This window comes from Pelodiscus sinensis, chromosome 22 (genome assembly GCF_052426305.1).
Source record: "Pelodiscus sinensis isolate ZL-2025 chromosome 22, ASM5242630v1, whole genome shotgun sequence".
Lineage (NCBI taxonomy): Eukaryota > Metazoa > Chordata > Testudines > Trionychidae > Pelodiscus > Pelodiscus sinensis.
Window position 1 is genome coordinate 22,314,107 of NC_143073.1, and position 71,744 is coordinate 22,385,850.

The following is a 71,744-nucleotide window of genomic DNA, read 5'->3' on the forward strand; positions in this document are numbered from 1 at the left end:
GCAGTTTCATTTCTCCTATTATACTTGTGGCTGGTTTGATAAATCTCTGTGGACCTCTTCATTATCACTCCCTTAAGAATCACTTCCCAGTGGAGTCACACATACTGTGAACTAGTGATAGAAATGTAGCCGTGTTAGTCTGGTGTAGCTAAAACAAAATACAGGACAATGTAGCACTTTAAAGACTAACAAGATGGTTTATTAGATGATGAGCTTTCATGGGCCAGACCCACTTCCTCAGATCAAAAGGAAGTGGGTCTGGCCCACGAAAGCTCATCATCTAATAAACCATCTTGTTAGCCTTGAAAGTGCTACATAGTCTTGTATTTTGTTTCATACTGTGAACTGTGATTCACTGGGAATACTGTGGCTTTCCTCCATGAGGGCTTAGGATAATAGTGTCACCATGGACAATCACAAACACACTCAGTTGGAAGTTTAGTGGAAATTGCCTGGATAGCTGGGAAATTTCCCACATTAGGAAAAATTGGAAAAAAACCCAAAACATTGTGATTACATTTCTGAGGTTTTTCAGTACAAATATTTTGGTTTGGAAAAACAAAACCAGCAACATTCCCCTCCTCCTAAAAATGTTCAGATCCTACATTACCTTCTGGAAAATGTTTGGCTTTGATTAAAAATCTGTTTTTGAATTGAAAACTAATGATCAAATTAATGATGAAAAAATTGTACTCAGCTTCACTCAGCCAAAAATATTTTTTGTTTAAAATGAAGATTTTCAGGGAAACCATTTTTTCTGTATTTTTAACAAAAAGAATGAAAATCAAAAAAGGAAAAAGATTCAGCTTTTGAACTTCGTCTGTTCTTCAAAACTGCCTTTTCACTTCCCCTTTCTTTATCATTAGAAAAACAAAAGAAGCATCTTAATTTTTTTCAAAAATTGTGAATAACTTGACACCTGTAATTTCCCCACAAGCAAACATTAGTGTTAAACAACATCTACAGAAAAAGGAAACGAGGAATGTATGTAATGAGAAGAAGGGAGGTGGCAATATAAGTGAAAATCCTGTAAAAAATTTTATTTCCAGAAGGTGAAAAAACCTTTAAAACAAACAACAACAACAACAACAACAAACGGATTTCTCAAAAAAATCATTTGGATTTTTTTTAACTATCTCTAATTCTTCTCTTGAGGAATCAGACTCAGAAAGCACACTCCCAAATTCTGGAGGTTAATCCAAGTGGTAATAAAGAAGGACCGTGGCAAAGTTACCCAGCACAGAACTGTCCAAGGCATTTCAACACTATAGATTTCTCCTGGCATAGTGGTGTTAGTTGCGCATATAAAGATGATTGGACCTTGGCTGACGTGACTGTGTTGGTGAAAACCCCAAGTGTAGAGACAAGGTTACAGCAGCAAAATTGTATTTTTCCGCTATAGAATTTGTACATCTGAATGTGCTAGAAAAGTTTGCCCATTCAAAAGTGCACTAGAAGGCTGCGATAGCTACACTGCCAGGCATGGACGTGGAGGGGTTAAGCTATTGACCATAGGAGGGTAGCTGCTGTTTTGATGACACCGGAGAAGATGCGGGAAAAAGTAACTCTCAGCTTTTCCCTTACAGATTGTGAATGCAGCTGGCAGAGTCCTCGGGGTGAGTGTTCCATGTTTAATTTTTGTCAGGCAGGTTTCTGTTCTTTCAGTGGGTCTTTGCATGCCTGAAGCCCGAGCCGGGGGGTCAGTTGAAATAGCCTGGAGAGAGGTGCAGGGTCTGGGCAAACAACGAAGCAATGGGATTCTAAATCTGAATGGGTGTGTCAGAATCAATGCTGATGTTCTTTGCTGGGTCCATTCTTTCATTGTATTAGTAGACATTTTGGGGAGACTCTTCGGTTCTGTTCCCTATACACAGGCTAAAAACTGCTCCCTGGTGGTGTCATACTCATAGGAGCTGTGGTTCGTTACCATGCTTGTTCACTTTTGGGGTGGGGATTATAGTATCACCTTGGAGCATCATGTATGTGGTTTCTACTGCATGAGGAGGCTGCTCATGCACCAGATGTAAATCATCGTTGTACCACTGAAATCAATCGATTAACGCTGGTTTACATCAGTGTAGCACTTGGCCCATTTAAACGGGGGATTACCGAATATGGCCGATAATGAAGCATGCAAATCAGGATGCAGGAGTTGTTCTGGTGGGAGGGAGGGTGGAAATCAAAAGGATATCTGGGAGGTGTCTTACCCCCAGGAACTGCCTGTCTTGCCACTACCGCTATGAGGAAACCAGCATCATTTCAATGAGACTGAAGAACGAACAACATTCAATAACTTCTGCTTTTTTCCTTGTAGCGGCTTGAGGGCACACTGAGCTCTAGTAGTGGCGCTGTAGCCACAAATACACCAAACACAGTTGGCTTTAATGTTCTGAAGGAATTCTGGCTGATTCAACAGGGACTGGTCAGGCTAATGGAGAAAGGCAAGGAGAAGAGGAAAGACCGACACAGAGAGGGAAATGACTTCTCTAAAGTCGAAATCAACCCAATCCCCTTTCCAAAACAGAGTACTGACATTGTGAGAGAATCAGCTACATTCTGAGGTTGAGATCAGATCAAATGACTCCTACATTTTTCCTTACAGGCTGTTGAGTACATGGGCAAAGACATTCATGGAGTGAGCATTCATAGATGCTTTCCAGTTTTTCTAGTATTTCACCACCCCCTCCAAAATATGGGGAATATTTTAGTGTTTCATTCTTCTGCTCTCTCTCCCTCCCCTCCCCCATTTTTCAGCTCCCCTTTTCGGAGGGGGAACAAAGGGGAAATCTTTAGTTTCTCATTTTTTAAAAAAAGTATCAACTACTTGGAACAATCTAAGAAAACTCTCTAGAATCATAAATGAGAAAATTACAAACTATTTCCATTTCTGATTTTGTCCAAAAAGGGGAAACATTTGAAAAACAGTCATAATTTTTTACAAAATCTCATTTGGAAAAATTTCAACCAGCTCTAATTTCTATCCGGCGGAGTGAGGAAACTCCCAAACTCAGGATGTGAGTCCCAGCACTGAGAAACGACCGTGGGAAAGTTTCTCATCACAGAGCTGTCTGAAAATGGTGTGAGTCTGGGGACTGAAGACGTCTGACATCAATCCGACTTGATTGTGACAACAATAGTCCCTAGCATAGATACATTTATACCAACAACATTGTGCATTTGCAGTAGACAATTTTGCTTAGACAAAGCTAAAATAAGGTGCACAGACAGGTGTGGACTAGTACTCTGGAATAGCTAAACTGTCAAGATGCTTTTAGTGTAGTGTGGTGTGATTAAGCTACGGACAAGGGGAGAGAATTTTGGTGGCACTGGAGAAAGACCAGGGTCAAGTAACTACCTTCAATTTCCTTGCAGGCTCCTAGGGGACCACTTGTAATCCTTTGTAACATGGATTATAATTTGCTTTGTTATCAGATAGTCTTACATTCTATGATTCTACTCAGCCTCCCTTAGCAAGCCTGGACCCTGAGCAAGGGGTCAGCTGGAATAACCTGGATAGATGTGCAAGGATTGGGACAAAAGACAGAGCAATGGGTTTCTAATTCCCAAACGGGCGAATCCGAGTTAATCCAGACACTTTTTGCAGTTTCATTTCTCCTATTATACTTGTAGCTGGTTTGTTACATCTCTGTGGGCCTCTTCTATATAACCACTTTAAGAACCACTTTCCAGTGGAGTTGCACATGCTACGAACTGTGATTCACTGGGAATCCTGTGGCTTTGCTCCACAGGGGCTTAACATAACAGTAGCACCATAGACAATCACAAGCACAGGAGCAGATCAGCAGATCCACAGCCTCTCTACCCTGATGTCAACAGAGTACAGGAAACGGCTATTCGCAGTGGATGCATTCCTGGAGAATACTGCAAGTGGTGGCTTCTGGCTCCACAATGAGCTTCCCGTGGCTCCCGCTCTTACTGCTGGGAGTGGCTGGGAGCTGTGGCAAAATTGATTTAGTAGGGATTGGTCCGGCTTTGGGCAGGGGGCAAGACTCAATGACCTCTTGAGGCCTCTTCCAGGCTTGATTCTATGATCACTGCTGCTGCCAGGTACCACGGGGAACTCACCATAGCTCCTGGCAGCTGCAGGAAACTCGCCTTGGCTCCTGGCAGCTGCAGCAAACACACTGCAGCTGCTGGGATCGGGAGAGAACTCGCAGTGGCGCCTCACAGCTGCGGTGAGTTCCCTGCTTCCGGGCAGCCGCGGGGAACTCACGAATCAACAGGATCTCCTGTAGTGGCAGTTTACATTGCAATAGAATTTCTCCTCCTTGACAAAAAACATTCCTAGCACGGCACCAGTGAAGCATGCAAGCGGCCATCTAGGAGATATGTCAGTGGAAGGGACAGTGGAAATCAACTGGATGGCTAAGAAATGTCACATTGAGGGCAATATTTCCACCAGCTCTAATTGTCCTGAGGAGCAAGGAAACAGCGAGAATTCAGAGGTCAACAGCAGCCCTGACAAAGAAGGGAAGTGGGAATGTGAACTCTGCTGTCTTGTCTACCCTACAGATTTCTCCTGCCGTAGGGTGCAAAAGTGTTTGGTCCCAGGCACACTTGGCTGAGCTGGCAAAAGCCTCTTGTGTAGACAGTGATAACAGCAAAACTGCTTTTCCCTCTGTAAGCTTCTTACCTCGTACAGCACCAGAATAGTGTTCACATTCAAAACGCACTAGTATGCTGGGATAGTTACGCTGACACGGTGCTCCTTGTGTGGACACGCTGTGGTTAAGCTATGGATAATGGAAGTAGCTATATTTTGTTGAAATTGGTGAAAATGTAGCACCAAGTAACTCTCAGCATTTTCCTCGCAGATTGTTCCGGGTGCCGCTCAGAGCATTTCTGAGGTCAGTGTTCCACATCTGATTGGGAATAAAACTTGTCAAACCAACCCAATCGCTTTCCCTGGCAGAGAAACAAGCTTCTGGATGATTGTTTGTATTACTTTGTCACACAGTGAAAGCAGCAAAACTGCCATTTCCGCTATAGAATGTGAATATCTGAATGCGCTAGAAGAGTTTGCACAATCAAAAGTGCACTAGAAGGCTGCGATAGCTACACCTCCAAGCATGGACGTGGGGGGTTAAGCTATTGACTGTGGGAGGGTAGCTGCTGTTTTGATGACACCGGAGAAGATGGAGGAAAAAGTAACTCTCAGCTTTTCCCTTACAGATTGTGAATGCAGCTGGAAGAGTCCTTAAGGTGAGTGTTCCATGTTTAATGTTTGTCAGGCAGGTTTCTGTTCTTTCAGTGGGTCTTTGCATGCCTGAAGCCCGAGCCGGGGGTGAGGTGGAACAGCCTGGAGAGAGGTGCAGGGTCTGGGCAAACAACGAAGCAATGGGATTCTAAATCTGAATGGGTGTGTCAGAATCAATGCTGATGTTCTTTGCTGGGTCCATTCTTTCATTGTATTAATAGACAGTCTGAGGAGAATCATTGGGTCTGTTCCTTATACCAGATTAAAAACCACTCCCCTGGTGGTGTCGTACCCATGGGAGCTGTGGTTCGTTGCCATGCTGTCACCTTTGAGATGGGGATAATAGTATCACTTGGGAGCATCATACATGTGGTTTCTACTGCAGGCTAGGGCAGCTCATGTGGGAGTTATAAATCATCCTCATACCACTGCAATCAATCGAGTAATGCTGGCTTACATCAGTGTAGCTCTTGGCCCATTTAAAAGGGGATTAACTAACATGGCCAATAATGAAGCATGCAAATCAGAATATAGGAGTTGTTCCCGTGGGAGGGAGGATGGAAATCAAATAGTTATCTGGGAGGTGTCTCATCCCCAGGAACTGCCTGTCTTGCCACTGCCGCTATGAGGAAACCCGCATCATTTCAATGAGACTAAAGAACCAACAACATTCAAGAACTCCTGCCTTTTTCTTTCTAGTGGCTTGGGGGCACACTGAGCTCTGGTAGTGCCGCACTAGCCATAAATACACCAAACACAGCTGGCTTTGAGGCTCTGAAGCAATTCTGGCAGTTTGAACAGTGGCTGATCACATAGCTCAGTACTTTGCTCATTAGCTTTCTAAATCCAGGGTTGTGAGCTCACTCCTTGAAGAGACCATTTAGGGATGTGGGGCAAATCTGTCAGGGATGGTACTTGGTCCTACCCTAAGGACAAGGGTCTGGACTTGATGACCTCTCAAGGTCCCTTCCAGCTCATATACCTATGAGATAGGTATATGTTTAGTGAAGAAAGAGAGGCACTGAGAGGGGGAATGACTTCTCTAATGTTGAAATCATCTGACTTCCCTCTCTAAAATAGAGTACTGACATTGTAAGAGAATCAGCTATGTTCTGAGGTTAAGATCAGATCAAATGACTCCTACATTTTTCCTTACAGGCTGTTGAGTACATAGGCAAAGACATTCTTGGTGTGAGCATTCATAGTTGCCTTCCAGTTTTTCTGGGATCTTACCACCATCTCCAAAATATGGGGAATATTTTGGTTTTTGAACCTCCTGCTCTCTTGTGTCCCCCCCCTCCGCCCCCGTCCGCCCACATTTTCACCTCCCCTTTTCAGAGGGAGAGCAAAGGGGGAAATATTCAGTTTCTCATTAAAAAAAATAGAATCAACTATTTTGAACAATCTAAGAAAAGGCCCTGGAAACATAAATGAGAAAATTACAAACTATTTCTGTTTTTGTCCAAAAAGAGGAAACTTTTGAAAAACAATCACAATTTTTCACAAAATCTCATTTGGAAAAATTTCAACCAGCTCCAATTTCTATCCGGCAGAGTGAGGAAACTCCCAAACTCGGGAAATCAGTCCCAGCACTGAGAAAGGATGGTGAGAAAGTTGCTCATCACAGAGCTGTCTGAAAATGGTATGAGTCTGGGGACTGAAGAAGTCTGACATCTAACGGACTTGACTGTGCCAACAACAGTCCCTAGTATAGATACATGTATACTAACAACATCGTGCATTTGCAGTAGACAATTTTGCTTAGACAAAGTTAAAGTAAGGTACGCAGACAGGTGTGCACTAGTACGCTGGAGTAGCTAAACTGACAAGATGCTCTTAGTGTAGACGTGTTGTCATTAAGCTATGGACAAGGAGAGGGAATTATGGTGGTACTGGAGAAAGACCATGATCAAATAACTGCCCTCAATTTCCTTACAGACGTCTATGAAAATACCTGTAATCCTTTGTAAGGTGAGTATTATAGTTTGTATTGTTGTCAGACACTCTGACATTACCTGAACTGCCTTAGCAAACCTGGACCCTGAGCAAGGGGTCAGCTGACATAGCCTAGACATATGTGGAAGGACTGGGACAAAAGACAGAACAATGGGTTTCTAAATCCCAGAGTCATATCCAAGTAAATCCGGTCACTTTTTGCAGGTTCATTTCTCCTATTATACTTGTAGCTCGTTTCTTGAATTTCTGTGGGCATCTTCTTTATAAGCACCTTAACATCCACTTCCCAGTGGAGTCACACAAAGAGGAAAAAATAGAAAAAATATACATTTTTTTCAAAGGATTGTTTGGAAATACTCAAGAAACTCTTAATTTTTATTCAGAGCACTTTGGAAACCCTCCGACTCTGGCAGTTAATCTTAGTTTCAAGGGCAGGCCATTAAAGTGCTGTCTGGACTCATGTATACTAGAGACCTTCTTTGGCATAGTGCTGGGGTAGCTATGCTGACAAGGCTCCAAGTTTTGACTTGGTGTGTGTAACCTATGGACAATGGGAGGGACGTAGCAATAGATAAACGATATTGTAGGATCAAGTAACTTTCAGCATTTTTTCTTACAGACTTTGGAGAACGTAGCTGGAAGATTTCCTGTGGTGAGTGTTCCACATCTGATGTGGCTGGCTTCTCTTCTCGCAGCGGTTCTTAACAAGCCCACATCCCAAGCCAGTTGGGAGAGATGTGCAGGATTGGGGTCAAAGCAGTGGGAACTGCAAACCACAGTCATTTCTCGTTTTGGCCGAAGAGGGGGAAAAATTTCAAAATATTCATTGGGGAAAAACTTCAACTGTCTCTAACTGTTATCCTGAGGAGGCAGGAAACTCCAAACTCTGGAAGCGTCTCAGCACTGAGGAAGAAGGACAGTGGGGTGTTGCCCATTGCTAAGGTTCTGGAGAAGGTGTGGGTTTGGGGACTGACCATGTTTGACGTCTAACCGACATAACTGTGCCAGCAGAAGTCCATAACGCTAATACACTTATAGCAACAACATCATGCATTTGCCATATAGACGATTTCACTCGGCCAAAGCTAGAAGAAAGGACACAGGTGGAGGTGCACTAGCACGCTGTAATAGCGATACAGTCAAGGTGCTCTTAGCATAGGCATGGTGGGGTTAACCTATGGATAATGGAGGCATTTTGAGGGTATTGGAGAAAGACTAGAATCAAGTAATTACCCTCAATTCCCTTGCAGGTTCCTGCGATGCTGCCTAGAAAGCTTTGTAAGGTGAGTTTTATAATTTCCTTTGTTAGACAGTGTCACGTTACCCAGCCTGCCTTAGCAAGCCTGGACCCTGAGCAAGGGGTCAGTTGCAATAACCTGGATAGATGTGCAAGGATGGAGACAAAAGACAGAGCAATGGGTTTCTAAATCCCGAAGGGGTGAATCTGAGTTAATCCAGACACTTTTTGCAGTTTCATTTCTCCTATTATACTTGTAGCTGGTTTCTTGCATCTCTATGGACCTCTTCTTTATCACCCCCTTAAGAACCACTTCCCAGTTGAGTCACACATACTGTGAACTGTGATTCACTGGGAATCCTGTGGCTTTGCTCCATGAGGGCTTAGGATAATAGCATCACCATGGACAAGCACAAACACACGCTTAATTGTACAATGGAACAGGTGCCCAGTTTGTATACATTAGCCTCTGTTCACGGAAGTCAACAGGGTATGTCAGCTTACACCAGACTAGAACTTGGGCCACACACAAAATAATTTTCTAGCATGGCAGATAATGAAGTATGCAAGCGGAGATTTGCCAGATACTTCCATGGAAGGGTCAGTGGAAATTGACTGGATAGTGGGAAATTTCCCATTGCAGGAAAAATTGAAAAAAACCAAAACCCTTGTGATTAAATTTATGAGGTTTTTCAATATAAATATATTCTTTTGGAAAAACAAAAACAGCAACATTCTCCATCCCGTCCTGTCCCCCTCCCCCAAAATCAGATCCTAAATAATTTTCTTGAAAATGTTTGACTTTGGTTAAAAATCTGTTTTTCGACTTAAAATTCATGTTGATGAAAAAAATTGTACGCAGCTTCACTAAGACAAAAATATTTTTTGTTTAAAATGAAGATTTTAAGAGAAAATATTTTTCTGTATTTTTAACAAAAAGAATAAAAATCAAAAGAGGAAAAAGATTCAGCTTTTGAACTCGGCTCTTCTTCAAAACTACCCTTCCATTTCCCCTTTATCATTAGAAAAGCAAAAGAAGCATTTTCAATTTTTTTCTTTCAAAAAATTGTGAATAATTTGACACCTGTAATTTTCCCTCAAGCAAACATTAGTATTAAACAACTTCTACAGAAAAATGAAATAAGGAATGTACGTAATGAGAAGAAGGGAGGTGGCAATATAAGTGAAAATCCTGCAAAACATTTTATTTCTACATTTTTTCCAGAAAGTGAAAAAACTTAAGCCCCCTCCCCCCACCAAGATTTCTCAAAAAAATAATTTGGAAATTTTCTAACCATCTCTAATTCTTCTCTTGTGGAATCAGACTCAGAAAGTAATCTCCCAAACTCTGGAGGTTAATCCAAGTGGTAATAAAGAAGAGCTGTGGCAAAGTTATCCAGCACAGAACTGTCCAAACCAGTTCAACGCTACAGATTTCCCCTGGCATAGTGGTGTTAGTTGCGCATATAATGATGATTGGACCTTGGCTGATGTGACTGTGTTGGCAAAAACCCCAAGTGTAGAGACAAAGTTTTGGCAGCAAAATTGCACTACAAAGTGCACTAAAAGGCTGGGATAGCTACACTGCCAAGCATGGACGTGGAGTGGTTAAGCTATTGACTGTGGGAGGGTAGCTGCTGTTTTGATGACACTGGAGAAAATGCAGGAAAAAGTAACTCTCAGCTTTTCCCTTACAGATTGTGAATGCAGCTGGCAGACTGCTTGGGGTGAGTGTTCCATGTTTAATGTTTGTGGGGCATGTTTCTATTCTTGCAGCGGCTCTTACCATGCCTGAAGCCCGAGCCGGAGGTCAGTTGGAGTAGCCTAGAAAGATGTATGGGCAAAAGATGAAGCAATGGGATTCTAAATCCGAATGGGTGTGTCAAAATCAATGCTGATGTTCTTTGCTGGGTCCATTATTTTAATATATTAGTAGTCATATTGGGGAGAATCTTCGGGGCTGTTCCTTCTACCCAGGTTAAAAATCTATTGCCTAGGGGTGTCCTACCCATGGGAGCTGTGGTTCATTGCCATGCTGTCACCTTCGGAGTGGGGATAATTGCATCACCTTGGAGCATTGTACACGTGGTTTCTACTGCTTGAAGAGTATTTGCTTTTTAGGCAATTTGGCTTGGACAGAGCTAGAATATGGTACACATACAAGTGTGTACTAATATCCCAGAATAGATATAATGACAAGATGCTCTTAGTGTAGACATGGTGTGGTTAAGCTATGAACAAGGGGAGGGAATTTTGGTGGTACTGGAGAAAGACCATGGTCAAGTAACTACCCTCGATTTCCTTGTAGACTTCTAGGAGACTACCTGTAATCCTTTGTAACATGAGCATTATAATTTGCTTTGTTGTCAGGCAGTCTTATGTTACCCAGCCTGCCTTAACAAGCCTGGACTCTGAGCCCAGAGTCAGTTAGAAGAGCCTGGAGAGATATAAAAGGATTGGGACAAAAGACAGAGCAAGGAGTTTCTAAATCCCAAAGGGGCGTATCCGTGTTAATCCAGACACTTCTTGCAGTTTCATTTCTCCTATTATACTTGTAGCTCATTTCTTGCATCTCTGTGGGCCACTTCTTTCTAAGCCCCTTAAGAACCACTCCCCAGTGGAGTCACACATACTGTGGATTGTGATTCATAAAAATCAGGATCAATCCCAACTGAATCATCCCACTAGGAATCCAGTGGCTCTGTTCCAAAGGGGCTCAAAATAATGGAATCACCTCAGATAATCACAAGCATAGGAGCAGATCAGTAGATCCACAGCCGCTCTATACTGAGGTCAACAGAGTACAGGCAACGCTCACCATTCACAGTGGATGCATTCCTGCCTGCACCAGGAATGGCAAAATTTGAGAATGCTGCAAGCCATGGCTCCCAGCTCCCACAAGGAGCTCCCTGTGGCTCCCAAGCTGTGGGAAACTCGCTTTGGTTCCTGGCAGCTGCAGCAAACTCACTGCAACTGCTCGGATCAGGAGAAAACTCGCTGTGGCTCCTCACAGCTGAGGTGAGTTCTCCGCTTCCAGGAATCCGCAAGGAATTCATGAATCCCCAGGGGCTCCTGCAGTGACAGTTTACGCTACAATAGAATTTGTTCCACTTGACAAAAACATTCCTAGCACAGCACCAGTGAAGCATGCAAGCGGCCATCTAGGAGATATTTCAGAGGAAGGGACTGTGGAAATCAACTGGATGGCTAAGAAAGGTCGCATTCAGGGCAATATTTCCACCAGCTCTAATTGTCCTGAGGAGCAAGGAAATTGCCAGAAGAAGGAAGTCAAGTGCAGCTCTGACAAAGAAGGGAAGTGGGAATGCTGACTCTGCAGTTTTGTCTACCCTACAGATTTCTCCTCCTGTAGTGATGCTAGTCTTGGGTGCAAAGGTGTTTGGTCCCTGGCTCACATGGCTGACCTGGCAAAAGCCTCTCATGTAGACAGTGACAGCAGCAAAACTGCATTCACCTCTGTAAACTTTTTACCTCGTAGTGGACCAGAATAATGTTCATTCAAAGCGCACTAGTATACTGGGATAGCTACGCTGACAAAGTGCTCCTCATGTGGACAGGGGCAGATGACGATTTTGCAGGACCCAGGGCAGCATAATTTCACGGGGCCTCCCTTTGCCACGGCGCATGTGCGGGGCTTTTTGAAGTGCGGGGCCCGGAGCGGCCGTCTCGCTTGCCCTGCCCTATATCCGCCCCTGCGTGTGGACACAGTGTGGTTAAGCTATGGACAATGGGAGGGAGGTAGCTATGTTTTGATGATCCTGGTGAAAGTGTAGCATCAAGTAACTCTCAGCATTTTCCTTGCAGAATCTTCCTGACGTAGCTCAGAACCGGCCTGGGGTGAGTTTCCACATCTGATTGGGAATAAAACTTGTCAAGCGAACCCGATCGCTTTCCCTGGCAGAGAAACAAGCTTCTGGATGAGGGCTTGTATAACATTGTCACACAATGACAGCACCAAAACTGCCATTTCCGCTGTAGAATTTGTACATCTGAATGCGCTAGAAGAGTTTGCACATTCAAAAGCTCACTAGAAGGCTGCGATAGCTACACTGCCAGGCATGGACGTGGAGGGGTTAAGCTATTGACTGTGGGAGGGTAGCTGCTGTTTTGATGACACCGGAGAAGATGCAGGAAAAAGTAACTCTCAGCTTTTCCCTTACAGATTGTGAATGCAGCTGTCAGAATCCTCAGGGTGAGTGTTCCATGTTTAATGTTTGTCAGGCAGGTTTCTGTTCTTGCAGTGGCTCTTCGCATGCCTGAAGCCCGAGCTGGGGGTGAGGTGGAAGAGAATGAAGAGATGTGCAACGTCTGGGCAAACAATGAAGCAATCGGATTCTAAATCTGAATGGGTGTGTTAGAATCAATGCTGATGTTCTTTGCTGGGTCCATTCTTCCAATGTATTAGTAGACAGTCTGGGAAGATTCATCGGGTCTGTTCCTTCTACTTAGGTTAAAAATCCACTTTCTGGTGGTGTCCTACCCATGGGAGCTGCAGTTTGTTGCCATGCTGTCACCCTTGGGGTGGGGATAATAGCATCACCCTGGAGTATCATACACGTGGTTTCTACTGCTTGAGGGGTATTTGCTTTTTAGGCAATTTGGCTTGGACAGAATACTGTACACACAAGTGCCTGAATAGCTATACTGACAAGATGCTCTTAGTGTAGACATGGTGTGATTAGGCTATGGTCAAAGAGAGTGAATATTGGTGGTACTGGAGAAAGACGAGGCTCAAGTAACTATCCTCATTTTGCTTGCAGATTTCTAAGGGACAACCTATTATCCTTTGTATGGTGAGTATTTTAATTTGCATTGTTGTCAGACACCTGTGTCAAGCAAGCCTGGAATAGAAAGTTGGAATAGCCTGGAGAGATATACAAGGATTGGGACAAAAGACAGAGCAAGGAATTTCTATTTCCCAAAGGGGCGTATCCGAGTTAATCCAGACACTTCTTGCAGTTTCATTTCTCCTATTATACTTGAAGCTGGTTTATTGCATCTCTGTGGGCCTCTTCTTCATAACCCCCTTAAGAACCACTTCCCAGTGGAGTCACACATACTGTGAATTGTCATACATAAAAATCAGGACCAATCCCAACTGTATCATCCCACAAGGAATCCTGTGACTACTCCATAGGGATTTAAGGTAATAGTATCACAATAGACAATCACAAGCACAGGAGTAGATCAGCAGATCCACAACCTTTCTATACTGATGTCAACAGAGTACAGGAAATGCTCACCATTCGCAGTGCATGTATCCCGGCCTCCATCGGGAACGGCGAAAATTTGAGAACACTGAGTGGTGGGGCTCCCAACTCCCACGATGAGCTCCCTGTGGCTGCAGATCTCACTGCAGTGAGGCCAGGAGCTGTAGGGAAATCACTGAAGCTTCCAAGTATCACAGGGAACACACCATGGCTCTTGGCAGCTGTGGGAAACTCACTTTGGTTCCTGGCAGCTCCAGAAAACTCACTGCAGCTGCTGGAGTTGGGAAAGAACTCACTGTGGCTCCTCACATTTGTGGTGAGATCTCTGCTTCTGGGCAGCCACGAGGAACTCACGAATCACCAGGGTCTCCTGTAGTGGCAATATACACTGCAATAAAATTTGTCCCACTTGACAAAAACATTCCTAGCATGGCACCAGTGAAGCATGCAAGCAGCCATCTAGGAGATATTTCACTAGAAGGGACCGTGGAAATCAACTGGATGGCTAAGAAAGGTCACATTCAGGGAAATATTTCCACAAGCTCTATTTGTCCTCAGTAGCAAAGAAACTGCCATTATTGGGAGGTCAACAACAGTCCTGACAAAGAAGAGCAATGGGAATGTAGACTCTGCAGTCTTGTCTATCCTGCAGATTTCTCATGCTGTAGCGATGCCAGTCTGGGGTGCAAAGGTGTTTGGTCCCACACTCACTTGGCTGAGCTGACAGAAGCCTCTCATGTAGACAATGATAGCAGCAAAACTGCTTTTCCCTCTGTAAGCTTCTTACCTCATGGTGCACCAGAATGGGGTCTCACGGCCTATCAGCGGCTTGTCCTGACCTGCAACAACTCGGAGTTAGCAAATGTCTAATCTGGCTGGCACTTGGCCCCTGCAAGAGAGCATGGGCCTGGACATCATGAGCTCTGAAAGTCACTTCTAGTTCTGTGATCCTCATTCTAATTTGTAACACATAAAATGCCTCAAATACTGGCAATTAATTCTAGCTTTGAAAAAGAAGAGCAGCCCGTTATAGAGCAGTCTGAAGTCACGTGTGCCCCATTGAATTGCTCTGGCAAAGTGCCGGGAGATCTATGCTGACAAAGCTCCAAGCTTTGACTTGATGGAGCTACACTACGGACATTGGGAGGGAAGTAGCAATATATCAAGGGTGAGGGAGAAAGGTAAGGATCAAATAACTTTCTTAATTTTTCTTACAGACCACCGTGAAAACCCTAGGTGAAACCGTCGTTCCGGTGAGTGTTACGGATGAGCCTACTAAAGGAAGACAGAGAGAAAAAGGAGAGACAGAGGGAGGGGCAATGACCACTCTAATACATAAATCTTTCACATTTCCACTCTCTGTGAAATAGAGTAGTGTCATTGTGAGATTTTTCTTTTCTTTAACACCCTCTTGAGGACACCGCTGAAAGCACTTTTGGTGTGAGTATTCAAAGTGGCCTTCCAATTTTTTTAATCTTGCATCAAAAATAACTAAACTGAAGCATGGGGAACGTTCTGGCTCTTCATCCTCCACGTCTTTTTCATCCCACCCTCCTCCACCCCGCTCTAACCCCCTTTTTTCCGTGAGAAAGTCAAGGAGGTAGAAATGTTCCAGTTTTCAAAAAAGGAAAGAGTTTAGAACATTTTGGAAAGTGTAGAAGCCCATCAATATTTTGCATGGAAATGGACCGAACCACTACTTTTTCAAAGAGCGCATGTTAAGGGGAAAAGGTATGGCAATCTAGGAAAGATGGTTGGAATCCTAGATGAGAAAATTACAAACCTCTCTCAGTTTTGATTTTCACACAAAAAGGAAAAAAAAAGGGAAAAAGAGATATCTTTTCAAATGCATTCTTTGGAAACACTCAAACAAGCCTCATTCTAATTTTTGCAACACATAAATTGCCTCAAACGCCAGCAATTAATCCTAGCATTGAAAAAGAAGAGCAGCCCGTTACAGAGCTGTCTGCAGTCACGTGTGCCCTATAGAACTGTTCAGGCACAGTGCCCCGAGAGCTGCGCTGACAAGGCTCTAAGTTTTGACTTGCTGTAGCTAAACTACGGACATTGGGAGGGAAATAGTAATATATAAACGATACGGAAGAAAGGTCATGATCAAGTAACTTCATTCATTTTCTTACAGACCCCCGTAAGCAACGTAGGTGTAACCGTCATTCCGGTGAGTGATCCATACCTGATTTGCTGTCAGGCTGGTTTCTCTTCTCGCAGCGGTTCTTAAGAAGCCCAAATCCCAAGCCAGTTCTCAATTGGTAAAGCCTGCAGAGATGTGCAGGATCGAGGCAAGGGACATATTCAGCGGGATTCTAACTTCTAACGGGAGTATCAGCACTGATAATGATGTTCTTTGCAGTGCTCCTTCTCTTGTTGAGATTCTGCAGCGGTCTGTTCTTGATACCACATTAAGAACAACTCCACGCTGACGTCATACACATTGGGTCGTGCGGTTCACTGCAATGTTGCATTGCATATTACAGTATCACCTTGGACCTGAGACACACGGTCTCCACTGCATTAGGATAAGACGTGAACAGGATAGACAAACATCTCTTAAGGATTGTCTAGATGAAAAGTTTTCTAAGTCCGGGTCATGGCTTGCAAGGACAGGCCTGTGGTTGGCCAATAAACACTTTCTTTACCTGCACCTATGCAGGTACGGGCGCTCACGGCTCCAGTTGGCCACGGATCTCTGTTGCTGCCCATGGTAATTGCAGGAGACGGTGCTGACCGGGACACCGCATTCCACCGCTCCCATTGACGAGGAACGGTGATTTGTGGTCAGCGGGAGCAACGATCGCCCATACCTGAACAGGTAAACCAAGGGTCTCGCGAGGTATCAGCGGTTTGTCCTGACCTGGAGCAACTCAGAGTTTGCAAACTTCTAATTTGGATGGCGATTGGCCCTTGCAGGAGCGCATGGGCCTGGACAACATGAGCTCTGAAGGTCACTTCTAGTTCTGTGATGCTTTGATTCTGGTATACTAAAGTGTGACTGCTCAGCCTACTGAAGGAAGGTGGAGAGAAAAAGGAGAGACACAGAGAGGGGCAATGACCACTCTAATACGTAAATCTTTCACATTTCCACTCTCTGTGAAATAGAGTAGTGTCATTGTGAGATTTTTGTTTTCTTTAACACCCTCTTGTGGACACCGCTGAAAGCACTCTTGGTGTGAGCATTCAAAGTCGTCTTCCAATTTTTCTAATCTTGCATCAAAAAGAACTAAACCGAAGCATGGGGAACGTTCTGGCTCTTCATCCTCAACGTCTTTTTCATCCCACCCTCCTCCACGCCACTCTAACGTCTTCTTTACGTGAGAAAGTCAAGGGGGGGCGGGAATGTTCCAGTTTTCATAAAGGAAACGGTTTAAAACATTTTGGAACGTGTAAAAGCCCCTGCACATTTCGCAGGGAAATGGACCAAAACACTACTTTCTCAAAGAGCGCTTGTAAAAGGGGAAAAGGTATGTCAATCTAGGAAAGATGGTTGGAATCCTTGATGAGAAAATTGCGAACCTCTCTCAGTTTTTCTTTTTCATACTAAAAGGAGAAAACGGGAAAAATAGAAATCTTTTCAAATGGTTTGTTTGGAAACACTAAACCAAGCCTCATTCTAATTTTTTCAGCACATAAATTGCCTCAAATGCCGGCAATTAATCCTAGCTTTGAAAAAAAAGAGCAGCTCGTTACAGAGCTTTTTGCACTCACGTGTGCCCTATAGAATTGTTCTGGCACTTTGCCAGGATAGCTGCGCTGACAAGGCTCCAAGATTTGACTAGCTGTAGCTAAACTACACAGATTGGGAGGGACGTAGGAATATATAAATGATACTGGAGAAACAGCAGAATCAAGTAACTTCCTTCATTTCTCTTACAGCCCGTGACCAACCTGGTTGGAAACGTCGTTACGGTGAGTGTTCCATGCCTGATTTGTTGTCAGGCTGGTTTCTCTTCTCGCAGCGGTTCGTAAGAAGCCCGAATCCCAAGCCACTTCTCAATTGGTATATCCTGCAGAGATGTGCAGGATCGGGAAAAAGGACAAATCAGCGGGATTCTAACGGGAGTATAAGCACTGATAATGATGTTCTTTGCAGTGCCCCTTCTCTCTGTTGAGATGCTGTACGGGTCTGTTCTCGATACCCCATTAAGAACAACCCCACTCTGACGTCATACACCCTGGGGGGGTGCGGTTCACTGCAATGCTCCCTGTTGCAGTGGATATTATAGTATCATTTTGGACCCTGAGACACACGGTTTCCACTTCATTAGGATTAGACATTGGCAGGTCAGACAAACATCTCTTAAGAATGGTCTAGATCAGCATTTGCCAAAGTCAAAGCTCCAAGTTCTGACTTGCTGTTGCTAAACTATGCAGATTGGGAGGGAAGTAGCAGTATATAAACGATACTGGAGAAAGAGCAGGATCAAGTAACTTCCTTCATTTTTCTTACAGCCCGTGAGCAACCTGGTTGGAAACGTCGTTACGGTGAGTGTTCCATACCTGATTTGTTGTCCGGCTGGTTTCTCTTCTCTCAGCGGTTCTTAGGAAGCCCAAATTCCAAGCCAGTTCTCAATTGGTAAAGCCTGCAGAGATGTGCAAAATCGGGCCAAGGGACAAATCAGCAGGATTCTAAGTTCTAACGGGAGTATCAGCACTGATAACGATGTTCTTTGCACTATCCCTTCTCTTGTTGAGATTCTGTAGGGGTCTGTTCTTGATACGCCGTTAAGAACAACTCCACGCTGATGTCATACACGTTGGGTCATGCGGTTCACTGCAATGCTCACCGTTGCAGTGGATATTACAGTATCACCTTGGACCTGAGACACACTGTCTCCACTGCATTAGGATTAGACGTGAGCATGTTAGACAAACATCTCTTAAGGATAGTCTAGATGACAAGTTTTCTAAGTCCGGGTACTGGCTTGCAAGTACAGGCCTGTGGTTGGCCATCAAACACTTTCTTTACCTGCACCTACGCAGTTACGGGCGCTCGCGGCTCTAGTTGGCCCCTGATCTCCGTTGTTGCCCATGGGAATTGCAGGAGACGGTGCGGAACGGGACACAGCATTCCACCACTCCCATTGGCCAGTAACGGTGATTTGTGGTCAGAGGGAGCGACGATCTCCCATACCTGAACAGGTAAACCAAGGGTCTCGCGGGCTATCTACAGCTTGTCCTGACCTGGAGCAACTCAGAGTTTGCAAACTTCTAATTAGGATGGCGCTTGGCCCTTGCAGGAGCGCATGGGCCTGGACATCATGAGCTCTGAAGGTCACTTCTAGTTCTGTGTTCCTTTGATTCTGGTATACTAAAGTGTGACTGCTCAGCCTACTGAAAGAAGGTGGAGAGAAAAAGGAGAGACACAGAGGGGGCAATGACCACTCTAATACGTAAATCTTTCACATTTCCACTCTCTGTGAAATAGAGTAGTGTCATTGTGAGATTTTTGTTTTCTTTAACACCCTTTTGTGGACACCGCTGAAAGCACTCTTGGTGTGAGCATTCAAAGTCGTCTTCCAATTTTTCTAATCTTGTATCAAAAAGAACTAAACCGAAGCATGGGGAACGTTCTGGCTCTTCATCCTCCACGTCTTTTTCATCCCACCCTCCTCCACCCCACTCTATCGCCTTCTTTATGTGAGAAAGTCAAGGGGGGCGGGAACGTTCCAGTTTTCATAAAGGAAACAGTTTAAAACATTTTGGAACGTGTAAAAGCCCATCGATATTTTGCACGGAAATGGACCAAAACACTACTTTCTCAAAGAGCTCTTGTAAAAGGGGAAAAGGTATGGCAATCTAGAAAAGATGGTTGGAATCCTTGATGAGAAAATTGCGAACCTCTCTCAGTTTTGATTTGCATACTAAAAATGGAGAAAATGGGAAAAATAGACATCTTTTCAAATGGATTGTTTGGAAACACTCAACCAAGCCTGATTCTAATTTTTTCAACACATAAATTGCCTCAAATGCCGGCAATTAATCCTAGCTTTGAAAAAAAAGAGCAGCTCGTTACAGAGCTGTTTGCACTCACGTGTGCCCTATAGAATTGTTCTGGCAGGTTGCCGGGAGAGCTGCGCTGACAAGGTTCCAAGATTTGACTAGCTGTAGCTAAATTCCACAGATTGGGATGGAAGTAGGAATATATAAACGATACTGGAGAAACAGCAGGATCAAGTAACTTCCTTCATTTTTCTTACAGCCCGTGAGCAACCTGGTTGAAAACGTCGCTACGGTGAGTGATCCATTCCTGATTTGTTGTCAGGCTGGTTTCTCTTCTCGCAGCGGTTCTTAAGAAGCTCAAATCCCAAGCCAGTTCTCAATTGGTATAGCCTGCAGAGATGTGCAGGATCGGGGCAAAGGACAAATCAGCGGGATTCTAAGTTCTAACGGGAGTATAAGCACTGATAATGATGTTCTTTGCAGTGCCCCTTCTCTCTGTTAAGATTCTGTACGGGTCTGTTCTCGATACCCCATTAAGAACAACCCCACGCTGACGTCATACACCCTGGGGGGGTGCGGTTCACTGCAATGCTCCCTGTTGCAGTGGATAATACAGTATCATTTTGGACCCTGAGACACACGGTTTCCACTTCTTTAGGATTAGACATGAGCAGGTCAGACAAACATTTCTTAAGAATGGTCTAGATCAGCATTTGCCAAAGTCAAAGCTCCAAGTTCTGACTTGCTGTTGCTAAACTATGCAGATTGGGAGGGAAGTAGCAGTATATAAACGATACTGGAGAAAGAGCAGGATCAAGTAACTTCCTTCATTTTTCTTACAGCCCGTGAGCAACCTGGTTGGAAACGTCGTTACAGTGAGTGTTCCATACCTGATTTGTTGTCGGGCTGGTTTCTCTTCTCTCAGCGGTTCTTAAGAAGCCCAAATTCCAAGCCAGTTCTCAATTGGTAAAGTCTGCAGAGATGTGCAAAATCTGGCCAAGGAACAAATCAGCAGGATTCTAAGTTCTAACGGGAGTATCAGCACTGATAACGATGTTCTTTGCACTATCCCTTCTCTTGTTCTTGATACGCCGTTAAGAACAACTCCACGCTGATGTCATACACGTTGGGTCGTGCGGTTCACTGCAATGCTCACCGTTGCAGTGGATATTACAGTATCAACTTGGACCTGAGACACACGGTCTCCACTGCATTAGGATTAGACGTGAGCATGTTAGACAAACATCTCTTAAGGATGGTCTAGATGACAAGTTTTCTAAGTCCGGGTCCTGGCTTGCAAGGACAGGCCTGTGGTTGGCCATCAAACACTTTCTTTACCTGCACCTACGCAGTTACGGGCGCTCGCGGCTCCAGTTGGCCACGGATCTCCGTTGTTGCCCATGGGAATTGCAGGAGACGGTGCGGAACGGGACACCGCATTCCACCGCTCCTATTGGCCAGTAACGGTGATTTGTGGTCAGCGGGAGCGACGATCTCCCATACCTGAACAGGTAAACTAAGGGTCTCATGGGCTATCAGCGGCTTCTCCTGACCTGGAGCAACTCAGAGTTTGGAAACTTCTAATTTGGATGGCGCTTTGCCCTTGTAGGAGCGCGTGGGCCTGGACATCATGAGCTCTGATGTGATTCTAGTTCTGTGATCCTTTGATTCTGGTATACTAAAGTGTGACTGCTCAGCCTACTGAAAGAAGGTGGAGAGACAAAGGAGAGACACAGAGAGGGGCCATGACCACTCTAATACGTAAATCTTTCACATTTGCACTCTCTGTGAAATAGTGTCACCGTGAGATTTTTGTTTTCTTTAACACCCTCTTGTGGACACCGCTGAAAGCACTCTTGGTGTGAGCATTCAAAGTCGTCTTCCAATTTTTCTAATCTTGCATCAAAAAGAACTAAACCGAAGCATGGGGAACGTTCTGGCTCTTCATCCTCCACGTCTTTTTCATCCCACCCTCCTCCACCCCACTCTAACACCTTCTTTACGTGAGAAAGTCAAGGGGGGCGGGAACATTCCAGTTTTCATAAAGGAAACAGTTTAAAACATTTTGGAACGTGTAACAGCCCATCGATATTTTGCACGGAAATGGACCAAAACACTACTTTGTCAAACAGTGCTTGTAAGAGGGGAAAAGGTATGGTAATCTAGAAATGATGGTTGGAATCCTAGATGAGAAAATTGCGAACTACTCTCAGTTTTGATTTTCACACAAAACGGAAAAAAACAGGAAAAATAGACATCTTTTCAAATGGATTTTTTGGAAACACTCAACCAAGTCTCATTCTAATTTTTGCAACGCATACATTGCCTCAAATGCTGGCAATTAATCCTAGCTTTGAAATAGAAGAGCATCCCGTTACAGAGCTGTTTCCACTCACGTGTGCCCTATAGAATTCTTCTGGCACGGTGCCGGGATACCTGCGCTGATAAGGCTCCAAGTTTTGACTTGCCGTAGCTAAACTACAGACATTGGAAGGGAAGTAGCAATATATAAAGGATACGGGAGAAACGGCAGGATCAAGTAACTTCCTTCATTTTTCTTACAGCCCGTGAGCAACCTGGTTGGAAACGTCGTTACGGTGAGTGTTCCATGCCTGATTTGCTGGTTTCTCTTGTCGCAGCGGTTCTTAAGAAGCCCAAATCCCAAGCCAGATCTCAATTGGTAAAGCCTGCAGAGATGTGCAGGATCAGGCAAAAGGACAAATCAGCGGGATTCTAACGGGAGTATCAGCACTCATAACGATGTTCTTTGCAGTGCCCCTTCTCTTGTTGAGATTCTGCAGGTGTCTGTTCTTGATACCCCATTTAGAACAACTCCACACAGATGTCATACAGGTTGGGTCGTGCGCTTCACTGCAATGCAGACCGTTGCAGTAGATATTACAGTATCTCCTTGGACCTGAGACACACGGTCTCCAGTGCATTAGGATTAGACGTGAGCATGTTAGACAAACATCTCTTATGGATGGTCTAGATGACAAGTTTTCTAAGTCCGGGTCATGGCTTGCAAGGACAGGCCTGTGGTTGGCCATCAAACACTTTCTTTACCTGCACCTACGCAGGTACGGGCGCTCGCGGCTCCAGTTGGCCACGGATCTCCGTTGCTGCCCATGGCAATTGCAGGAGACGTTGCGGAACGGGACACCGCATTCCACTGCTCCCATTTGCCAGTAACGGTGATTTGTGGTCAGCGCGAGCAACGATCGCTCATACCTGAACAGGTAAACCAAGGGTCTCACGGTCTATCAGCTTGTCCTGACCTGGAGCAACTCAGAGTTTGCAAATTTCTAATTTGGATGGCGCTTGGCCCTTGTAGGAGCGCGTGGGCCTGGACATCATGAGCTCTGAAGGTCACTTCTAGTTCTGTGATCCTTTGATTCTGGTATACTAAAGTGTGACTGCTCAGCCTACTGAAGGAAGGTGGAGAGAAAAAGGAGAGACACAGAGAGGGGCAATGACCACTCTAATACTTCTTTCACATTTCCGCTCTCTGTGAAATAGAGTAGTGTCATTGTGAGATTTTTGTTTTCTTTAACACCCTCTTGAGGACACGGCTGAAAGCACTCTTGCTGTGAGCATTCAAAGTCGTCTTCCAATTTTTCTAATCTTGCATCAAAAAGAACTAAACCGAAGCATGGGGAACGTTCTGGCTCTTCATCCTCCACGTCTTTTTCATCCCACCCTCCTCCATCCCGCTCTAACGCCCTTTTTTCCGTGAGAAAATCAAGGGGGGAGGCGAAATGTTCCAGTTTTCATAAAGGAAACGGTTCAAAACATTTTGGAACGTGTAAAAGCCCCTGGACATTTAACAGGAAAATGGACCAAAACACTACTTTTTCAAAGAGCGCTTGTAAAAGGGGAAAAGGTATGGCAATCTAGAAAAGATGGTTGGAATCCTAGATGAGAAAATTGCAAACCTCTCTCAGTTTTGATTTGCATACTAAAAGGAGAAAATGGGAAAAATAGACATCTTTTCAAATGGATTGTTTGGAAACACTCAGCCAAGCCTTATTCTAATTTTTTCAACACATAAATTGCCTCAAACCCCGGCAGTTAATCCTAGCTTTGAAAAAGAAGAGCAGCCCGTTACAGAGCTGTTTGCACTCACGTGTGCCCTATAGACTTGTTCTGGCAGGTTGCCGGGAGAGCTGCGCTGACAAGGCTCCAAGATTTGACTAGCTGTAGCTAAATTCCACAGATTGGGATGGAAGTAGGAATATATAAACGATACTGGAGAAACAGCAGGATCAAGTAACTTCCTTCATTTTTCTTACAGCCCGTGAGCAACCTGGTTGAAAACATCGCTACGGTGAGTGTTCCATGCCTGATTTGTTGTCGGGCTGGTTTCTCTTCTCGCAGCGGTTCTTAAGAAGCCCAAATCCCAAGCCAGTTCTCAGTTGGTATAGCCTGCAGAGATGTGCAGGATCGGGGCAAAGGACAAATCAGTGGGATTCTAAGTTCTAACGGGAGTATAAGCACTGATAATGATGTTCTTTGCAGTGCCCCTTCTCTCTGTTGAGATTCTGTACGGGTCTGTTCTTGATACCCCATTAAGAACAACCCCATGCTGACCTCATAGATGTTGGGGGGTGCGGTTCACTGCAATGCTCTCTTTTGCAGTGGATATTACAGTATCATTTTGGACCCTGAGACACACGGTTTCCACTTCATTAGGATTAGACATGGGTAGGTCAGACAAACATCTCTTAAGAATGGTCTAGATCAGCATTTGCCAAAGTCAAAGCTCCAAGTTCTGACTTGCTGTTGCTAAACTATGCAGATTGGGAGGGAAGTAGCAGTATATAAACGATACTGGAGAAACGGCAGGATCAAGTAACTTCCTTCATTTTTCTTACAGCCCGTGAGCAACCTGGTTGGAAACGTCGTTACAGTGAGTGTTCCATACCTGATTTGTTGTCGGGCTGGTTTCTCTTCTCTCAGCGGTTCTTAAGAAGCCCAAATTCCAAGCCAGTTCCCAACTGGTAAAGCCTGCAGAGATGTGCAAAATCTGGCCAAGGAACAAATCAGCAGGATTCTAAGTTCTAACGGGAGTATCAGCACTGATAACGATGTTCTTTGCACTATCCCTTCTCTTGTTCTTGATACGCTGTTAAGAACAACTCCACGCTGATGTCATACACGTTGGGTCATGCGGTTCACTGCAATGCTCACCGTTGTAGTGGATATTACAGTATCAACTTGGACCTGAGACACACGGTCTCCACTGCATTAGGATTAGACATGAGCATGTTAGACAAACATCTCTTAAGGATGGTCTAGATGACAAGTTTTCTAAGTCCGGGTCCTAGCTTGCAAGGACAGGCCTGTGGTTGGCCATCAAACACTTTCTTTACCTGCACCTACGCAGTTACGGGCGCTCGCGGCTCCAGTTGGCCACGGATCTCCGTTGTTGCCCATGGGAATTGCAGGAGACGGTGCGGAACGGGACACCGCATTCCACCGCTCCCATTGGCCAGTAACGGTGATTTGTGGTCAGCGGGAGCGACGATCTCCCATACCTGAACAGGTAAACCAAGGGTCTCACGGGCTATCAGCGGCTTCTCCTGACCTGGAGCAACTCAGAGTTCGGAAACTTCTACTTTGGATGGTGCTTTGCCCTTGTAGGAGCGCGTGGGCCTGGACATCATGAGCTCTGAAGGTCACTTCTAGTTCTGTGATCCTTTGATTCTGGTATACTAAAGTGTGACTGCTCAGCCTACTGAAAGAAGGTGGAGAGAAAAAGGAGAGACACAGAGAGGGGCCATGACCACTCTAATACGTAAATCTTTCACATTTCCACTCTCTGTGAAATAGAGTAGTGTCATTGTGAGATTTTTGTTTTCTTTAACACCCTCTTGAGGACACCGCTGAAAGCACTCCTGGTGTGAACATTCAAAGTCGTTTTCCAATTTTTCTAATCTTGCATCAAAAAGAACTAAACCGAAGCATGGGGAACGTTCTGGCTCTTCATCCTCGATGTCTTTTTCATCCCACCCTCCTCCACCCCACTCTAACGCCTTCTTTACGTGAGAAAGTCAAGGGGGGCGGGAACGTTCCAGTTTTCATAAAGGAAACAGTTTAAAACATTTTGGAACGTGTAACAGCCCATCGATATTTTGCACGGAAATGGACCAAAACACTACTTTGTCAAACAGTGCTTGTAAGAGGGGAAAAGGTATGGTAATCTAGAAAAGATGGTTGGAATCCTAGATGAGAAAATTGCGAACCACTCTCAGTTTTGATTTTCACACAAAACGGAAAAAAACAGGAAAAATAGACATCTTTTCAAATGGATTTTTTGGAAACACTCAACCAAGTCTCATTCTAATTTTTGCAACGCATACATTGCCTCAAATGCTGGCAATTAATCCTAGCTTTGAAATAGAAGAGCATCCCGTTACAGAGCTGTTTGCACTCACGTGTGCCCTATAGAATTCTTCTGGCACGGTGCCGGGATACCTGCGCTGATAAGGCTCCAAGTTTTGACTTGCCGTAGCTAAACTACAGACATTGGAAGGGAAGTAGCATTATATAAAGGATACGGGAAAAACGGCAGGATCAAGTAACTTCCTTCATTTTTCTTACAGCCCGTGAGCAACCTGGTTGGAAACGTCGTTACGGTGAGTGTTCCATGCCTGATTTGACGTCCGGCTGGTTTCTCTTCTCGCAGCGGTTCTTAAGAAGCCCAAATCCCAAGCCAGATCTCAATTGGTAAAGCCTGCAGAGATGTGCAGGGTCGGGCAAAAGGACAAATCAGCGGGATTCTAACGGGAGTATCAGCACTGATAATGATGTTCTTTCCAGTGCCCCTTCTCTTGTTGAGATTCTGCAGGTGTCTGTTCTTGATACCCCATTTAGAACAACTCCACACAGATGTCATACAGGTTGGGTCGTGCGCTTCACTGCAATGCAGACCGTTGCAGTAGATATTACAGTATCTCCTTGGACCTGAGACACACGGTCTCCAGTGCATTAGGATTAGACGTGAGCATGTTAGACAAACATCTCTTATGGATGGTCTAGATGACAAGTTTTCTAAGTCCGGGTCATGGCTTGCAAGGACAGGCCTGTGGTTGGCCATCAAACACTTTCTTTACCTGCACGTACGCAGGTACGGGCGCTCGCGGCTCCAGGTGGCCTCGGATCTCCGTTGCTGCCCATGGCAATTGCAGGAGACGTTGCGGAACGGGACACCGCATTCCACTGCTCCCATTTGCCAGTAACGGTGATTTGTGGTCAGCGCGAGCAACGATCGCTCATACCTGAACAGGTAAACCAAGGGTCTCACGGTCTATCAGCTTGTCTTGACCTGGAGCAACTCAGAGTTTGCAAATTTCTAATTTGGATGGCGCTTGGCCCTTGTAGGAGCGCGTGGGCCTGGACATCATGAGCTCTGAAGGTCACTTCTAGTTCTGTGATCCTTTGATTCTGGTATACTAAAGTGTGACTGCTCAGCCTACTGAAGGAAGGTGGAGAGAAAAAGGAGAGACACAGAGAGGGGCAATGACCACTCTAATACTTCTTTCACATTTCCGCTCTCTGTGAAATAGAGTAGTGTCATTGTGAGATTTTTGTTTTCTTTAACACCCTCTTGAGGACACGGCTGAAAGCACTCTTGCTGTGAGCATTCATAGTCGTCTTCCAATTTTTCTAATCTTGCATCAAAAAGAACTAAACCGAAGCATAGGGAACGTTCTGGCTCTTCATCCTCCACGTCTTTTTCATCCCACCCTCCTCCATCCCGCTCTAAGGCCCTTTTTTCCGTGAGAAAGTCAAGGGGGGAGGCGAAATGTTCCAGTTTTCATAAAGGAAACGGTTTAAAACATTTTGGAACGTGTAAAAGCCCCTGGACATTTCACAGGGAAATGGACCAAAACACTACTTTTTCAAAGAGCGCTTGTAAAAGGGGAAAAGGTATGGCAATCTAGAAAAGATGGTTGGAATCCTTGATGAGAAAATTGCGAACCTCTCTCAGTTTTGATTTGCATACTAAAAATGGAGAAAATGGGAAAAATAGACATCTTTTCAAATGGATTGTTTGGAAACACTCAACCAAGCCTGATTCTAATTTTTTCAACACATAAATTGCCTCAAACCCCGGCAATTAATCCTAGCTTTGAAAAAGAAGAGCAGCCCGTTACAGAGCTGTTTGCACTCACGTGTACCCTATAGAATTGTTCTGGCAGGTTGCCGGGAGAGCTGCACTGACAAGGTCCAAAGATTTGACTAGCTGTAGCTAAATTCCACAGATTGGGATGGAAGTAGGAATATATAAACGATACTGGAGAAACAGCAGGATCAAGTAATTTCCTTCATTTTTCTTACAGCCCGTGAGCAACCTGGTTGAAAACGTCGCTACAGTGAGTGATCCATGCCTGATTTGCTGTCAGGCTGGTTTCTCTTTTTGCAGCGGTTCTTAAGAAGCCCAAATCCCAAGCCAGTTCTCAATTGGTAAAGCCTGCAGAGATGTGCAGGATCGGGGCAAAGGACAAATCAGCGGTATTCTATGTTCTAACGGGAGTAAAAGCACTGATAATGATGTTCTTTGCAGTGCCCCTTCTCTCTGTTGAGATTCTGTAGGGCTCTGTTCTTGATACCCCATTACGAACAACCCCACGCTGACCTCATAGATGTTGGGGGGTGCGGTTCACTGCAATGCTCTCTTTTGCAGTGGATATTACAGTATCATTTTGGACCCTGAGACACACGGTTTCCACTTCATTAGGATTAGACATGGGCAGGTCAGACAAACATCTCTTAAGAATGGTCTAGATCAGCATTTGCCAAAGTCAAAGCTCCAAGTTCTGACTTGCTGTTGCTAAACTATGCAGATTGGGAGGGAAGTAGCAGTATATAAACAATACTGGAGAAAGAGCAGGATCAAGTAACTTCCTTCATTTTTCTTACAGCCCGTGAGCAACCTGGTTGGAAACGTCGTTACGGTGAGTGTTCCATACCTGATTTGTTGTCCGGCTGGTTTCTCTTCTCTCAGCGGTTCTTAGGAAGCCCAAATTCCAAGCCAGTTCTCAATTGGTAAAGCCTGCAGAGATGTGCAAAATCGGGCCAAGGGACAAATCAGCAGGATTCTAAGTTCTAACGGGAGTATCAGCACTGATAACGATGTTCTTTGCACTATCCCTTCTCTTGTTGAGATTCTGTAGGGGTCTGTTCTTGATACGCCGTTAAGAACAACTCCACGCTGATGTCATACACGTTGGGTCGTGCAGTTCACTGCAATGCTCACCGTTGCAGTGGATATTACAGTATCACCTTGGACCTGAGACACACTGTCTCCACTGCATTAGGATTAGACGTGAGCATGTTAGACAAACATCTCTTAAGGATAGTCTAGTTGACAAGTTTTCTAAGTCCGGGTACTGGCTTGCAATTACAGGCCTGTGGTTGGCCATCAAACACTTTCTTTACCTGCACCTACGCAGTTACGGGCGCTCGCGGCTCCAGTTGGCCACTGATCTCCGTTGTTGACCATGGGAATTGCAGGAGACGGTGCGGAACGGGACACAGCATTCCACCACTCCCATTGGCCAGTAACGGTGATTTGTGGTCAGAGGGAGCGACGATCTCCCATACCTGAACAGGTAAACCAAGGGTCTCGCGGGCTATCTACGGCTTGTCCTGACCTGGAGCAACTCAGAGTTTGCAAACTTCTAATTAGGATGGCGCTTGGCCCTTGCAGGAGCGCGTGGGCCTGGACATCATGAGCTCTGAAGGTCACTTCTAGTTCTGTGATCCTTTGATTCTGGTATACTAAAGTGTGACTGCTCAGCCTACTGAAAGAAGGTGGAGAGAAAAAGGAGAGACACAGAGGGGGCAATGACCACTCTAATACGTAAATCTTTCACATTTCCACTCTCTGTGAAATAGAGTAGTGTCATTGTGAGATTTTTGTTTTCTTTAACACCCTCTTGTGGACACCGCTGAAAGCACTCTTGGTGTGAGCATTCAAAGTCGTCTTCCAATTTTTCTAATCTTGCATCAAAAAGAACTAAACCGAAGCATGGGGAACGTTCTGGCTCTTCATCCTCGACGTCTTTTTCATCCCACCCTCCTCCACTCCACTCTAACGCCTTCTTTACGTGAGAAAGTCAAGGGGGGCGGGAACGTTCCAGTTTTCATAAAGGAAACGGTTTAAAACATTTTGGAACGTGTAAAAGCCCATCGATATTTTGCACGGAAATGGACCAAAACACTACTTTCTCAAAGAGCTCTTGTAAAAGGGGAAAAGGTCTGGCAATCTAGAAAAGATGGTTGGAATCCTAGATGAGAAAATTGCGAACCTCTCTCAGTTTTGATTTGCATACTAAAAGGAGAAAATGGGAAAAATAGACATCTTTTCAAATGGATTGTTTGGAAACACTCAACCAAGCCTGATTCTAATTTTTTCAACACATAAATTGCCTCAAACCCCGGCAATTAATCCTAGCTTTGAAAAAGAAGAGCAGCCCGTTACAGAGCTGTTTGCACTCACGTGTGCCCTATAGAATTGTTCTGGCAGGTTGCCGGGAGAGCTGCGCTGACAAGGCTCCAAGATTTGACTAGCTGTAGCTAAATTCCACAGATTGGGATGGAAGTAGGAATATATAAATGATACTGGAGAAACAGCAGGATCAAGTAACTTCCTTCATTTTTCTTACAGCCCGTGAGCAACCTGGTTGAAAACGTCGCTACGGTGAGTGTTCCATGCCTGATTTGTTGTCGGGCTGGTTTCTCTTCTCGCAGCGGTTCTTAAGAAGTCCAAATCCCAAGCCAGTTCTCAATTGGTAAAGCCTGCAGAGATGTGCAGGATCGGGGCAAAGGACAAATCAGCGGGATTCTAAGTTCTAACGGGAGTATAAGCACTGATAATGATGTTCTTTGCAGTGCCCCTTCTCTCTGTTGAGATTCTCTACGGGTCTGTTCTTGATACCCCATTAAGAACAACCCCACGCTGACCTCATAGATGTTGGGGGGTGCGGTTCACTGCAATGCTCCCTGTTGCAGTGGTTATTACAGTATCATTTTGGACCCTGAGACACACGGTTTCCACTTCTTTAGGATTAGACATGAGCAGGTCAGACAAACATTTGTTAAGAATGGTCTAGACCAGCATTTGCCAAAGTCAAAGCTCCAAGTTCTGACTTGCTGTTGCTAAACTATGCAGATTGGGAGGGAAGTAGCAGTATATAAACGATACTGGAGAAAGAGCAGGATCAAGTAACTTCCTTCATTTTTCTTACAGCCCGTGAGCAACCTGGTTGGAAACGTCGTTACAGTGAGTGTTCCATACCTGATTTGTTGTCGGGCTGGTTTCTCTTCTCTCAGCGGTTCTTAAGAAGCCCAAATTCCAAGCCAGTTCTCAATTGGTAAAGTCTGCAGAGATGTGCAAAATCTGGCCAAGGAACAAATCAGCAGGATTCTAAGTTCTAACGGGAGTATCAGCACTGATAACGATGTTCTTTGCACTATCCCTTCTCTTGTTCTTGATACGCCGTTAAGAACAACTCCACGCTGATGTCATACACGTTGGGTCGTGCGGTTCACTGCAATGCTCACCGTTGCAGTGGATATTACAGTATCAACTTGGACCTGAGACACACGGTCTCCACTGCATTAGGATTAGACGTGAGCATGTTAGACAAACATCTCTTAAGGATGGTCTAGATGACAAGTTTTCTAAGTCCGGGTCCTGGCTTGCAAGGACAGGCCTGTGGTTGGCCATCAAACACTTTCTTTACCTGCACCTACGCAGTTACGGGCGCTCGCGGCTCCAGTTGGCCACGGATCTCCGTTGTTGCCCATGGGAATTGCAGGAGACGGTGCGGAACGGGACACCGCATTCCACCGCTCCTATTGGCCAGTAACGGTGATTTGTGGTCAGCGGGAGCGACGATCTCCCATATCTGAACAGGTAAACTAAGGGTCTCATGGGCTATCAGCGGCTTCTCCTGACCTGGAGCAACTCAGAGTTTGGAAACTTCTAATTTGGATGGCGCTTTGCCCTTGTAGGAGCGCGTGGGCCTGGACATCATGAGCTCTGAAGGTCACTTCTAGTTCTGTGATCCTTTGATTCTGGTATACTAAAGTGTGACTGCTCAGCCTACTGAAAGAAGGTGGAGAGACAAAGGAGAGACACAGAGAGGGGCCATGACCACTCTAATACGTAAATCTTTCACATTTGCACTCTCTGTGAAATAGTGTCACCGTGAGATTTTTGTTTTCTTTAACACCCTCTTGTGGACACCGCTGAAAGCACTCTCGGTGTGAGCATTCAAAGTCGTCTTCCAATTTTTCTAATCTTGCATCAAAAAGAACTAAACCGAAGCATGGGGTACGTTCTGGCTCTTCATCCTCCACGTCTTTTTCATCCCACCCTCCTCCACCCCACTCTAACGCCTTCTTTATGTGAGAAAGTCAAGGGGGACGGGAACGTTCCAGTTTTCATAAAGGAAACAGTTTAAAACATTTTGGAACGTGTAACAGCCCATCGATATTTTGCACGGAAATGGACCAAAACACTACTTTGTCAAACAGTGCTTGTAAGAGGGGAAAAGGTATGGTAATCTAGAAAAGATGGTTGGAATCCTAGATGAGAAAATTGCGAACCACTCTCAGTTTTGATTTTCACACAAAACGGAAAAAAACAGGAAAAATAGACATCTTTTCAAATGGATTTTTTGGAAACACTCAACCAAGTCTCATTCTAATTTTTGCAATGCATACATTGCCTCAAATGCTGGCAATTAATCCTAGCTTTGAAATAGAAGAGCATCCCGTTACAGAGCTGTTTCCACTCAAGTGTGCCCTATAGAATTCTTCTGGCACGGTGCCGGGATACCTGCGCTGATAAGGCTCCAAGTTTTGACTTGCCGTAGCTAAACTACAGACATTGGAAGGGAAGTAACAATATATAAAGGATACGGGAAAAACGGCAGGATCAAGTAACTTCCTTCATTTTTCTTACAGCCCGTGAGCAACCTGGTTGGAAACGTCGTTACGGTGAGTGTTCCATGCCTGATTTGACTTCCGGCTGGTTTCTCTTCTCGCAGCGGTTCTTAAGAAGCCCAAATCCCAAGCCAGATCTCAATTGGTAAAGCCTGCAGAGATGTGCAGGATCGGGCAAAAGGAGAAATCAGCGGGATTCTAACTGGAGTATCAGCACTGATAATGATGTTCTTTGCAGTGCCCCTTCTCTTGTTGAGATTCTGCAGGTGTCTGTTCTTGATACCCCATTTAGAACAACTCCACACAGATGTCATACAGGTTGGGTCGTGCGCTTCACTGCAATGCAGACCGTTGCAGTAGATATTACAGTATCTCCTTGGACCTGAGACACACGGTCTCCAGTGCATTAGGATTAGACGTGAGCATGTTAGACAAACATCTCTTATGGATGGTCTAGATGACAAGTTTTCTAAGTCCGGGTCATGGCTTGCAAGGACAGGCCTGTGGTTGGCCATCAAACACTTTCTTTACCTGCACCTACGCAGGTACGGGCGCTCGCGGCTCCAGTTGGCCACGGATCTCCGTTGCTGCCCATGGCAATTGCAGGAGACGTTGCGGAACGGGACACCGCATTCCACTGCTCCCATTGGCCAGTAACGGTGATTTGTGGTCAGCGCGAGCAACGATCGCTCATACCTGAACAGGTAAACCAAGGGTCTCAGGGGCTATCAGCTTGTCCTGACCTGGAGCAACTCAGAGTTTGCAAATTTCTAATTTGGATGGCGCTTGGCCCTTGTAGGAGCGCGTGGGCCTGGACATCATGAGCTCTGAAGGTCACTTCTAGTTCTGTGATCCTTTGATTCTGGTATACTAAAGTGTGACTGCTCAGCCTACTGAAGGAAGGTGGGGAGAAAAAGGAGAGACACAGAGAGGGGCAATGACCACTCTAATACTTCTTTCACATTTCCGCTCTCTGTGAAATAGAGTAGTGTCATTGTGAGATTTTTGTTTTCTTTAACACCCTCTTGAGGACACGGCTGAAAGCACTCTTGCTGTGAGCATTCAAAGTCGTCTTCCAATTTTTCTAATCTTGCATCAAAAAGAACTAAACCAAAGCATGGGGAACGTTCTGGCTCTTCATCCTCCACGTCTTTTTCATCCCACCCTCCTCCATCCCGCTCTAAGGCCCTTTTTTCCGTGAGAATGTCAAGGGGGGAGGCGAAATGTTCCAATTTTCATAAAGGAAACGGTTTAAAACATTTTGGAACGTGTAAAAGCCCCTGGACATTTCACAGGGAAATGGACCAAAACACTACTTTTTCAAAGAGCGCTTGTAAAAGGGGAAAAGGTATGGCAATCTAGAAAAGATGGTTGGAATCCTTGATGAGAAAATTGCGAACCTCTCTCAGTTTTGATTTGCATACTAAAAATGGAGAAAATGGGAAAAATAGACATCTTTTCAAATGGATTGTTTGGAAACACTCAACCAAGCCTGATTCTAATTTTTTCAACACATAAATTGCCTCAAACCCCGGCAGTTAATCCTAGCTTTGAAAAAGAAGAGCAGCCCGTTACAGAGCTGTTTGCACTCACGTGTGCCCTATAGAATTGTTCTGGCAGGTTGCCGGGAGAGCTGCGCTGACAAGGCTCCAAGATTTGACTAGCTGTAGCTAAATTCCACAGATTGGGATGGAAGTAGGAATATATAAACGATACTGGAGAATCAGCAGGATCAAGTAATTTCCTTCATTTTTCTTACAGCCCGTGAGCAACCTGGTTGAAAACATCGCTACGGTGAGTGTTCCATGCCTGATTTGTTGTCGGGCTGGTTTCTCTTTTCGCAGCGGTTCTTAAGAAGCCCAAATCCCAAGCCAGTTCTCAGTTGGTATAGCCTGCAGAGATGTGCAGGATCGGGGCAAAGGACAAATCAGTGGGATTCTAAGTTCTAACGGGAGTATAAGCACTGATAATGATGTTCTTTGCAGTGCCCCTTCTCTCTGTTGAGATTCTGTAAGGGTCTGTTCTTGATACCCCATTAAGAACAACCCCACGCTGACCTCATAGATGTTGGGGGGTGCGGTTCACTGCAATGCTCTCTTTTGCAGTGGATATTACAGTATCATTTTGGACCCTGAGACACACGGTTTCCACTTCATTAGGATTAGACATGGGCAGGTCAGACAAACATCTCTTAAGAATGGTCTAGATCAGCATTTGCCAAAGTCAAAGCTCCAAGTTCTGACTTGCTGTTGCTAAACTATGCAGATTGGGAGGGAAGTAGCAGTATATAAACGATACTGGAGAAAGAGCAGGATCAAGTAACTTCCTTCATTTTTCTTACAGCCCGTGAGCAACCTGGTTGGAAACGTCGTTACAGTGAGTGTTCCATGCCTGATTTGTTGTCCGGCTGGTTTCTCTTCTCTCAGCGGTTCTTAGGAAGCCCAAATTCCAAGCCAGTTCTCAATTGGTAAAGCCTGCAGAGATGTGCAAAATCTGGCCAAGGGACAAATCAGCAGGATTCTAAGTTCTAACGGGAGTATCAGCACTGATAACGATGTTCTTTGCTCTATCCCTTCTCTTGTTGAGATTCTGTAGGGGTCTGTTCTTGATACGCCGTTTATAACAACTCCACGCTGATGTCATACACGTTGGGTCGCGCGGTTCACTGCAATGCTCACCGTTGCAGTGGATATTACAGTATCACCTTGGACCTGAGACACACTGTCTCCACTGCATTAGGATTAGATGTGAGCATGTTAGACAAACATCTCTTAAGGATGGTCTAGATGAGAAGTTTGCTAAGTCCGGGTTCTAGCTTGCAAGTACAGGCCTGTGGCTGGCCATCAAACACTTTCTTTACCTGCACCTACGCAGTTACGGGCGCTCGAGGCTCCAGTTGGCCACGGATCTCCGTTGTTGCCCATGGTAATTGTAGGAGACAGTGCGGAATGGGACACCGCATTCCACCGCTCCCATTGGCCAGTAACGGTGATTTGTGGTCAGAGGGAGCGACGATCGCCCATATCTGAACAGGTAAACCAAGGGTCTCGCGGGCTATCTGCGGCTTGTCCTGACCTGGAGCATCTCAGAGTTTGCAAACTTCTAATTTGGATGGCGCTTGGCCCTTATAGGAGCGCGTGGGCCTGGACATCATGAGCTCTGAAGGTCAGTTCTAGTTCTGTGATCCTTTGATTCTGGTATACTAAAGTGTGACTGCTCAGCCTACTGAAGGAAGGTGGAGAGAAAAAGGAGACACACAGAGGGGCAAAGACCACTCTAATACGTAAATCTTTCACATTTCCACTCTCTGTGAAATAGAGTAGTGTCATTGTGAGATTTTTGTTTTCTTTAACACCCTCCTGTGGACACCGCTGAAAGCACTCTTGGTGTGAGTATTCAAAGTCTCCTCCAATTTTTCTAATCTTGCATCAAAAAGAACTAAACCGAAGCATGGGGAACGTTCTGGCTCTTCATCCTCCACGTCTTTTTCATCCCACCCTCCTCCATCCCGCTCTAAGGCCCTTTTTTCCGTGAGAAAGTCAAGGGGGGAGGCGAAATGTTCCAGTTTTCATAAAGGAAATGGTTTAAAACATTTTGGAACGTGTAAAAGCCCCTGGACATTTCACAGGGAAATGGACCAAAACACTACTTTTTCAAAGAGCGCTTGTAAAAGGGGAAAAGGTATGGCAATCTAGGAAAGATGGTTGGAATCCTAGATGAGAAAATTGCGAACCTCTTTCAGTTTTGATTTGCATACTAAAAGGAGAAAATCGGAAAAATAGACATCTTTTCAAATGGATTGTTTGGAAACACTCAACCAAGCCTGATTCTAATTTTTTCAACACATAAATTGCCTCAAACCCCGGCAATTAATCCTAGCTTTGAAAAAGAAGAGCAGCCCGTTACAGAGCTGTTTGCACTCACGTGTGCCCTATAGAATTGTTCTGGCAGGTTGCCGGGAGAGCTGCGCTGACAAGGCTCCAAGATTTGACTAGCTGTAGCTAAATTCCACAGATTGGGATGGAAGTAGGAATATATAAACGATACTGGAGAAACATCAGGATCAAGTAATTTCCTTCATTTTTCTTACAGCCTGTGAGCAACCTGGTTGAAAACGTCGCTACGGTAAGTGTTCCATGCCTGATTTGTTGTCGGGCTCGTTTCTCTTCTCGCAGCGGTTCTTAAGAAGCCCAAATCCCAAGCCAGTTCTCAGTTGGTATAGCCTGCAGAGATGTGCAGGATCGGGGCAAAGGACAAATCAGCGGGATTCTAAGTTCTAACGGGAGTATAAGCACTGATAATGATGTTCTTTGCAGTGCCCCTTCTCTCTTTTGAGATTCTGTAAAGGTCTGTTCTCGATACCACATTAAGAACAACCCCACGCTGACGTCATACACCCTGGGGGGGTGCGGTTCACTGCAATGCTCTCTTTTGCAGTGGATATTACAGTATCATTTTGGACGCTGAGACACACGGTTTCCACTTCATTAGGATTAGACATGGGCAGGTCAGACAAACATCTCTTAAGAATGGTCTAGCTCAGCATTTCCCAAAGTCAAAGCTCCAAGTTCTGACTTGCTGTTGCTAAACTATGCAGCTTGGGAGGGAAGTAGCAGTATATAAACAATACTGGAGAAAGAGCAAGATCAAGTAACTTCCTTCATTCTTCTTACAGCCCGTGAGCAACCTGGTTGGAAACGTCGTTACGGTGAGTGTTCCATACCTGATTTGTGGTCCGGCTGGTTTCTCTTCTCTCAGCGGTTCTTAGGAAGCCCAAATTCCAAGCCAGTTCTCAATTGGTAAAGCCTGCAGAGATGTGCAAAATCAGGCCAAGGGACAAATCAGCAGGATTCTAAGTTCTAACGGGAGTATCAGCACTGATAACGATGTTCTTTGCACTATCCCTTCTCTTGTTGAGATTCTGTAGGGGTCTGTTCTTGATACGCCGTTAAGAACAACTCCACGCTGATGTCATACACGTTGGGTCGTGAGGTTCACTGCAATGCTCACCGTTGCAGTGGATATTTCAGTATCACCTTGGACCTGATACACACTGTGTCCACTGCATTAGGATTAGATGTGAGCATGTTAGACAAACATCTCTTAAAGATGGTCTAGATGACAAGTTTGCTAAGTCCAGGTTCTAGCTTGCAAGTGCACGCCTGTGGTTGGCCATCAAACACTTTCTTTACCTGCACCTACGCAGTTACGGGCGCTCGAGGCTCCAGTTGGCCACGGATCTCCGTTGTTGCCCATGGGAATTGCAGGAGACGGTGCGGAATGGGACACCGCATTCCACCGCTCCCATTGGCCCGTAACGGTGATTTGTGGTCAGCGGGAGCGACGATCGACCATACCTGAACAGGTAAACCAAGGGTCTCGCGGGCTGTGAAATAGAGTAGTGTCATTGTGAGATTTTTGTTTTCTTTAACACCCTCTTGTGGACACCGGTGACAGCACACTTGGTGTGAGTATTCAAAGTCGCCTCCAATTTTTCTAATCTTGCATCAAAAAGAACTAAACCAAAGCATGGGGAACGTTCTGGCTCTTCATCCTCCACGTCTTTTTCATCCCACCCTCCTCCACCTGACTGTAACGCCTTCTTTATGTGAGAAAGTCAAGGGGGGACGGAACGTTCCAGTTTTCATAAAGGAAACAGTTTAAAACATTTTGGAACGTGTAAAAGCCCCTCGATATTTTGCACGGAACTACTTTGTCAAACAGCTCTTGTAAAAGGGGAAAAGGTATGGCAATGTAGAAAAGATGGTTGGAATCCTAGATGAGAAAATTGCAAACCTCTCTCAGTTTTGATTTTCACACAAAACGGAAAAAAACAGGAAAAATAGACATATTTTCAAATGGATTCTTTGGAAACACTCAACCAAGTCTCATTCTAATTTTTGCAACGCATACATTGCCTCAAACACTGGCAATTAATCCTAGCTTTGAAAAAGAAGAGCATCCCGTTACAGAGCTGTTTGCACTCACGTGTGCCGGGATAGCTGCGCTGATAACGCTCCAAGTTTTGACATGCCGTAGCTAAACTGCGCAACTTGGGAGGGAAGTGTAAATATATAAAGGATACGGGAGAAACGGCAGGATCAAGTAACTGCCTTCATTTTTCTTACAGCCCGTGAGCAACCTGGTTGAAAACGTCGCTACGGTGAGTGTTCCATGCCTGATTTGTTGTCGGGCTGGTTTCTCTTCTCGCAGCGGTTCTTAAGAAGCCCAAATCCCAAGCCAGTTCTCAATTGGTATAGCCTGCAGAGATGTGTAGGATCGGGCAAAAGGACAAATCAGAGGGATTCTAAGTTCTAACGGGAGTATAAGCACTGATAATGATGTTCTTTGCAGTGCCCCTTCTCTTGTTGAGATTCTGCAGGTGTCTGTTCTTGATACCCCATTAAGAACAACTCCACGCTAACGTCATACTTGTTGGGTCGTGCAGTTAACTGCAATGCTCACCATTGCAGTAGATATTACAGTATCACGTTCCACCCTTAGACATACGGTCTCCTCTGCATTAGGATTAGACATGAGAAGGTTAGACAAATATCTCTTAAGGATTGTCTAGATGACAAGTTTTCTAAGTCCGGGTCATGGCTTGCAAGGACAGGCCTGTGGTTGGCCAATAAACACTTTCTTTACCTGCACCTACGCAGTGCCAGGAGAGCTACACTGAGAAGGCTCCAAATTTTGACTTGCCGTAGCAAAACTACGGTCATTGGGAGGGAAGTAGCAATATATAAAAGATACGGGAAAAACGGCAGGATCAAGTAACTTCCTTCATTTTTCTTACAGCCCGTGAGCAACATAGTTGAAACGGTCGTTACGGTGAGTGTTCCATGCCTGATTTGCTGTCAGGCTGGTTTCTCTTTTTGCAGCGGTTCTAAAGAAGCCCAAATCCCAAACCACTTCTCAATTGGTAAAGCCTGGAGAGCTGTGCAGGATCGAGGCAAAGGACAAATCAACGGGATTCTAAGTTCTAACGGGAGTATCAGCACTGATAATGATGTTCTTTGCAGTGCCCCTTCTCTTGTTGAGATTCTGTAGGGCTCTGTTCTTGATATCCCGTTAAGAACAACTCCATGCTGACGTCATACACGTTCAGGAGTGCGGTTCACTGCAATGCTCACCGTTGCAGTGGATATTTCAGTATCACCTTGGACCCTGAGACATACGGTCTCCACTGCATTAGGATTAGACGTGAGCAGGTTAGACAAACGTCTCTTAAGGATGGTCTAGATGACAAGTTTTCTAAGTCCGGGTCATGGCTTGCAAGGGCAGGCCTGTGGTTGGCCATCAAACACTTTCTTTACCTGCACTTACGCAGGTACGGGCGCTCGTAGCTCCAGTTGGCCACGGATCTCTGTTGCTGCCCATTGGAATTGCAGGATACGGTGCGGAACGCTCCCATTGGCCAGTCACGGTGATTTGTGGTCAGCGGGAGCGACGATCGCCCATACCTGAACAGGTAAACCAAGGGTCTCGCGTGCTATCAGTGGCTTGTCCTGACCTGGAGCATCTCAGAGTTTGCAAACTTCTAATGTGGATGGCGCTTGGCCCTTGCAGGAGCGCGTGGGCCTGGACATCATGAGCTCTGAAGGTCACTTCTAGTTCTGTGATCCTTTGATTCTGGTATACTGAAGTGTTACTGCTCAGCCTATTGAAGGAAGGCGGAGAGAAAAAGGAGAGACACAGAGAAATGAAGTGACCAGTCTAATATGTAAATCTTTCACATTTCCACTCTCTGTGAAATAGAGTAGTGTCATTGTGAGATTTTTGTTTTCTTTAACACCCTCTTGTGGACACTGCTGAAAGCACTCTTGGTGTGAGCATTCAAAGTCGTCTTCCAATTTTTCTAATCTTGCATCAAAAAGAGCTAAACCGAAGCATGGGGAACGTTCTGGTTCTTCATCCTCGACATCTTTTTCATCCCACCCTCCTCCACCCCGCTCTAACGCCTTCTTTACGTGAGAAAGTCAAGGGGGGCGGGAACGTTCCAGTTTTCATAAAGGAAACAGTTTAAAACATTTTGGAACGTGTAAAAGCCCATCAATATTTTGCACGTAAATGGACCAAAACACTACTTTGTCAAACAGTGCTTGTAAGAGGGGAAAAGGTATGGCTATCTAGAAAAGATGGTTGGAATCCTAGATGAGAAAATTGCGAACCACTCTCTGTTTTGATTTTCACACAAAACGGAAAAAAACAGGAAAAATAGACATCTTTTCAAATGGATTTTTTGGAAACACTCAACTAAGTCTCATTCTAATTTTTGCAACGCATACATTGCCTCAAACGCTGGCAATTAATCCTAGCTTTGAAAAAGACGAGCATCCTGTTACAGAGTTGTTTGCACTCACGTGTGCCGGGATAGCTGCGCTGATAAGGCTCCAAGCTTTGACTTGCCGTAGCTAAACTACGGACATTGGAAGGGAAGTAGCAACATATAAAGGATATGGGAGAAACGGCAGGATCAAGTAACTTCCTTCATTTTTCTTACAGCCCGTGAGCAACCTGGTTGAAAACGTCGCTACGGTGAGTGTTCCATGCATGATTTGTTGTCGGGCTGGTTTCTCTTCTCGCAGCGGTTCTTAAGAAGCCCAAATGCCAAGCCAGTTCTCAATTGGAAAGCCTGCAGAGATGTGTAGGATCGGGCAAAAGGACAAATCAGCGGGCTTCTAAGTTCTAACGGAAGTATCAGCACTGATAATGATGTTCTTTGCAGTGCCCCTTCTCTTGTTGAGATTCTGCAGGTGTCTGTTCTTGATACCCCATTAGGAACAACTCCACGCTAACGTCATACATGTTGGGTCGTGCAGTTAACTGCAATGCTCACCGTTGCAGTGGATATTACAGTATCACGTTCCACCCTTAGACACACGGTCTCCACTGCATTAGGATTACACATGAGAAGGTTAGACAAACATCTCTTAAGGATGGTCTAGATGACAAGTTTTCTAAGTCCGGGTCATGGCTTGCAAGGACAGGCCTGTGGTTGGCCATCAAACGCTTTCTTTACCTGCACCTACGCAGTGCCAGGAGGGCTACACTGAGAAGGCTCCAAGTTTTGACTTGCCGTAGCAAAACTACGGTCATTGGGAGGGAAGTAGCAATATATAAAAGATACGGGAAAAACGGCAGGATCAAGTAACTTCCTTCATTTTTCTTACAGCCCGTGAGCAACCTGGTTGAAACCGTCGTTACGGTGAGTGTTCCATTCCTGATTTGTTGTTGGGCTGGTTTCTCTTCTCGCAGCAGTTCTTAAGAAGCCCAAATCCCAAGCCACTTCTCAATTGGTATAGCCTGCAGAGATGTGCAGGATCGGGGCAAAGGACAAATCAACGGGATTCTAAGTTCTAATGGGAGTATCAGCACTGATAATGATGTTCTTTGCAGTGCCCCTTCTCTTGTTGAGATTCTGTAGGGCTCTGTTCTTGATATCCCGTTACGAACAACTCCATGCTGACGTCATACACGTTCAGGGGTGCGGTTAACTGCAATGGTGAGATTTTTGTTTTCTTTAACACGCTTTTGTGGACACCTCTGAAAGCACTCTTGGTGTGAGTATTCAAAGTCGCCTCCAATTTTTCTAATCTTGCATCAAAAAGAACTAACCCGAAGTACGAGGAACGTTCTGGCTCTTCATCCTCGACGTCTTTTTCTTCCCACCCTCCTCCAGCTCGCTCTAACCTCCTTTTTTCCGTGTGAAAGTTAAGGAACGGGGGAAATGCTCCAGTTTTCATAAAAAAAAAACAGTTTAAAACATTTTGGAATGTGTAGAAGCCCTGCGATATTTTGCATGGAAATGGACTGAAACACTACTTTGTCAAACAGCGTTTGTAAAAGGGGAAAATGGATGGCAATCTCGAAAAGATGGTTGGAATCCTAGATGAGAAAATTGCGAACCACTCTCTGTTTTGATTTTCACACAAAACGGAAAAAAACGGGAAAAATAGACATCTTTTCAAATGGAATCTTTGGAAACAGTCAACCAAGTCTCATTCTAATTTTTGCAACGCATAAATTGCCTCAAGCGCTGGCAATTAATCCTAGCATTGAAAAAGAAGAGCAGCCTGTTACAGAGCTGTCTGCAGTCACGTGTGCCCTATAGAATTGTTCTGGCACAGTGCCCCGACAGCTGCGCTGAGAAGGCTCCAAGTTTTGACTTGCCGTAGCTAAACTGCGCAACTTGGGAGGGAATTGTCAATATATAAAGGATACGGGAGAAACGGCAGGATCAAGTAACTTCCTTCATTTTTCTTACAGCCCGTGAGCAACCTGGTTGAAAACGTCGCTACGGTGAGTGTTCCATGCCTGATTTGTTGTCGGGCTGGTTTCTCTTCTTGCAGCGGTTCTTAAGAAGCCCAAATCCCAAGCCAGTTCTCAGTTGGTAAAGCCTGCAGAGATGTGCAGGATCGGGGCAAAGGACAAATCAGCGGGATTCTAAGTTCTAACGGGCGTATCAGCACTGATAATGATGTTCTTTGCAGTGCCCCTTCTCTTGTTGAGATTCTGTAGGGGTCTGTTCTTGATACCCCGTTAAGAACAACCCCACGCTGACCTCATAGATGTTGGGTCGTGCGGTTCACTGCAATGCTCCCTGTTGCAGTGGATATTACAGTATCTTCTTGGACCCTGAGACACACGGTTTCCACTGCATTAGGATTAGACATGAGCAGGTCAGACAAACATCTCTTAAGAATGGTCTAGATCAGCGTTTGCCAAACTATGGGACACTTCCCGGTACCGGTCCGCGGGAAAATAATACCAGGCCGCAGCATGCCTGGTGGCTGTCGGCAGGGCTGTCCTTAGGCCGATTCGGGCAGACCCTGCACTCCTAAACCCGGAATTTCCGGCGAGTTACAGAGCTGGTGGCCCTTCTCCATCAATATGTGGAGATGGGTCTCTCCCCCCCTCTGCCTGGAGCGGGCCTGGGCCCAGGCTCCGTTCCCCCCACGCGTCCTCCCACCCGCCCCCAGAACATCCCCACCATGCACGGCTCCTCCTCAGCACCTGCTGCTGCCCATGTGTGGCATTGCACGTGGGCGGGGAAGATGCCCAGGTGTGATGTGATGTCACGTCCCGGGATTTTTAAACTCTTCGGAGGCACGTGGCTGGGCCACACTGCCTCCGGGGCCGGCCTCCGGGGCATGAGCGCGGACTCTGGCCCTGCAACGTGGAATGTAGAAGGTAGGGAACGGGCTTGGGTCGCGAGGCAGCAGTTGCGGGCTTGGGCGGAGGCGAGGAGGCGGCAGCGGCAGCAGCAGTGGCAGCTGTGGGGAGTGGAGGAGTGGGAGGGGAGGGGTGGGGAAGGCACCAAGAGAGACAGTTCAGGAGAGAGAGACAAATGCTGGAGGCCATGTGCAGACAATGAGGGAAAGGGTAGGAGGGGAGGTGTCAGTGGGAGTTGGGACAGAGTGATGCTGGAGGAGAGGGGAGGAGAGGGGAGGAGAGGGGAGGAGAGGAGAGGAGAGGAGAGGGGAAGGGCATTGGGGGCTGGAGGAGGAGATGCTGGGAGAAGGCTTGAAAGAAGGGGTGGGCATGAGGAAGGCCAGGATGGAGCAAGTCATGTGTGAGGGCACAGAAGGGCAAGAGGGAAACGGGGGGCAGAGAGTGGTGAGGGGGTGGGTATTAGGGAAAAAGAGGGCAAAGGGGGCAGGGGTAGTAAGGGAAGGGGGAGGCACCAGGAGGGTGCAGGGCTAAAGGAAGGTGCAGGTGCCAGGGGATTCTGGGGTGAGGAGGAGGGGAGAGCTGGCCACTGGAAGCAGCACTGGACGAGGAAGTCGGGGCAGGCTGGGGAGACTGGGAGGCCGGTGGAAGTATGGCTGCCAGGGGGGTACGAGGTTGGGGGCAGGGAGCTGGCCGGGGAAGATTGTAGGGGGGAGAGAAGCGGCCGCCGGAAGGAGGGCTGGATGTTGGCAGTGGGGCTGGCCAAGGGAGATTGGGAGGAGAAGCGGGGGAGAAATGGCTGCCCGGGAGGGGGTTGGGAGAAGTGGGGCTGGCCAGAGACACAGCGGGGGGAGCAGGGGAGAGGAATGAATCGGCCTGCAGGGAGTGGGACTGACCGGGCCATATGTAAATCTTGAGGCGCTGCCCCCATTCCCTCCTCCCCCCTGCAAAGTACAAAGCATGAGTTAGTCCGGCCCGGGGATTCTATTGTGTCCCCCCCCACACACACCCCTCGAATAGTTGTGAATTGTCTGGCTGGTAGACACACTCATGAAGCCTGAGCACATTTACCAGCCAGGCAGTTCGAAACTACAAACTGATACATCTAGTACTAATACAACTTACCTAATGAGAGAATACCAGACATATTATATGTCTGGTATTTTCTCAGTTTGTTTTTTATGTGTTTATATTTTGGGGCTGCAAAAAACAGAACTGAAAAAAAGGGTTCAAAATAAAGTAAAATGTTTGGGAAACCCTGGTCTAACCAGCTTTCTGTCTGTCTTACAGCCTATTTATCCAATTCATATTCCTTAACTTGCTGGCAAGAATATTCTGGGTGACCATATCAAAAGCTTTGCTAAAGCTGGCACTAGGACCAGAAACAATGTATTTGAATATTCATCATTTGGTTAATGAATACACAAATATGCAAATGAACATTGCCCCAAATGAACATGAAAAAAATGGGAAAAATTGACATCTTTTCAAATGGATTCTTTGGAAACACTCAGCCAAGCCTCATTCTAATTTTTGCAACACACAAATTGCCTCAAACGCTGGCAATAAATCCTAGCATTGAAAAAGAAGAGCAGCCTGTTACAGAGCTGTCTGCAGTCACGTGTGCCCTATAGAATTGTTCTGCCATGGTGCCGGGATAGCTGCACTGACAAGGCTCCAAATTTTGACCTGCTGTAGCTAAACTACGCACATGGGGAGGGAAGTAGGAATATATAAACGATACGGGAGAAACGGCAGGATCAAGTAATTTCCTTCATTTTTCTTACAGCCCGTGAGCAACATAGTTGAAACTGTCGTTACGGTGAGTGTTCCATGCCTGATTTGCTGTCAGGCTGGTTTCTCTTCTCGCAGCGGTTCTTAAGAAGCCCAAATCCCAAGCCAGTTCTCAATTGGTATAGCCTGCAGAGATGTGCAGGATCGGGGCAAAGGACAAATCAGCGGGATTCTAAGTTCTAACGGGAGTATCAGCACTGATAATGATGTTCTTTGCAGTGCCCCTTCTCTTGTTGAGATTCTGTAGGGCTCTGTTCTTGATACCCCATTAAGAACAACTCCACGCTGACGTCATACACCCTGGGGGGGTGCGGTTCACTGCAATGCTCACTGTTGCAGTGGATATTACAGTATCACTTTGGACCCTGAGACACACGGTCTCCACTGCATTAGGATTAGACGTGAGCAAGTTAGACAAACGTCTCTTAAGGATAGTCTAGATGACAAGTTTTCTAAGTCCGGATCATGGCTTGCAAGGGCAGACCTGTAGTTGGCCATCAAACACTTGCACCTACGCAGACATAGGAGCTCGTGGCTTCAGTTGGACATGGTTCTCCGTTGCTGCCCATGGGAATTGCAGGAGACGGTGTGGAACAGGACAACGCATTCCACCGCTCCCATTGGCCAGTCACGGTGATTTGTGGTCAGCGGGAGCGACGATCGCCCATACTTGCCGTAGCTAAACTACGGTCATTGGGAGGGAAGTAGCAATACATAAATGATACAGGAGAAACGGCAGGATCAAGTAACTTCCTTCATTTTTCTTACAGCCCGTGAGCAACCTGGTTGAAACCGTCGTTACGGTGAGTGTTCCATACCTGTTCTGTTCTCGGGCTGCTTTCCCTTCTCGCAACGGTTCTTAAGAAGCCCAAATCCGAAGCTACTTCTCAATTGGTATAGCATGCAGAGATGTGCAGGATCGGGGCAAAGGACAAATCAACGGGATTCTAAGTTCTAACGGGAGTATCAGCACTGATAATGATGTAAACAGGTAAACCAAGAGTCTTGCGGGCTATCAGCGGCTTGTCCTGACCTGGAACAACTCAGAGTTTGCAAACTTCTAATGTGGATGGCGCTTGGCCCTTGCAGGTGCGCATGGGCCTGGACATCATGAGCTCTGAAGGTCACTTCTAGTTCTGTGATCCTTTGATTCTTGTATACTAAAGTTTGACTGCTCAGCCTACTGAAGGAAGGTGGAGAGAAAAAGGAGAGACACAGAGAGGGGCAAGACCACTCTAATCTGTAAATCTTTCACATTTCCACTCTCTGTGAAATAGAGTAGTGTCATTGTGAGATTTTTGCTTTCTTTAACACCCTTTTGTGGACACCTCTGAAAGCACTCTTGGTGTGAGTATTTAAAGTCGCCTCCAATTTTTCTGATCTTGCACCAAAAAGAACTAAACTGAAGCACGGGGAACTTTCTGGCTCTTCATCCCCGCCGTCTTTTTCTTCCCACCCTCCTCCAACCCACTCTAACCTCCTTTTTTCCATGTGAAAGTCAAGGAGCAGGGGAAATGTTCCAGTTTTCATTAAAAAAAAAACAGTTTAAAACATTTTGGAACGTGTAGAAGCTCTGCGATATTTTGCATAGAAATGGACTGAAACACTACTTTTTCAAAGAGCGCTTGTAAGAGGGGAAAAGGTATGGCAATCTAGGAAAGATGGTTGGAATCCCAGATGAGAAAATTGCGAACCACTCTCAGTTTTGATTTTCACACAAAAAGGAAAAAAACTGAAAAAATTGACATCTTTTCATATGGATTGTTTGGAAACACTCAATCAAGCCTCATTCTAATTTTTGCAACACATAAATGGCCTCAAACGCTGACAATTAATCCTAGCTTTGAAAAAGAAGAGCAGCCCGTTACAGAGCTGTCTGCAGTCACCTGTGCCCTATAGAATTGTTCTTGCACAGTGCCAGGAGAGCTACGCTGAGAAGGCTCCAAGTTTTTATTTGCCGTAGCAAAACTACGGTCATTGGGAGGGAAGTAGCAACATATAAAAGATACGGGAAAAACGGCAGGATCAAGTAACTTCCTTCATTTTTCTTACAGCCCGTGAGCAACCTGGTTGAAACCGTCGTTACGGTGAGTGATCCATGCCTGATTTGTTGTCGGGCTGGTTTCTCTTCTCGCAGCGGTTCTTAAGAAGCCCAAATCCCAAGCCACTTCTCAGTTGGTAAAGCCTGCAGAGATGTGCAGGATCGGGGCAAAGGACAAATCAACGGGATTCTAAGTTCTAACGGGAGTATCAGCACTGATAATGATGTTCTTTGCAGTGCCCCTTCTCTTGTTGAGATTCTGTACGGGTCTGTTCTTGATATCCCGTTAAGAACAACTCCATGCTGATGTCATACACGTTCGGGGGTGCGGTTCACTGCAATGCTCACCGTTGCAGTGGATATTTCAGTATCACCTTGGACCCTGAGACACATCAAATGTCTCTTAAGGATGGTTTAGATGACAAGTTTTCTATGTCCGGGTCATGGCTTGCAAGGGCAGGCCTGTGGTTGGCCATCAAACACTTTCTTTACCTGCTCCTATGCAGGTACAGGCGCTCGTAGCTCCAGTTGGCCATGGATCTCCGTTGCTGCCCATGGGAATTGCAGGAGACAGTGCGGAATGGGACACCGCATTCCACCGCTCCCATTGGCCAGGAACGGCGATTTGTCGTCAGTGGGAGCGTCGATCGCCCATACCTGAACAGGTCAACCAAGGGTCTCGCGGGCTATCAGCGGCTGGTCCTGACCTGGAGCATCTCAGAGTTTGCAAACTTCTAATTAGGATGGCGCTTGGCCCTTGCAGGAGCACGTGGGCCTGGACATCATGAGCTCTGAAGGTCACTTCTAGTTCTGTGATCCTTTGATTCTGGTATACTAAAGTGTGACTGCTCAGCCTACTGAAGGAAGGCAGAGAGAAAAAGGAGAGACACAGAGAAATGAAGTGACCAGTCTAATATGTAAATCTTTCACATTTCCACTCTCTGTGAAATAGAGTAGTGTCATTGTGAGATTTTTGTTTTCTTTAACACCCTCTTGTGGACACTGCTGAAAGCACTCTTGGTGTGAGTATTCAAAGTCGCCTTCCAATTTTTCTAATCTTGCATTAAAAAGAACAAAACCGAAACACGTGGAACGTTCTGGCTCTTCATCCTCCACGTCTTTTTCTTCCCACCCTTCTCCACCCCGCTCTAACCTCCTTTTTTTTCATGTGAAAGTCAAGGGGGGGAAATGTTCCAGTTTTCATAAAAAAAACAGTTTAAAACATTTTGGAACGTGTAGAAGCCCCTCGATATTTTGCATGGAAATGGACTGAAACACTTCTTTTTCGCAGAGCGCTGATAAAAGGGGAAAAGGTATGGCAATCTAGGAAAGATGGTTGGAATCCTAGATGAGAAAATTGCAAACCTCTTTCAGTTTTGATTTTCACGCAAAAAGGAAAAAAACGGGAAAAATAGACATCTTTTCAAATGGATTCTTTTAAACACTCAACCAAGCCTCGTTCTAATTTTTGCAACACATAAATTGCCTCAAATGCCGGCAATTAATCCTAGCTTTGAAAAAGAAGAGCAGCCCGTTACAGAGCTGTCTGCAGTCACATGTGCCCTATAGAATTGTTCTGGCACAGTGCCCCGAGAGCTGCGCTGAGAAGGCTCCAAGTTTTGACTTGCCGTAGCTAAACTACGGACATTGGGAGGGAAGTAGCAATACATAAACGATACAGGAGAAACGGCAGGATCAAGTAACTTCCTTCATTTTTTTTACAGCCCGTGAGGAACCTGGTTGGAAACATCGCTTCGGTAAGTGTTCCATGCCTGATTTGTTGTCAGGCTGTTTTCTCTTCTCGCAGCGGTTCTTAAGAAGCCCGTTGCTCCCATTGGCCAGGAATGGTGATTTGTGTTCAACGGGAGCGACGATCGCCCATACCTGAACAAGTAAACAAAGAGTCTCGCGGCCTACCAGCAGTCGAGGTAGCGGATACACAGTAATGGAGCCTGCTTCGGACTAATTCGAATCTTCCCTGTAGCGGGGGCATGTAATCTAGACATACTCCTAGTGTGGATATAGTGTGGTTAGCCCATGGACAATTGTAAGGAAGTAGTGGTATTCTGGCGACACTAATAAAGGAAGGATGCTTTTTCATTAAGCATTGTGGGGGATGTAGCTGGGAGAGGTCATCGGGTAACTTATCCAAATGCGAGTTGTTTTCAGTTTGGTTTTGTATTCTCGGTGTGGCTTCTAGCAAGCCCGCACTCTGCGTCAGGGGTCAGGTGGAGCATGTAGGAGACATGTGAGAGGATCGGGGCAAAAGTCTAAAAGACCACTATGTTTCCAAATCCGAAATAGTGTGTCAGAATCTATCCTGATGTTCTTTGCAGTATCAGTTCTACTATTCTGCTCGCAATCGTTGTATAGGTATTCTGTGGGGTCTGGGTTTTTGGTTGAGTTTTTTTTTACATTCATGTCGAGAACCACTCATCAATGAGATCATACATAGAGCCCTGCACAGACAAAATGGTCTCAACCACACTCCTGGTCTAATAACGTAGCCGCTGAATGACACTGCCCACTAGAGAGCTGGGTACATACCTGCCCATTGTGCTTTTGAATTTAATTCTAACCTAAGTGAGAGTTCAGGAAAGACTCTCATCTCTTCTCAGGATGTGTATTAAGAGTCAATAAACAGCTTCCATTTCTTCTTTTTCTTCTAGTTTGAAAAAAAAATAAGTTTTTGATTTCAGTTGAAAAAAGAAAAAAAGCCATGGGTTCCCTCTCCTCCCCCCCCCCACAACACTCACCAGGCAATGCTGTTTCTCAGATTCCACCAAGTAGCCATAAGAATCATTACTGTATGAATGAAAGTCTTTTTCATGTCAATGTTGTCAATGGAAAAGCAGCAACAAGTAAATAATTTCGTAACTGGCTTCTTTTTTGGTGGATGTGTGCCTTACATGGAGTCCGGCCATGAATATTCAGAATTTACTCTACTTTGAGCATCTTTCAGATGATTTGGGTACCTGTAAGTCAGATTAAAGGGTAGGCAGCAGTGATAACTTTCTAATGTGGTGGTGAGGGGGGTTCTTGCTCTGCCCCAAGCTCCAGCCCCACTCTGCACCTTCCCCCAAACTTCCATTTTTGCTCTATCATTTTCTACCCCCACTCTGCTCTGCCCCTTTCTACCACTTTCTACCCCCTCCCCTAAGCATGCCCCACTTCACTTCTCCCCATCCCTTCCAGGGCCTCCTGCACACTGCTGGCTACAGAAGGGTGGAGCTGATGAGCAGGACTGTAGCTCCTCTCTGACTCCCTTCTTTCATCTATCAATCAATCAAACAGTTTGCAAAGGACACTGGTGTAAAATGCCCTCAGCTGGATGTGGATAGAAAAGGATGGAATTCCTTCAGAGTATGGGGGAGGGTACTTATCTGATTCCCAGTAGGTTACTGGGACTGTAACTGCTGCTTGCCATCTCTCCTTGGACCTGCAGGGATTATGAATTAATGTGATGTGCTGATGAAACCGGATTTGCTGACCACAGTGACGATGTCTGCCATTACGCTTCTCCTCACAACTCTCCTAACCAATCAAATGCTACATCAGAATCATAACTCATACTGATTGGGACTCCAGGTGATTACTGTGATGTTCACTAATTTTGGTGTCTTTGTGGAACAGAGGGCAAAGAGCTCTTTCCCTCTGCCACCCTGGGGGATGGCAAGAGCTTTGCAAAAATAAAAATAAATGCAACTGCATACAAACATTTTGGATTGTCTGTTTTTTAAATGTTGCCTCTAGACAATCATGGGGCCTGCTTTATACTATTGTTTAGTATGTCCACACCATAGCCCTACATTTACCTGTGCTAATAATTATTGTGGTGGCTGGTGTCCACACTATCCTCCTTCTCACCTACACTACGCAGTTTTGTCAGAAAAATGGCCGTTTTTCCGACAAAACCTGAGTTACATCCACATTGCAAGCATGTTCTTTCGAAAGTAAATCGAAAGAACAGAGGGGTTTTTCCAGCATTAGTATTTCTCTTTCTGTGAGGAAGAAGCCTTTTTCCGAAAGAGCTCTTTTGGAAAAATGCATGTGGGGACGGGGAAGAGGGAGTTCTTTCAGAAGAAGAGGAAAAAGCACAGGTGCCCTGCTGGTCCTTCTGTCCATAGCAATCACAGCTTACATGCGAGATAGCATTCAGACTGCCTGGATGCTCTCTTTCGAAAAAGCACATTGCTTTTTCCATGTGCTTTGGCAGTGTGGACGCTCTCTTGCACAAGAAGTTTTTTTTGGAAGATCTCTTCCGGAAAAAGCTTCTTCCAAAAGAAGCCTGCAGTCTAGACGTAGCCTCAGTGATTCACATCCTCACCAGGGCTATGTCTAGACTGCAAGCCTCTTTCGAAAGAGAGCGTCTAGACTGCATGCGGAATTTCGAAAAAGCAAGCCGCTTTTTCGAAAGAAAGCACCCAGTGAGTCTGGATGCTCTCTTTCTAAAAAGCCTGTTTGCTTTCAAGAACGCCTTCTTTCGAAAGAGCACTTTCGAAAGAAGGCGTTCTTCCTCGTGGAATTAGGTTTACCACTGTCGAAAGAAAAGCTGCATTCTTTCGATTTAATTTCGAAAGAACGCGGCTGCAGTCTAGACGCAGGTGAAGTTTTTTCGAAAAAAGGCTACTTTTTTCAAAAAAAACCCTGAGTCTGGACACAGCCCAGGAGTACTACCACAGACTGAAGGGGAGCAGTGTGGGGGACTCTCAGTCAAAGCTCTCAGTTCCATTCAGCTCTCCTCCAGCAGTCCAGCTGCCCTCACCACCCCACTGGGTTCTCAGTTCTCCACTGGGATGGGAACCAGCTGCCCAGAATTGTGGGAATGGGAAGCTTCCTGGCAGCAGCCTATTGGGATGGGAAACTCGAAACAGCCAACAGCTAATCTAAGTCATACTATGTCACACTAAGTACCCCAACGTAAGTGTTACGCCTCTTGCAGAGTTAGGATGTTGGTGTAGTCTGGCACTTGTGCTCCCCAATATCCTTCCTTTTTCCTCGATTGAGAAACATGGAGGGAAGCACCGAGAAAAAATAAATAATTGAGCAACTCATCAATCCAACAGAGTAGGAAGGAAAAGAGTCTATAAACTGAGCTGCGGAGCAACAGCAACCAGGCCTGTGACTATCAGAACAAGAAGCAATTTTCCTTTCAGTGAAGATGTGCCAGCAGAAAGGAAGTCTCCCTGCAGTCCAAAAACCTTTCTAGAACAGGTACACTCGTTTGGCCTGAACGTTACATAGGTATTCGCTCCCATCCACACAGTCCATAAACTGTACCAGTCTTGCTTCTTCAATGCAAATAAACTATGGCACAAACTTATGAGGTTTAATTTGTTCTAAATTATTTTGGGCTTCAGCCCCTTTCATTGGCTTCTTAGCCTCATCCACCTCCCCTCTCCAGGCCCAAACCAGCATTATCTACCCTTCACCACAGAAACACAGGTTTTCCAGAAAAAAAAAGACATATTTCTAAAGAAGCTTTAAGGAGTTAGAAGAGCAGAACACCTAAATTCCTTACTCCTGTCTGAAAATCTTGGGCACTAGAACAATGTGTTTTGCAAAGGTCTAGAGGACTACTATTTGGATCACTTCAAGGAAAGGCAATTATTATGGGGGGAAGAAGGGATATCTCCTTCCAGAGCCCCTCTCCCTTTCTTCTCGCTCACCTGGATTGTGACAGCACAAGAAGCAGTTACCATGCAACCTGTTAGGAACAGGAAGCAGCTGTCACAGCTCCTATTGAGCACCCTCTCTTAGCCACTCACCAGACTGCTGAAAGGAGACCCAGTGACTGCCTTCCATATTTTAAGCCTCCAGTGCAGGGTTGGGCAAACTTTTTCAGACTGCATGAGAGGCCAGGTAGGGAAGACTAGGGGAGGCTGGGCTTCCCCAAACAGCCAGGCGTGATTTACCCCCTTCCTTATCCAACCACCCAGCTCCTTGCCCAATCTCCCTCCCTGCTGCCTATTGGAAAAAAGGTCCAAAATTTGCCCCCCTTTGCTCCAGAGTCTGAACAGAGCCCAGGCACTGCCCTTGTCTTGAGATCCTCATTCATGTTTTCAGGTGCTGATTCTCCATCACCACCTGAGAGTTGCAATGCATCCAATCACTCAGCCCCTGGAAACCCTCAACTTACTCTTAAGCACACCCTGTCCTATAAACCCACTGAAGACATAAGCCTTACAACTTAACTCTTTCAGGGGGCACAAGATAAGAAGTAGCACATCAGGAGGATGAGTAAAGGATTAGAAAGCATGCTTTCTAATGCAAGACTCAAGAAATTCAATATGATTTTTTTAACCAAAGAGAAGATTAAGGGATGACTTAATGATACTTACAAGGGAAATCAATCTACTATATATTTTAGAGAGTATGTTGGTCTCTTTGTTCAAGATCTCCTCCTACATGATAAGAGCAAGGATCATCAAATTCAGTATACACCTTGCTCTTATCATAACTGAAAGCAACATAAGGGTTTGGTTGTGCCAGGAAAATGGGATATGCCTGGAATAAGATTGCTTCTCATAAAACCAAATAGAAGAGGGACAGAATCACCAAATCAAGTACAGTCCTCACAACTGACATAACTGAGCAGATCATAGACCCATAGAACAGTAGAACTGGAAGGGATCTCGAGAGGTCATCGAGTCCAGTCCCCTGCCCTCACGGCAGAACCAGGCACCATCTAGACCAACCCTGATCGATGTCTGTCTAACCTGCTCTTAAATATCTCCAGAGATGGAGACTCCACAACTTCCCTAAGCAATTTACTCCAGAGTGGTAACCACCCTGACAGTTAGGAAGTTTTTCCTGATGTCCAGCCTAAGCCTCCCTTTCTACAGTTTAAGCCCATTGTTTCTTGTCCTATCCTCAGAGGCCAATGAGAACAATTTCTCTCCCTTCTCCTTGTAACACTGTTTTAAGTACTTGAAAACCGATATCATGTCCCTTCTCAGTCTTCTCTTTTCCAAACTAAACAAGCCCAATTCTTTCATTTTGTGTGTAGACACATTATTTCGAAATAACGCTGTAGTGTAGACATACCCTAAGAGATCTACTTTGGTAATTATTTTCAGGGTATTTTATGGCCTGAGCTATCCAGGTGGTCAAACTAGATGATTAGTCTAGACCTTTCTGGCCTTAGAATTTATGGCTACGTCTAGACGACAGGGGGTTTGCAGGATACCTCACCCCACCACGTCCAAGGAACACGTTTGCTCTTCCACTTTTCTTCATGGAAGAGCAAAAGCACTCTTTCGGAGAGCCCTGTATACCTCACCTCATTACACTAGGAATATGGGCGCCTCCGAAACAGGAGGCCTCTTCCGGAAAAAAAAAGTGGAAAAGCCTATGCAAATTTCGCTCCACAAAAACATTGCAGTCTAGAATACTAATAAGCTACAGCCTTTTATTTAACTAGGAGAAATAAACAGAGCTAGCAAATCATATTTAAAACTTCCAACGTTCTGAACATTGCTAGGGTGCACTCTCTCTATGGAAGTCCTTTGGGGACCATCTGTGTTCAGCTAGGCAGAGTTGCCCTTGCCTTCTCAGGCTCCTGCAGCAGCTTCCCCTTGACTTGAGCTGGTGACAATGGCCAAAGACCCCAAGAGAAAAGCTGCTGCCTTTCAGACTTTCCACTCCTGGATCTGCCTCCTCCAGTGACATCATTGGCAAGGGAGCACCTCCCTGGCAAGCTGGTTCTCCTCCTTTGGAGCCAGTCCACTCTCTAGGATGTCTGTCTTTAAATACAAGCCCATCCCAATTTAACAACCCTTTAGGGCAGAGATACTCGGTCCAAAGCTCAAGAGCTACAAGAGGCTTTTTAATGCATCTCCTGTGAATTTGAGAAGTGCATATTAAAAATCTATTATTTATGTATTAACCAATCTGAGTTATGTTTTACTGTGTTATTAACCAATTCAGTTATTAACTTCTGCTAAGTTATTAACTTATTTATACATACACACACACTACATATTTCCCCCATCATACTCTTTAAAATGATACTATAGGGCTACGTCTATATTGGCAAGATTTTGCGCAAATACTCTTTAACGCAAGAGTTTTTGCATTAGAGTATTTGAGTAAGAGAGTGTCTACACTGGCATGTGCCTTTGTGCAAAAGATGTGCTTTTGCGCAAGAGCATCCGTGCCAGTGTAGACGCTCTTGTGCAAGAAAGCTCCGATGGCCATTTTAAACATTGGGCTTTCTTGCTCAAGAAATTGATGTTGCCTGTCTACACTGGCCTTTTGCGCAAGAACAGTTACGCAAGAGGGCTTATCCCTGAGCGGGAGTGTCAGAGTATTTGTGCAAGAAGCACTGATTTTATACATTAGAATGTCAGTGTTCTTGCGCAAGTACTCACGGCCAGTGTAGACAGGTGGCAAGATTTTGCTCAAAAGCAGCTGTTTTTGCGCAAAATCTTGCCAATGTAGATGTAGCCTAGTACTATAGGAAATGAAACACTGATTTCACACTACGGTGGCCTATTTGGATAATGCTGATTGCTGATTTGGGTCCTTGACCACTGAGGTCAGTGTGTCACTGCTCTCAGGTAAGCACTATATCATTACATCTTGGAATTCCAGTCTATCATGGAGGGAAAGAGATTACAGAGAAGGCCACCATACCCCCACATTCAAAATGGAGTTTGCAAGCTGATAAAGATTCAGCTGCAGAGTTTATAAGCTCTCCCAGAATCCATAAATTATATGGACAGGTTCCCAAATCATCCAGAAGCCAGGCCAACGTTTTACATACACAAGTTAGCATGTACTATTTAATCTTAAGAAAGTGCTGATATAACCCATACTGACCCAGGCTATGTCTTGACTACAACTTTTTTGTCAGAAAAAGCTCCTCAAAATGCACTCTGCATTTTGCGTAGCTTTTTCCAATACTTTTGTCGGAAGAGGCTTTTCCGACATTTGGCCTGTCTACACTGGGCCAAACATCAGAAAAAAAAAACCTTCTTTCGGAAGATCCCTTCTTCCTCATGAGAAGAGGAAGATGGGGCTTCTGAAAGAGCCCTTCTGTTCTTCCACAAAAAAAAGCGGATCTTTCTGGTATCTCGGAAAAACTCTGCAGTCAGACAGACCCTCAGTGTGGCTCTGCTCCCTCTAGCAGTGGGATGACAGGGAAATGTATCAGCTACTAAGGCTGAGCTAAGAGACATCACTCAGGTAGCCAGAGTTCAAAGCCCAATGAAAACAGCTCTCCTCTGCAGGGAAATCCGTGTCTGGCAGGGGTGGGGAAGTGAGGAGCGAGGGGCCATTTAAAGGCACAGTGCCTTTGGGGGGGGGGGAGAGCGGCAAAATGGCATCTTGCATGCTGCATGACCATATATGTATCAGTTGTGCTGTAGAGGATATCACATTGTAGAGCAAAATAGCATTCTCGTAGCTTCATGACTTTACATACATCATTCATGTGAGGCCATGCAGTGTGGAGTAAAATGCTTCAACTCCATCTGCTGATGGCTGGGGAAAGGGAGTCCTGACGAATAATTAGGGAACTGCTGTGGAAAAGGTTGAAGGTATTTTTCTGGGGAGGGACTAATGGGACTGTTTTGTTACCTTGATTGATTGACATAGGTGATTGAATAATATGGATATTGATTATGTGATTGTCTTGCTCAGAAACCATCATTGTGTGATTGTAAGTTGGTTAACCTGGAGCTTTTTGGATGGGAATTTGTTTTATGGTTATTTAATTACATTTTCAGAAGTGACTAGTGATTTTTGGGAGTCCAACCCAGAAGTCTTTTGCAAAACACCCAACCTTTAAAAATCAACTTTCTTTGAAGACATGTTAGTTTGGACTCAACAGAAACATTAGTTACTTTTGGAAAATGTTGGCCTGATTATGAAAAGTTACATAAAAGGCACTTTAAAATGCCGTTTGTGAAGATGCTTGTAGGTATAAATTATAATTTCATGGAGAATCACCAACGATCAGTTCCTTAGGCTACAATTTTATTGTTGTTCAGCAAAATCTCATGGAAATTGTGTGAACTGTAAATTGAACATTTTCTGTCATGTTCTCTTAGCATGTATATGCCTCAAAATGGCCAGGAATTTAGGGTCAAGAGTGCCACATAACATCCAATGCTGTGTTATTTGAGCAGAAAATCATGTTGACCAACTTGATCTAAGTCCTGAAGGTGATTATTAAATGAGTGATGCTATTATTGACGTCTCCATATATACCGAACCTGCTGTTGCTACGTAGTTTATATGAGCTATTCTTACCTCATTGTGCCCTATGTTTACATAGAGTGCATTCTGTGTCACCAGTGGATGGACTTTGAATCAGCTACTGGCTTTGAGCTAAAGAATCTTGAAACATATATTCAGCCCTTTATACTTATACTGCAACACTACAGCCTTGTAAATGTTGAACACCATTTTAAAGTGCTGGACTCCATTTTAAAACTCACTGACTCCATTTTGGATTGTGCACCTCAATAGAGGTATCTGAGAACTGGTTCCAACTGGCTTTTCCCGCCGAAAACATCATTTACCTCAGATGTGCACTATGCTGCACACGTTACTGAGCTCTTTGCACACGGCACAGGAACAGTGCACTCAGCACCCTTGCTTCATTTCCCACCACAAAAGATATAAAACTTCCACTCACTCAAGGATGAGGGCTCACTCCTGCCCTGGCCCTGCACCACTCCTGAAAGCAGCCAGCATGAACAGAAGTGGCTTCTTGGTGCTATGTGCTGCCCCTCATCTACAGGCACTGAGCCCACAGCTTCTACTGGCCACGGCTCCCCATTACTGATCAATGGGAGCTGCAGGAGCAGTGTCTACAGGTAAGGATGGCATGTGGAGGCGCCCTGCTCTGCCTCTCTCAGGGCTGCAGGGACATGCCAGCCATGTCCAGGAGCAGCAATTGCCATAGGGATAATTATTCCAGCCATGACAGGTTCAGCATTTTAGAACTTACTGCTCAAAGAATTACATTTAAGTGTTAGAGAAGTGAAAATGATGAAATCACAGACCAGTCAGAAACCAAATGTAACCCACTTTGCAAGCAATAAAAGAAATAACAACAACCCCCCACGTATGTGTTGGGTTGGGAGATAAGAGTGACGGAACAGTGTGTTTGTGAGAATAACAGACACACAGTGAGAGTGTCAAGAGATTTGCATTGCCACACTCCCTCCATCCCCTTCTCTCTGTGTGGAGATGGGGTACAGGAGTGGGGAGTGGGACACCCTGACATCAGTAATCCCCTTTTTTCCCCTCCCCCACATCCTGCACAGCAAGCAAGAGGCTCCCAGGGGGGTAGTTCTAAGGCAGAGGGCAGAAGCAGCACAACAGTGGGTGGAAAGACAACTGGGCTACATCTACATTGGCATCCCTTTCCGGAAAAGGGATGCTAATGAGACGAGTCGCAATTGCAAATCTGCGGGGGATTTAAATATCCCCCGCGACATTTGCATTTACATGGCTGCCGCTTTTTACCGGCTTGGGGATAAGCCGGAGAAAAGCACCAGTCTAGACGCGATTCTCTGGAAAATAAGCCCTTTTCCGGAGAATTTCTTATTCCTACTTTGGAATAAGAAATCCTCCGGAAAAGGGCTTATTTTCTGGAGAATCGTGTCTAGACTGGCGCTTTTCTCCGGCTTATCCCCAAGCTGGAAAAAAGCGGCAGCCATGTAAATGCATATGTCGCGGGGGATATTTAAATCCCCCGCGGATTTGCAATTCCGACTCGTCTCATTAGCATCCCTTTTCTGGAAAGGGATGCTAATGTAGACGTAGCTCTGAAGTGCCAGATCTTGATAGCTTCCTGGTGAAACCAGTCAGAATCACCTGTCAGAGACTCCAAGATCTACCAGTAGATCTCGATCTACTCATTGATGATCACTGAAATAGAGAATTCGTAAATTTCTATATGTGAACTAACCTCTAGAGGGAGTTGACCAGAGTATAACAATATCTAATAATGTTGACAGTAGTTCCCTGGGGTGGGTGATAATTTTTTAAAGGGGGGGGCCACTTCACAAATTCCTGAAGTGGTCCCAGGCTGCTCCAGAGCTAGGGCCTCAGGCAGAAGTGGTGTGCCAGAAGATTTCTCATGCTTCCTGATCCACAGACCGTGATTGGCTTGAAGGCAGGGGAGTGTGTGAAGTCTTTGTTTCCTGCCAACTGTCTGGCAGTTCCCTCTGGTGCCACATACGCCTCATCACCATGAGCTAAAAGCCTACCTGACTGAAAGTTCATCCCAACTTCGAGGTCCATTACAGCTCAAATTCTCACAAGGAACATTTCTTCTTACAAAACTTGCCTGGGAACGAGCCATTGGAGGGAACCAAACTCTAGCCATCTATGCCTAAAGACATACCAGAGTTGAATGAGCCATATTTGTTTAAAGCTGTATTTGTGTAAAGTCAGTTACTGACAAATAAACCTGTATGTTTTCTCATTGCTAGAGGGCACCATGACAGGTTGGAGCACAGAGGTCCTCTTGAGACTGTCACTGGATGTCCTGAAAACATCAGATGCTATAGTCTCCCCTGGCAAAGGCACAGAGTTGGGGTAACAGTCCTCCCACAGAATAACACTGATTCTGAAAACAGGTCAGCACTTGGAGGGCTCAATTAGGACTTGTCAGCACCCAGGAGCATATCCCCAATGGGACCAAAGCCCTAAATAAATCCATCTTACTTTATATAAAAGTTGTCTCATAAAGATGTCTGCTCCATGTATCAGTAAAAGAGAGATAGAAATGTAGCCGTGTTAGTCTGGTGTAGCTGAAACAAAATACAGGACTATGTAGCATTTTAAAGACTAACAAGATGGTTTATTAGGTGATGAGCTTTCGTGGGTCAGACCCACTTCCTCAGATCAACTAGTGGAAGAAAATAGTCACAACCATATATACCAAAGGATACAATTTAAAAAATGAACACATATGAAAAGGACAAATCAAATTTCAGAACAGAAGAGGGATGCGGGGGGGAGGGAAGGTAAATGTCTGTGAGCTAATGGTATTAGAGGTGATCATTGGGGACACTATCTTTGTAATGGGTAAGATATCTTACCCATTACAAAGTTATCTCTATGTGAGGGGAGGGGTCCCCTGGCAATGAAGTAGTCAGAGGAAACAGGGTTGGGGGTTGCCAGGTGAAAAAAGCAGGGGTTGTGTGATGTAGTGTCAGTACCTTGCTGGTTGCTATGCTTGGGTTGTGGTCTGTGGGTGACCCCTACTGGCCGGTGTCCGGAGCACTGCCCAGCAGGTGGGCTGCCTAGGTCACATAGACAAAGACACAACTGGTCTGACCAGGAGAGGGCAGCGAGGGAACTAAGGAAGTGAGTGTTCGGGGGAAGGGGCAGTCTTGGGTTGGAACCATGAAGGAAACAGACTAAAGAGGGGGCAGGAATCTAGGGGTCCAGGGACCCCATCTCAAGGGGTCTGAGGCATCCTGGCCCAGACTCCTGTTGACACATCACGTCTATGCTGCGCTGTATCCTGGGAAGCAATAAACTCTCTCTATTCTACTGGCTGGTAGAGTCTGTTCTTGCTGCTACGGGGCTGTCACAGTCTAATCTAACTGGGGGCTTTGGTCAATGACACCAGCTCAATCAGAGGGGAACTGCTGCAGAAACATAATGAAGCAGGGGAACCCTGCCTAACTGAACACAGATGGTCCCCAAAGAATTCCCAAGGAGAGAATAATCCAAAGTGAGGGGTGTTATATATAACATGTTTGTGGGTTTATATGTGATCTGCTCTCAGTGTACTTCTTAGGCTTAAATAAAGTGAAATAGTATATTAAATTCCTCTGCAAAGTATGTTTCACCTTATCATCAGCCTCCTAGATCTATGTCTACAGGCTTCTTGAACAAGAAGCTTAGAGATTTTCCAAAAAAAACTTCTTGCGCAAGAGAGTGTCCACACTGCAAAAGTACATTGAAAAGGCAATGCGCTTTTTCGAAAGAGAGCGTCCAAACTGCATGGACTCTGTCTCGCATGTAAGCAGTGATTGCTATGGAGAGGGCACCTGTGCTTTTTCCTCTTCCCGCTTCTTCTGAAAAAACTCCCTCTTCCCTGTCCACACACACCTTTTTGCGAAAGAGCTCTTTTGCGAAAAGGCGTTCTTCCTTGTGGAATGAGGATTACCAATACTGCAAAAAACCCTTGGTTCTTTCGATTTACTTGTGGAAGAACACAATTGCAGTGTGGATGTTCCTCAAGTTTTGTCAGAAGAACAACTGTTTTTCCGACAAAACTCTGTACAGCCAGTCCCCAAATTACGAATGCATCAACTTATGACTTTTTCTATTTACGACCAACCTCCTATACAGCCGGACCCTGAGTTACAAATGAAATCCACACTTACAAACAGTGCAGCTGTAATGTAAGTGAACGTAATCCGACTTACGAACAGATCGAGTTACGACCTAGTGTTTGGTACGTAACTCATTCGTAAGTCGGGGACCGGCTGTAGTGTAGACCTAGCCTAGGAGAGTTAAGCTTTAAGGTTCATATCATTAGAGGGGATTCTGGAAGAGGGTGTGTTTAAGCCATGTGGGAATAAGAGAAGTCAGCTCAGCACTGAGTCTATCACCCATGTAGTTACACCACATGAGAGTCCCAGGACTGTAAGGACCACAAACGAGGCCAGTGTTTGGACTCTGTTCAGACTCTGGATACTTGAAAAACATGGAAACCAGTGGTTAAGCCCCTCATAGCAGTGCGCCGGATCAGTGAATCAGAACTTTGACAGCTTCTTGACAGGTTGCGTGGAAGAGGCTGCTCCTACCGTCACACAGCAGGAGGGCCATGAGGTTGTGGAGAGGGGTTCTGGAAGAGCTACCACTTTTATTCGCAGCAGCATTTGGCATTTTTGTTAGTGAAATGATCAAAAAGAGCATCTCTGCATCCCTGTCCACTGTAGTCATTATTCTCTTGCTCTAGACTGGGATTTTCAGCATGACTGAAGGCGGTTACAGACCCAGCTCCCGTCCCTCCTTTAGGATCCTTTGCCAGTAACGGCCCCAGTGTCTTCAGAGGAAGGGTATGTCTACACTACCCCGCTAGTTCGAACTAGCGGGGTAATGTATGCATACCGCACTTGCTAATGAAGCCCGGGATTTGAATTTCCCGGGCTTCATTAGCATAAGCGGGGAGCCGCCATTTTTAAATCCCCGCTGCTTCGAACCCCGTGTAGCGCGGCTACACGGGGCTCGAACTAGGTAGTTCGGACTAGGGTTCCTATTCCGAACTACCGGTACACCTCGTTTCACGAGGAGTACCGGTAGTTCGGAATAGGACCCTAGTCCGAACTACCTAGTTCGAGCCCCGTGTAGCCGCGCTACACGGGGTTCGAAGCAGCGGGGATTTAAAAATGGCGGCTCCCCGCTTATGCTAATGAAGCCCGGGAAATTCAAATCCCGGGCTTCATTAGTAAGTGCGGTATGCATACATTACCCCGTAGTTCGAACTAGCGGGGTAGTGTAGACATACCCGAAGAGATTTTGTATCTCATGAGAGTTACTGTCCAGACATATGGAGGTGGGGTGATGAGGCTGAGATGCCAGTGGAAGGGGCTGAAGCCCAAAATAATTTATAATAGATGAAGCTTCTCAAGTATTTGTGCCAATATTTGTGTCATTGAATCATAGAACCATAGAGCTGGAAGAGACCTCAGAAGGTCATCAAATCCAGGCCCCTGCTCTAGGCATGACCAATCCCAACTAAATCAACCCGGCCAGGGCTTTGTCAAGCCGAGTCTTAAACACCTCTTCGGATGGAGACTCCACTAATTCCCTAGGTAACTCATTCCAGTTCTTTACTACTCTCCTAGTGAAATACGTTTTTCCTAATATCCAATCTGGACCTCTCTCACCACAACTTGAGACCATTGCTCCTTGTTCTGCTATGTGTCACTACTGAGAACAGCCTCTCTCCATCCTCTTTGGAACCCTCCCTTCAGGAAGTTGAAGGCTACTATCAAAGTTCCCTTGAAGCAAAACTGAAGTGTTGTTTCTGGGTTATTTTAGGGGAGTGGTTTGTGGTCTCATGTTCAGGCCAAAAGAGCGAAACTGTTGTAGAAAGGGACCATTTTATGGAGTGCGGGGAAGCATCTCCAGACAGTTGGGAATTATGTGCTAGAACATCTATCCTGAAAGGAAAACTTGCCGCATGTTCTCCCAATACAGCCCTGGTAATGTGGCAAATACTCTTCTCTCCTTTTCAGGGAGGCAGCCGCTCCATTGTTCATCTTTACCACAGTTGTTGCTTTCTGGGTTCCCCCACGGAGGGAGAGGGAGCAATACTGGAGAACATCCCTTCCCACCATAGAACAATCATTGCCTACAAAGAGCGGGGAATTCACTAATGAAAGTGGCAGGCTCTGCATCTACCGTGGTACAAATCCTATCCCAGCCTGGAAGGAAAGGTAACTTACTAAAAACTAAAAAACAACTTTTTGTGCATTTCTATTTATTTTATTTGAAGATTTGCAAAGCTCTCACCTCCCCCAGGCAGGCGTGGGACAGAGCTCAGTGTCCCTCCACCCTGTGTTACATCAAAAAGCAGCACAAATCAATGACCATCACAGGAATTAGCCAGAAGCCCTAGCAGTTGGATTGATGGTTTTCATTCAGCGTGTGATTGGTGGAAAGTTGTCCGGCAGCAGCATGGGAAGGGGAATGGCAAGTGACGTGCTTGAAGTCAGCCAGGCCGGTTTCATCAGCATTGGATGGTTAACTCCAAATTCTTACTGCTGGGGAGAGACAACAAACAGTCATTATAGCCCCAGTAACCCACAGGGAGCAGACAAGAGCTCTCCCTCCCACTCCCAGATATCATTAGTCCCTTCCTGCCCAGATACATTCCTCAGAAAAAGATTCACAAATTGCACTGTTTATTTGGAGGAGGCTTTTCTGAAATCTGGTCCATCTACACTGGGCCAAATTTCGGAAAAACCTCCTCTTTTGGAAGAGCCCTTGTTCCTCATGAAATGAGGAATACAGGGGCTTCCAAAAGAGCGCGTCTGCTCTTCTGACAAAAATGTCGGAAGAGCAGACACGTTCCCTAGACGCAGCGAAGTTTAAAAACGCCATAGTCTAGATGTAGCCTTAGTGACTTAGGAGTCCAAGTCCCATATTCAACACTGACATAAGAACTTTGGAGCCTAAGACCAGGGATATGAAGAGCGGAAGTTTACCTCATGTATGTAAAAGAGCTTGTATGTACCTCATGTATTTAAAAAATATGTAGGTGCTGGTGAGGACTTTACAGACAGTATCTTTCCTCTCAATGTGCCCAGCTTGCCTAGAAATCATGGGCTCGATGCAGGAATAACTAATTGAAATTCTCTGTTTTATGCAGGTCAGACAAGCTGACTAGAATAGTCCCTTCTTCCCTTAGAACATATGAACTATGAATTGTGCTAGTGGTGATCACTGTTATTAACATAAATGTGAGCCTGGTTCTTACCAGCTTCTCTCTGACTGCCAGACAAGCAGGAATCACGACCTCAGATGCTGACAGGTAAAGGTTTTTTTCTGCTCACTGATTGTTACACTGTGGCATGGATTAAAAGTGGCAGATGAGACAAAGAGCTTCATGCCATACTCGGTGGGGGGCATGTCTGGGTTGAGGCTGCTGGGCAGCAGCAAGAGGGGGGGCACTTTTCTCCTTCACTGATTTGCACCATGAAATGTACTAATGGTGCCTCCTTCAACTCAAAGGGCTCCAGTCTCAATTCCCACTACAAGAGCAGACAGGAGACCACAGGAGCTTCTGAAAGAGAGAACTGGAGATACTCACCACAGATCATTTCCTGAATAAACCCTTTAGAGAAAACAAAGAAGAAAGTTATTGGTGCAATTGAAGTCTTGTGCCTTTGCAAGGAGGGTGGTTAGCTCCTCCTAGGACAGAAGCAGCGGTGTTGCTTGTGCCTTGGGAAATGTTTGTTACTGTCCCAAAGCTCCTACTGACTCTAGTGTAGCCCCGGGTGTTTGGCACCTTTTGAAATCGAGCCCCAGGCATCTGTGCTTGAAACCCACAATGTGAGACCCCTGAAATGAGGGACCACTTTTCCTTCTGGTGGCTGTGGCAGGGTAGCTCTCCCCCACACTGAGCGTGGTGGCGAAAGGCGGGAGGATTCAAAGAGAGCCAGGACACCCCAAAAGGGGGAAGCCGGCATTGGTTGTGCTCTCTCCCGCAGGAAGGAAGCCGGAGGACTTGAGCGCTGGGAGCATCCTGAGCGTTGGGACCCGGAGGAGCGGCTGAAGATGGGGCGCAGAGAGGCTGAGTGGCTCTCTAGCTGGCCAGAGGACTGAGTCGAGGACTGTGCTGGGGAGCAGACTCTCATGGGTAGTTAAGGACATTGGCTCTGGGAACTGAGAGTTAAGGGGAAAGAGGCAGAAAGGGGGAAAGACGGTGGGGCGGCTATGGCTGCCCTTCCCTTGATCTGTTATAGCAGCTTACATGCGTGAGGGAAATGGCATAGTGGACTACTGACAGTCAGTGCGGGCTCTCTCTCCAGCGCACAAACTCTTAATTTACCAGAACACAATAGTCGATGTAAAGAATATTTTGAATAGCCGAGGATCCACCTGGATCCTCCTTCCTGCTCACGCAGACAACCTGAACTCACTCACAGGGGATGCAAAGATACTGTCCTTGAACAGCTCCTCTTTGGGCAGAACAGGAAAGATCTCATTTCTGAGAGAAAATCATCAGTATATTGAGAGGCATAAGGATCTTGTGCAAAATGCGGGGGGGGAGCAAAATGGAAGCAGCTACACTTGCACAAAAACCCCTTGCACAAAAAGCATGGGCAGAAAATATGCTAATGACATTGCGACTCGTGCTAATGAGTTCCTCATTAGTATATTTTCTGCTGCAAAAACTTTCAGTGTAGACAGAGCCTTTTTGGTTTAGTTTTCATTCTTTCCATTTAAGAATCAAAAGGAATGTTTCTATTAATTTTTTTTTATTTTGGAAAAAATATTTTCTCATAAAATAACAAACTTCTAGTGGTTCTAATTATTTCTGTTGTAAAAATGACTGAGCATCCTGCTTGTTGTGAAAATTATCTAGATTTGTACGTAGCATAAAAGTGCATCTTACAAATGTAGCTGTGTTTGTTAGAACTGCACTCAGTAACACAGCAATAGAAAACATTAGTGCCTGCAATTACACTCAGTCCTACTTCTTGTTCAGCCAATCGCTAAGAAAAAGAAGCTTGTTTACTGGAGATAATACTGCCCACTTCTTATTTACAGTGGGACCTGTCAGTGTCACCATGCTCAGATATTCACATGGCACTGGAACTGTATTGGCAAAGTTTTTACATGCCAGATATGCTCAACATTTATCTGCCCCTTTGTGCTTTTCCTTCTATTCCAGAGCACTTTTCATGCTGATGATGCTCCTCCCCAAAAAGTGTTTATTCAGTTTGTGACTGAATTCCTTGAGGGAGAATTGTATGTTTCCTGCTCTGTATTAACACACAACCTTCCTTTTGTTTCATGTTCTAGCAGTCTCGGATGATGGCTTGGCACATATTGTTCATTTTGAGAATATTTTCACTGAAGATTTGACAAAAAAGGCAAAGAAGGTACCAATGTGAGATTGCTAAAAATTACTCCAGCGCTCAGTCCGAGGTTTACGAGTCTGAAGTTTTTTTCCAAAAGCTGTGCGAAATGAGATGTGGCATATATTGTCTGAAGTCTTACAAAAGAAACATTGTAGTACAGAAGCTACAGACCCACCAAAAATGAAAATTAACTTTCTCTTGGAATCTGAGTCAGATGATGACAGTGAACGTGTGTCGATCTGCAGAGCATTAGATCATTAATAGGCAGAACCTGTCGTCAGCATGGAAGCTTGGCCTTGGAACAGTTACGTGCAACAGTTGGAAAGCCCCGTAATTCTGAGTACTCACCTTCAAAATATTTCCTAGTGGATTCACGGCCTTCTGTACAGAAACAGCATGAGACAGAAATTCAGTTTTCAGATATCACTTCAACATGCTTGGTTATTCCCAATGAAAATGGCAATAGCTTTTTACAGGTCAGTTCTGCACTAGGAGCACTTTGCTGGTACAATTCCACCACTATACCATATTCTCCTCTGTAAGGGAAACGAGGCTTCAGAGCCTACGCCCATACCGTTCTTAATGTAGATGCTGCGTATGCAGTCATAAGGACTTGTTCCGACATAATATCACCTCCCTGACTGACATTCAGGAAAGCAACAGACTCATTCTTGAGTCGTTCTAATTGCCTCTATGCTGGGGATTGTTCAGCACAGCTGTTTTCCAGGAGGGTTGATATATTCACGCTGCTGGTTGATCGGGCTATGCTGGGAGATCTTTCAAATGCAGCATGTCAATCAGGAATCAAACTTCATCACTCCCTGTACCGACAGAGCTTTGCCAGCAGAAGTCTGCACTGTAGATACGTGGACAGCTCTGCCATAGGAAAACATCCTTCCTACCTTGCTTCCCAGTGGTCAGATTAAATTCCTGCCTCCAATTTGGGGCCTTCCTCACTTAACTCTATATAAACTGTATTTTCTTGACAAAACTCAGAAATGAAGGTGTATATTTGTTCATTTGCTTCCTTCCTTCCCTCCCCTCTTCCCTCTTTTCTGGACCTGTTTCAAAAATTGTAAGTATGTTTTAGAGAAATTTCTAAAAAAAAAAAAAGTTTCTACACTTTTTCCATAAATGGGGGTTCAATAATCAAATCAGAAAATAACTTTTTTTTTAAAGTATTAATTCTTTCCATTGAAGAATAAAAAAAAATGAGGGGAATCTATTAAAGTATTTATTTAAAATGTATTTTCTCATGAAAATGACCAGTTTCAAGGAGTGCTCATTTACAATGTCACGTGGAGGAGAGAATAGGAGTTTTGTAGCCAAAATTGACACAAGTTCGATTTACAATCTGCTTTTCTTTGGTTGGTCATCGAGAAGAACCAGTTATCAGCATGGAAGCATGGCCTCTGGAATGATTATATCGAACAGCTGCACAGCTAAATAGTTCGCAGTACTCACCTCAACAGCACCTCCAATTGGACTCACGATCGCCTGAAAGAAAACAGAGCATGCTCAAGAAACTCCCTTTTCCAGTATGGGTATGTCTAAACTACAGGGTTTTTTTCAAAAAAGTGGACTTTTTTCAAAAAAACTTCCCCTGAGTCTAGACTGCTACCGCGTTCTTTCAAAATTAAATCAAAAGAACCTGGTGGTTTATTCGACTGCAGTAAACCTCATTTTATGAGGAAGAAAGCCTATTTTGGAAAGTGCTCTTTCGAAAAAAGGCATTCTTGAATGCAAACAGGGCTTTTTTTTAAAGAGAGTATCCAGACTGCCTGGGTGCTCTTTTTAAAAAAAGCAGCTTGCTTTTTCAAACAGTGGTTGCAGTCTAGACGCTTTCTTTCGAAAGAGTCTTGTAGCCTGGATGTAGCCTATCATATCAATGTAGTGGATTCCTCACAATGGCAACAGTTTTACCATTTTGTAATTCCCTTGGCTTTCTTAGTGCCCAAGGAAAAACTCTTTAACCCCTACTTCCCAGATATGTCACTCTGTACTTAAAACACTACATCCGCACAGCACAGGGCTACAGCTGTGCCCCTGCTATGCTTCTGTGTACATGCTCGATACAGCAACAGGAGGGTTCCCCCAGCATGGTAAATAGTTCACTTCCCCCTGGTAGTAATTAGGTCTAGTGAAGCATTCTTCTGTTGACTTGGCATTCTGCTCAGAGTTAGTTCAGGAGAGCTGCTTTGCTATAGTTTTGCTCCTGTGAGATTTCAGTATGGAGCTGGGGACTCAGAGAATACAAGCTCAGCTGCAAGGAATGCTCCATTACCGGGCTAGAATAATTCATTCAGATGGAAAGAGGAAAAGACGTTTACATTCAGACTTAACAGCAAAACGCCTCATTGTGATAGAGAGTGTAACTCTGGGTCGTGTTTCCATTTTTAGCAGATGCGCTTCAAATGGGAAAACGCGGCTACCCTTTTGCAATGGATGGAGAAAGGGAGAAAGGCAGCCTGAGACAGAAGCTGAATCCTGCTTTCCCTTAGTTTCTTCCAAAGTTCACATTGAAACTGGGGGAGGGGTGGTGATAGCAGTTCTCCTGAGTCTTACCTGTCATTGGAAACCTGACTGCCCAGACCCAACTGTCCCAGAGATCAATGAGCAGTGTCAATAAGAAAGGTTGGAGAGTACATGTCACTCCCCTGCCATAGGGCTAAGTGACACCTCTTAGCCCTATGGCATACCTGGGCCTCTGACACCTCTTTCTCCAGTAGCACCTGTACAGGAGCCCTTTTGTTGCTGTCGTTTTCATTGGGGTGACAATAGGGCTGCTAAGGCGCTCTCACCCCATAGATTGCAAAGCCCACCCGGGAGGGGAACTGGCTTCCAGCCTGAAACTGGCCTTTGGCTGCTAAATGTGTCAGCGTCGTGGACTGGACTCTTTCAGCAAAGGGGATTTCCAGCAGCCCCATGCACAGCCCCCCGGCATTGCCAGTCCTTGCCCAGCCTCCAATGGATGCAGCTCGGTGTAGCCTGGAGCACTAACTCGCCTGTCTAGTCTGACCCATTGACGGCAGTGACACTATCGATCATTCACCCAGCTGGGGATCTCTCATTCTCACACGCCCGTGTGGGACTGGGAAGCCCATTGCTGTGGGTTTCACCTCCCTCTTTCCACATAGATCTAGGCTATTGCTGCTGGCCACTGGGCTCAGGGGTCAGGCTGGCTAAATGGTCAGTACTACATAAAGTAGCTGCACAGCAATGTACTTACCTTTGCAGCGTCTCCAACTGGATCCACAACGTCCTGTCAGGAAACAGAGGAGGGTCAAGAAACTCCCGTCTCCCACATCATCTCAATGCTGCTGATTCCTCCTAATGCCAATGGCTCTCCCAGCCCATTCTACTCAGGGAGCGCTTGGCCAGTGTAGTTTTGCCAGGGTACTAGTGTGCTTTCGCTGGTGTCACATTCCCCTCTGCCAGGGAATGAGGCCATGTCTGCACTATAGAGCTTAGCCTGCATAGGCCCTAGAGCAGACATTGCCCTCCCAGGGGAATTAGTTTGTCCTAATATCCAACCTAGATCTGCCCCACTGCAACCTGAGTCCGTTCCTCCTCGTTCTGCCACTGGGAACAGTCTCTCTCCCCCTTCAGGAAGTGGCAGGCTGCTATCAAATCCCACCTCACTCTTCTCTTCTGCAGACTAAAAAGACCCAAGTCCCTCAGCCTCTCCTCATACGTCATATGCTCCAACCCCCGAATCATTTTGGTTGCCCTCCACTGGACCCTCTCCAATGCGTCCACATTCTTTCAGTAGTGGGCGACCCAGAACTGGACGTAGTACTCCAGGGCTGTGTCTAGACTGGAAAGTTTTTCCGCAAAAGCAAATGCTTTTGCGGAAAAACTTGCCAGCTGTCTACACTGGCCACTTGAATTTCTGCAAGAACACTTAAAAGTCCTTTTGTGCAAAAGCTTTTGCGCAAAAAGGCTAGTATAGACAGCTCAGATTTGTTTTGCGCAAAAAAGCCCCAATCGCGAAAATGGCGATCGGGGCTTTTTTGCGCAAATGCTTTTAACGGAAAAGCTTTTCCGTTAAAAGCATTTGCGCAAAATCATGCCAGTCTAGACGTAACCCAGCTGTGGCCTCCCCAGTGCAGAATAAAGGGGAATAATCATTTTCTTAGATCTGCTGGCAATGCTCTTCCTCATGCACCCCAATATGCCATTAGCCTTCTTGGCTACAAAGGAACACTGTTGACTCATCTCCAGCTTCACATCCACTGTAATCCCCAGGCCCTTTTGTGCTGAACTGCTACTTAGCCAATTGGTCCCCTGCCTGTATTAGTGCTTCCCCCCAAGTGCAGGACTCTGCCCTTGTCCTTGCTGAACCTCATTAGATTTCTTTTGGTCCAATCTTCCAATTTATCTAGGTCACTCTGGACCCTATCCCTACCGTCCAATGTATCTATCTCTCCCCAAGCTTAGTGGCATCTGCAAATTTAGTGAGGGTGCAACCCATCCCCTCAGCCAGGTCACTAATAAAGATGTTGAACAAAACATTTACAATGTCACCTGAAAGTGAGAACAGGCATTAATATAAGATCTTTGTAGATGACGTTGCACGGTATTTACGTGCCAGGTATGC

At 45.4% G+C, this 71,744-nt stretch overlaps 1 protein-coding gene and 1 long non-coding RNA gene across 2 annotated transcripts; both read left to right on the forward strand.

Annotated features, from left to right (window-relative positions):
- The first annotated feature begins 4,840 nt into the window (after nucleotides 1–4,840).
- LOC102459398 (uncharacterized) lies at nucleotides 4,841–21,257 on the forward strand. Its single transcript, XM_089772740.1, has 16 exons — nucleotides 4,841–4,868; nucleotides 5,194–5,223; nucleotides 7,157–7,189; nucleotides 7,794–7,826; nucleotides 8,425–8,457; nucleotides 10,109–10,138; nucleotides 12,234–12,266; nucleotides 12,592–12,621; nucleotides 13,190–13,222; nucleotides 14,857–14,892; nucleotides 15,783–15,818; nucleotides 17,531–17,563; nucleotides 18,107–18,139; nucleotides 19,857–19,889; nucleotides 20,950–21,108; nucleotides 21,207–21,257. Exons 3-16 carry the CDS (start codon nucleotides 7,163–7,165, stop codon nucleotides 21,255–21,257), a joined length of 600 nt encoding a protein of 199 aa, XP_089628866.1. The 5' UTR covers nucleotides 4,841–4,868; nucleotides 5,194–5,223; nucleotides 7,157–7,162.
- A 23,273-nt stretch (nucleotides 21,258–44,530) lies between these two features.
- LOC149521855 (uncharacterized) lies at nucleotides 44,531–51,277 on the forward strand. Its single transcript, XR_016347753.1, has 5 exons — nucleotides 44,531–45,554; nucleotides 46,297–46,329; nucleotides 47,581–47,613; nucleotides 49,292–49,324; nucleotides 51,013–51,277. It is a non-coding gene; the product is annotated as an uncharacterized LOC149521855 (long non-coding RNA).
- The last annotated feature ends 20,467 nt before the right edge of the window (nucleotides 51,278–71,744 follow it).

Coding starts and splice junctions, on each gene's coding strand:
- LOC102459398 (XM_089772740.1), top strand. CDS start 7,163: ATGAAAATACCTGTAATCCTTTGTAAG. Junction 12,622..13,189: donor CAGCTGTCAGAATCCTCAGG/GTGAGTGTTCCA, acceptor TTTTGCTTGCAG/ATTTCTAAGGGACAACCTAT. Junction 21,109..21,206: donor GATCTCCCATACCTGAACAG/GTAAACTAAGGG, acceptor TTGCCCTTGTAG/GAGCGCGTGGGCCTGGACAT.